General features: G+C 44.2%; 1 protein-coding gene across 2 annotated transcripts; it reads right to left on the bottom strand.

Annotated features, from left to right (window-relative positions):
* Window positions 1–30,506: 30,506 nt before the first annotated feature.
* LOC133886893 (ATP-dependent (S)-NAD(P)H-hydrate dehydratase-like) lies at window positions 30,507–42,045 on the bottom strand. Of its 2 annotated transcripts, none has more exons than XM_062326802.1 (11): window positions 41,655–42,045; window positions 33,664–33,740; window positions 33,483–33,592; window positions 33,277–33,391; window positions 32,523–32,585; window positions 32,281–32,444; window positions 32,134–32,195; window positions 31,918–31,984; window positions 30,978–31,043; window positions 30,775–30,900; window positions 30,507–30,695 (listed from the first exon to the last, which is right to left on the bottom strand). In XM_062326802.1, exons 1-11 carry the CDS (start codon window positions 41,917–41,919, stop codon window positions 30,665–30,667), a joined length of 1,146 nt encoding a protein of 381 aa, XP_062182786.1. In that variant the 5' UTR covers window positions 41,920–42,045; the 3' UTR covers window positions 30,507–30,664. The 2 variants fall into 2 exon arrangements, with proteins under 2 accessions (XP_062182786.1, XP_062182787.1); XM_062326803.1 differs by having other exon boundaries at window positions 33,483–33,585; window positions 33,714–33,740.
* Window positions 42,046–72,089: the final 30,044 nt, after the last annotated feature.

Genomic DNA, 72,089 nt, shown 5'->3' with positions numbered 1-72,089 from the left:
GTCGGGGACTAAGAGTGCCTGTCCCCGCACCGAAGGGAAAAACATACATTCGGGAGAAAAAATGAAGTGTCGCTGAGCCAACAAAAAGGCAGCGCACTTCGTCAAAAGTCGGGGGCTAAGAGTGCCTGCCCCCGCACCGAAGGGATAAACATACCTTCGGCAGGAAAAATGAAGTGTCGCTAAGCCAACGAAACGGTAACGCACTTGGCCAAAAGTCGGGGGCTAAGAGTGCCTGCCCCTGCACCGAAGGGAAAAACATACCTTCGGGAGAAAAAGCGAAGTGTCGCTGAGCCAACGAAACGGCAGCGAACTTCGCCAAAAGTCGGGGGCTAAGATTGCCTGCCCCCGGACCGAAGGGATAAACATACCTTCGGGAGAAAAAATGAAGTGTCGCTCAGCCAACGAAAAGGTAGCGCACTTCATCATAAGTTGGGGGCTAAGAGTGCTTGCTCCCCCCCCCCCCCGAGGTGAAGTGAAATCAAGCCTTCGAGGCTAAAAGTCGGGAGCCAAGAGTGCTTGCAGATGATGCAGCAACAGCAGCAGATGATGGTGCAACAGCAGCAGATGATCCTTCAGCAGCAGGCAGCCCAGGAGGAGAGGCAGTTGAAGTATCAGGCTAATTTTGTTCGCCAGCAGGAGCAGCAGACACTGATTATCCAGTCTCTCCAGCAGCAGCAGCAGGCTCTGTTGGCCGACAGGTAGAACAACACTCGGTTATTCTCATTTTTGCTCCAGCAGCCAGGGCAGCAGTTGCCAGCACTAGCTCCAGCACCAGCTCCAGTCCCCAGTCCCCTCCCTGCCAGCAGCACTAGTCTGCTCAGTACTCCGGAGTCCAGCTTTCCACTCTCAGCTCTTTTGGCCACTGGAGTTCTCTCAGAGCCTGTCGGGACATCTCAGAGGCCAGTGTTACCGTCATTGACTTCACCTCTGCCCACTGGTCCTCTGCGCTTCGAGGATACTCCACAGCCGACAGTTATCGAGCAGCAACAGCCAGTCGTGCCTCCTCCAGTCGCTGAGCCTGCATTTGATGAGCCCGATGCTACTCTTCAGTCAGTGGAGCATCAGATTGATGAGGTGATAGCAGCTGTGGGTCACAGTCCGTCCAGCTCAGACTCCGAGGTCGACGGCTCTCAGTTCGTCGTGGCACCTTCTTCGGCAGCGTCGGGTCCTCAGTCTCCTCTAGCTCCGGATGCTTAGTTGTGTCCTAGTTTCCTCTTTTTGGTGCTTCGATGCCAAAGGGGGAGAGTCTAGTGATAGGGGGAGTTGGTAGAGAGAGAGTAGCTGGAGAGTCTAGTGAGGTTTTTATTCAGGGGGAGCTTAGGTTTTTGGGTAGTTAAGTTCGGAATGTTGGATCTTATGGTTTTTGATGTAATGACAGGCTATTTGGTTCTGTATATGGAAGTGTTTCGCTTGTCATTACATTGTGTTTATTTTCACGCACGCATAATTCTTATTTATACTAGCATGATAGGTCATTGTAGCTCTACAATTTCTCTTGCTTAATTAATATATGCCGATAATTGCATAGTTTGGTAGGGTGCTCTTCAATTTCATATCTCTACTTCTCGTATGTGTTGTCATCAATCACCAAAAAGGGGGAGATTGTAGCATCTAGGCCCCTAGGTAAGTGGTAAGAGTTTCGGTGATTAATGACAACCGTATCATTGTGACTAACATATGTGCTTTGAACAGTTTCAAAGAAAAAGAAAAAAAAACTTAGTTCACAATGATGCTTTGATACTCTTGGCCCTTTAAGCGCTTATATGGACGATCAAAGGATATGTGCATGAAGATTAAGGATCTTCTAGTTCTAAGTGTCACAAGGAGATGAAGGACACTTAGAGTAGTATAGGTTCTATTTCTTTTTAGTCTTTTGACCGTAATATAAAGGGGGGTTAAGAGTTGTAGCTTGACCTAGGTGAGTCTAGACATAGTTGATGCACACTTGTGAATCTCTAGAGCTAGGTAGCTCATACAAGTTTTTGGTTGAGTGTCCAAGAAGTTAGAACTCAAGATTGTTTGAATTGGATGAATTCAGCGAATATTCAACACACCGGATGATCCTCTGTATGAAGAGTGTACTCACCGGAGTTTACTTTGGTCGAGGTCAGCAAAATTCTCTAGCTCATCCAGGATGGTCCGGCGCCAAAATTGTTGTCAGCACCGGAGCAATTTCCTAAGAGTTTTGAGTTGAAAAATTGTTGAAGTCCACGCCGGATGGTCCGGCGTTCAAGTGGTGAGATCGCCGGAGCAATCTTTGCAGTGCAGTCTCGGCTTGATTCTACACGCCGGATGGTCCGGCGTACTGAAGAGTAAACGCCGGATGATTTTATACAGAAAGGTTGCAAACTATCATCTGGCTGGTTTCAATGCGCCGGATGATCCGGCGTTAGTCCGGATGAAACGCCGGAGCTTTAACGGCTAATGGAACAGTTAACGGCTATTCTGTCAGAGGTATTAGCACTGGATATTCCGATGTGGAGAGAGTTATTCACACCGGACCTTCTGGCGTTAAGAAAAATTCTGGGTTGTTAGGCAACGGCTAATTCTTGATCCTTAGCCTATAAATACCCATTCATTTGGACTCATAAGTGGCTCTTGCGACCCTGTAGTAGCTCATACACTTGGTGTGTCATTTAGAAGCAAGAGGGAGCACTTGTGTTAATTCCAAGTTCTTAGTTGAAGATTAAGGACATCTTTAGTGCTTGGAGAGTAACAAGTGTGCATCCAGCTGTTGTCTAGGCTTGATCTTTGTCAAGTGAAGCTTGAAGCTTGTTACTCTTGGTGGTTGGCAACACCTAGACGGTCTTGGTGATCGGAGGTGTTCTCGGTGAGCTCTTGGAGGACTTGTGGGAGCCCCGGGAATAGATGATGTACTTGGTTTGATGCCCGCCAATCCAGAGATGGAGAAGGGGCAATCAAGAGGGAGCACTTGAGTCTTGGTGACTCAAGGGGGAGCTACATCCGTGGTCGATGCTCCAACGAGGACTAGGGGGAAGTGCCAACTTCTCGAAACCTCGGAAAAAAATTTGTGTTCTCTTCTCCAACTATTTACATTCCCGCATTTTACTTTGAGTATCTTTGTTTTTGCAAGTCTTTCTTTACCGTTCTCTCTCTTTGTTATTTTGTTTGTTTAGTTGCCTTGTCCTAGTTTAAATCACGTAGTTGCATTCACTTTTATATAGGCTAAGGTTGTTATTTGTTTTAGAAAGCGGTAGAAGTTTTTATTAGCGCCTAATTCACCCCCCTCTTGGGCCATTCGATCCTTTCAATTGGTATCAGAGCCTCGTGCTCTTGATAGGCTTAAAATCCTAGAGAAATGGCCCCGGGAAGCGGAAGTAGCGTGCCAAGGTTCGAGGGAAAGAACTTTGCCTATTGGAAAGTTCGCATGGCGAGCTATCCTGAGGCTATTTCCCCCGAGTGTTGGCAAGCCACCTCTGTTGAGTTTGATCAACCTTTTACCGAACAAGAAGTTAGGTGGAATGCTAAGGCAAAGAATGCTATATTTAAGGGAATTAGTGAAGAAGTTTTCTCTAGAGTTAGAAGCAAAGAATTCGCTCATGACATTTGGACCGCTCTTTGTGAAATTCATGAGATTCTAGGAGAATTCGTGAGGAAAGATATCATGTGCTTATGAATGCTCTTAATCAATTCAAGATGTTTCCAAATAATTATGCAATGACATGTATTCTCGTATGAACATGCTTGTGGAAGAAATCAATTCCCTTGAACTCACCCAATTGTCCGATGGAGACATTATTCGTAGGATCTTGATGGTGCTTCCCAAGCCACAATACAATATTATCATCTCTCTTCTTCATGAAAGGGACATCAATGACATGACCATCACCCAGGGTCGGACCGCAGTATATAGGGCCCTGCGCAAAATTGAAATTACACTCTCAGAAAAGAAGATATCTTTTCTCGAATACAATTGTATGTGTACCGTTAAAAACAGAATTAATGTTATATGTTGTCAATATTTATAAATAAAAGAGAAATATTTGAGAAATTCATAAAAATATAATAATGTCCAATCTAGGAGAGTTGTGGTTTATGAAGAGTCTATTTATATTCTATATGATATACCATAGTGTTCAATTTGAACGGGTGATTAAATTTCAGTTGTATCTAAAGGCTAAAACATACTTAGTACTAGTTGTATAGTTCTTTCTAATCTTCACAAAAAATTCATGAGACGTAGCTGTTCGCAGTGAGATAAATGGCCAAGTTAACATGCTGTTGACCTAATTAATAATCTAAAATTATAGAAATTAATTTTAGTAAGGTAGGATTGATATGAGGCTCCTTGCAGGGTGGAGGCCCTGTGCGGTCGCCCACCCTGCACTTGCTAATCGACGGCCCTGCCATCACCAATGCCGTGGGAAAGATATGTGCTCATGAGATGTTCTTGTTTGGAGATCATGAGTCATCATCCAAGAAAAACCTTGCTCTGAAAGCAAAGATGGTTGACAACAAGAAGAAGAAGATGAAGCTTCCATCATCAAGTGAAAGCGATGAAGATGATGATAATGATGAAGATGATGATGATGACTCCGACACCGAGCTTGCTTTTCTCATAAGAAGAACCACAAGGATGATCTCTAAGTTTCAAAAGAAGGGCTACAACTATGATCCCAAGAAGAACAAATTTCGCTCAAAGAAATTTGAAAAGTTCGGTGGTGGAGACAAGAAGAAGTGCTACAATTGTGGTAACCTTGGCCACATATCATATGATTGCCCTCATCCCGACAAGAGAAACAAGAACAAGTCCAAGAAGTTTGATGCAATTGAGGATGAGGACAAGCACAAGAAGAAGGATCAAGACAAGAGGAAGAAGAAGCTCTTCAACAAGAAGGGTGGAGGACGCAAGGCCTACATTGTTGGTGAATGGGTCTCCGGTGAAAGCTCAAGTGATGATTCAAGTGATAATGAAGACAACAACTTCGCGGGTCTCGCCATCGTCAATGATGATCCACCTCTACCTCCACCACCTATGTGCCTCATGGCAAAAGGTAACAACAAGGTGAGTAGTGAGGAAGATGATAGTAGTGATGATGATGGTCTTTCTCCTAATGATCTATCTAAGCTAATGAATGACTATGCTACTATTATCAAAAGGCAAAAGGCTAAAATCAAGTCTCTTGAAAATGCTAATTCTATGCTTAGTTCTAGTCATGATGAGTTGCTTGCTAAATACAATAATTTGCTTAAGAAACATGATGAAGTAGTTGCATCTAGCAAGTCTCTTGAGGCTAGTAACTACAAGCTAAAACTTGAGCATAATGGCTTGATATACAAACACCAAGAACTTGAGTATGCTTATGATGCCATTGATCATAGCTTGAATGAATTGGTTGATATTGATGTAGTTAAGGTCAATGCATCTACCTCTTGTGATGACCTTCATGATATACCATGCTCCTGTTCATGTGATGTTACATCATCCTCTAAGACCAACCATGCAAGGGAACAACAGCTTGAGAGTGAGGTTGCAAGTCTCAAGTCTTGTGTGGCCCGGTTGACTAAGGGGGAGTACAAGCACAAGGAAATTCTCATGAAAAATGCTTTATACTACAACAAGAAAGGACCTGGATGCTTCCCTAACCCGGTAAAAAGGGTCATGAAGACACCGGAGATCAAGAATTGTTTCATCAAGGAAGTTGGTTCATACTGCCAACATTGTCAAGCCACCGGACACCACACGAGGGAGTGTCCAATTCCTACTAAACCCCTTCCTATTTTGCCTTCTAAATACAAGTCCACGTTTAATGATCATCACTTTCTATTGCATAAGCTTAAAAGTGGTAAAATCATGGCAAAATTCATCGGAACTCAAGCTAAGGGCAAGCTTCCTAGGCAACTTTGGGTGCCTAAATCTTTTGTGTCTCACATGAAAGGTATCAAACTTGGTTGGGTACCTAAACAAAAAGCTTGATCCCATGTGTGTAGGTGAACTACAAAGCCGGTGGAAAATATTAGGTGCTTGATAGCGGATGTACACAACATATGACCGGCAATGTAACGATGTTCACCTCTCTAGAAGATGAAGTGGATAATCATGATAAAGTCACCTTTAGCGATAACTCTAAGGCAAATGTGGTAGGTTTGGGTAAGGTGGCTATCTCAAATGATCTCTCTATTTCTAATGTTCTTTTAGTAGAGTCGCTTAGCTTCAATTTGCTTTCCGTAGTTGAACTATGTGATCTAAGCTTCACATGCTTATTTAGTGATGTTGATGTTGTCATAACTAGCAAGAAGCATAATGATCTAATCATTAAAGGTTTTAGACATGGGCATATCTATCTTGTGGATTTTTCCTCTAATGAAGCTAGCTTGACTACGTGCCTCTTCACCAAGACATCTATGGGTTGGCTTTGGCATCGTCGACTTGCACACATTGGGATGAGCCAACTCAAGAAGGTATTCAAGAATGGAATGGTGGTTGGTTTGAAGGACGTGGTTTTCGAGAAGGACAAGTTGTGTAGTGCTTGCCAAGCGGGAAAACAAGTTGCAAGTTCTCATCCATACAAGTCCATGATGTCTACATCAAGACCCTTGGAGCTTCTACACATGGACCTCTTCGGACCAACTACCTACAAAAGTCTTGGTGGTAATCTATATTGTCTTGTCATTGTTGATGATTATACAAGATACACTTGGACTTTCTTTCTAGATGGCAAGGGCAAGACCGTTGGGATCTTCAAGAAGTTCGCAAAGAGGGATCAAAATGAGTTTGAGTCCACACTTGTGAAGATCCGGAGTGACAATGGCACGGAGTTCAAGAACACTCAAATTGAAGATTTTTGCGATGATAAAGACATCAAGCATGAGTTTTCATCCACCTACACTCCTCAACAAAATGGCGTGGTGGAGAGGAAGAACAAGACCTTGATCACGCTTGCAAGAGCAATGTTGGATGAGTATGGTACGCCAGAGAAGTTTTGGGCGGAAGCAATCAATACGGCGTATCATGCATCTAACCGAGTGCACCTCCACCGACTATTGAAGAAGACGCCATACGAGCTTCTCATTGGGAGAAAACCCAATGTCTCTTACTTCCAGGTGTTTCGGTGATTAATGACAACCATATCATTGTGACTAACATTTCAGCCTTTAAGCAGCATAAAGGATAAAGAAAAACTTAATTGTCAATGATGCCTTTACACTCTTGCCCGTTAAAAGACTTATATGTTGATCAAAGGACCGGAACTTGAAGGATAAGGATCTTCTAGATCTAAGTGTCACAAGGAGATGAAGGACACTTAGAGTAGTATAGGTTCTTTTTCTACTTAGTCTTTTGACCGTACTATAAAGAGGGGTTAAGAGTTGTAGCTTGACTTAGGAGAGTCTAGACATAGTCGATGTACACTTGTGACTTTCAATTACTAGGCTAACCTCAAAAAAATCATTGGTTCCGAATCTCGAAGGTAGAAATCAAAATTGTTTTGAAATAGATAAAATCAACGAAATTTCAGTTCACCGGATGATCCTCTGTATCAGAGTGAGTTCGCCGGAGTAAATTCCTAAGAGTTCTGACTTGAAAAATTGTTGAAGAGCACGCCGGATAGTCCGGCGTTCGATAGGTGAAATCATCAGATAAATAGAAAGCAATGAAGTCCAGAACTAATTCTACACACCGGATAGTCCGGCGTAGCAAAATATGATCACCGGATGAATTTATACAGAGAGGTTGTAAACTATCATCTGGCCCATTTCAATGCGCCAGATGATCCGCTGTAGGACAGGATTAATCACCGGAGGTTTAACGGCTAATGGAACAGTTAACGGCTATTTTGTCAGAAGTATTAGCACCGGATATTCCGTTGTGAAGCGTGTTATTCACACCGGACCTTTCGGCGTTAAGAAAAAGTTCTGGGTTGTTAGGCAACGGCTAATTTTCGATCCTTAGCCTATAAATACCCACTCATTTGGACCTCTCTCCATCTCTTGCGACCCTGTAGCAGCTCATACACTTGGTGTGTCATTTAGAAACAAGAGATAGAGCATTTGTGTCAATTCCAAGTTCTTAGTTGAGGATTAAGGACTTCCATGAGTGCTTGAAGAGTAACAAGTGTGCATCTAGCTGTTGTCTAGGCTTGGTCTTTGTCAAGTGAAGCTTGAGGCTTGTTACTCTTGGTGGTCGGCAACACCTAGACGGTCTTGGTGATCGGAGGATTTCTCGGTGAGCTCTTGGAGGAATTGTGGGAGCCCCGGGTAAAGAAGATGTACTTGGTTTGATACCCGCCAGTCCGGAGATGGAGAAGGGGTAATCAAGAGAGAGCACTTGAGCCTTGGTGACTCAAGGGGGAGCTACATCCTTGGTGGATGCTCCAACGAGGACTAGGGGGAAGTGCCAACTTCTCGAAACCTCAGGAAAAAATCGGTTTTGTCTTCTCCAACTAATTACTTTCTCGCATCTTATTTTGAGCTTTGTTACTATTGTAAGTTCTTCTTTAAGATTATCTCTCTTGGTTATTTTTGCTTAGTTAGTTATATTGTCCTAGTTAAATCCCGTAGTCGCATTTCCTTTTAGTTTTATTTGCTTAAGCGGTAGAAGTTTTAATTAATATCCCAATTCACCCTCCCTCTTGGGCTATTCGATCCTTTCAATTGGTATCAGAGCCTCGTTCTCTTGATAGGCTTAAAATCCTAGAGAAATGGCTCCGGGGAGCGAAAGTAGCGTGCCAAGGTTCGAGGGAAAGAACTTTGCCTATTGGAAAGTTCGCATGGCGAGCTATCTTGAGGCTATTTCCCCCGAGTGTTGGCAAGCAACCTCTGTTGGGTTTGATCAACCTTTTACCGAATAAGAAGTTAGGTGGAATGCTAAGGCTAGGAATGCTATATTTGAGGGAATTAGTGAAGAAGTTTTGTCTAGAGTTAGAAGTAAGGAATTCGCTCATGACATTTGGGTCGCTCTTTGTGAAATTCATGTGGTTGTAGGAGAATTCGTGAAGAAAGATATCATGTGCTTATGAATGCTCTAAATCAATTCAAGATGTTTCCAAATGAATTATGCAATGACATGTATTCTCGTATGAACATGCTTGTGGAAGAAATCAATTCTTTTGAACTCACTCAATTGTCCAATGGAGACATTATTCGTAGGATCTTGATGGTACTTCCCAAGCCACAATACAATATTGTTATCTCTCTTCTTCATGAAAGGGACATCAATGACATGACCATCATTGATGCCGTGGGAAAGATATGTGCTCATGAGATGTTCTTGTTTGGAGATCATGAGTCTTCATCCAAGAAAAACCTTGCTCTCAAAGCAAAGATGGTTGACAACAAGAAGAAGAAGATCAAGCTTCCATCATCATCAAGTGAAAGTGATGAAGATGACGATAATGATGAACATGATGATGATGACTCCGACACCGAGCTTGCTCTTCTCATGAGAAGAACCACAAGGATGATCTCTAAGTTTCAAAAGAAGGGCTACAACTATGATCCCAAGAAGAACAAATTTCGTCCGAAGAAATTTGACATGTTCGGTGGTGGAGACAAGAAGAAGTGCTACAATTGTGGTAATCTTGGTCACATATCATATGATTGCCCTCATCCTGACAAGAGAAACAAGAATAAGTCCAAGAAGCTTGATGCAAGTGAGGATGAGGACAAGTACAAGAAGAAGGATCAAGACAAGAAGAAGAAGAAGCTCTTTAACAAAAGAGGTGGAGGACGTAAGGCCTACATTGTTGAATGGGTCTCCGGTGAGAGCTCAAGTGATGACTCAAGTGATAATGATGACAATAACTTCGCGGGTCTCGCAATCGTCAATGATGATCCACCTCTACCTCCACCACCTATGTGCCTCATGGCAAAAGGTAACAACAAGGTGAGTAGTGAGGAAGATGATAGTAGTGATGATAATGGCCTTTCTCCTAATGATCTATCTAAGCTAATGAATGACTATGCTACCATTATCAAAAGGCAAAAGGCTAAAATCAAGTCGCTTGAAAATTCTAATTCCGTGCTTAGTTCTAGTCATGATGAGTTGCTTGCTAAATACAATAATTTGCTTGTGAAACATGATGAAGTAGTTGAATCTAGCAAGTCTCTCAAGGGTAGTAACTACAAGCTAAAACTTGAGCATGATGGCTTGATGTACAAACACCAAGAACTTGAGTATGCCTATGATGCCATTGATCGTAGCTTGAATGAATTGGTTGATATTGATGTAGTTAAGGTCAATGCATCTACCTCTTGTGATGATCTTCTTGATATATCATGTGATATTACATCATCATCTAAGACTAACCATGCAAGGAAGCAAGAGCTTGAAAGTGAGATTGCAAGTCTCAAATCTTGTGTGGCCCGGTTGACTAAGGGGGAGTACAAGCACAAGAAAATCCTCATGAAGAATGCTTTGTAGTACAACAAGAATTGTTTCATCAAGGAAGTTGGTTCATATTGCCAACATTGTCAAGTCACCGGACACCACACAAGGGAGTGTCCAATTCCTACTAATCCTCTCCCTATTTTGCCTTCTAAATACAAGTCCACATTTAATGATCATAATTTTCTATTGCATAAGCTTAAAAATGGTAAAATCATGGCAAAATTCATTGGAACTCAAGCTAAGGGCAAACTTCCTAGGCAACTTTGGGTGGCTAAATCTCTTGTGTCTCACATGGAAGGTACCAAACTTGGTTGGGTACCTAAACAAAAGCTTGATCACATGTGTGTAGGTGAACTACAAAGCCGGTGGAAAACATTGGGTGCTTGATAGCGGATGTACACAACATATGACCGGCAATGTAACGATGTTCACCTCTCTAGAAGATGAAGTGGATAATCATGATAAAGTCACTTTTGGTGATAACTCTAAGGCAAATGTGGTAAGTTTGGGTAAGGTGGCTATCTCAAAAGATCTCTCTATTTCCAATGTTCTTTTAGTAGAATCACTTAGTTTCAATCTACTCTCCGTAGCTCAACTATGTGATTTGGGGTTCACATGCTTGTTTAGCGATGTTGATGTTATCATAACTAGTAAGAAGCATAATGACCTAATATTCAAAGGTTTTAGACATGGGCATATCTATCTTGTGGATTTTTCCTCTAATGAAGCTTGCTTGACTACATGCCTCTTCACCAAGACATCTATGGGTTGGCTTTGGCATCGTCGGCTTGCACACATTGGGATGAGCCAACTCAAGAAGGTATTCAAGAATGGGAAGGTTGTTGGTGTGATGGATGTGGTTTTCGAGAAGGACAAGTTGTGTAGTGCGTGTCAAGCCGGAAAACAAGTTGCAAGTCCTCATCCATACAAGTCCATGATGTCTACGTCAAGACCCTTGGAACTTCTACACATGGACCTCTTCGGACCAACTACCTACAAAAGTATTAGTGGTAATTTATATTGTCTTGTCATTGTTGATGATTATACAAGATATACTTGGACTTTCTTTTTAGATGACAAGGGCAAGACCGTTGAAATCTTCAAGAAGTTCGCAAAGAGGGCTCAAAATGAGTTTGAGTCCACACTTGCGAAGATCCGGAGTGACAATGGGACAGAGTTCAAGAACACTCAAATTGAAGATTTTTGTGAAGAAAGAGGCATCAAACATGAGTTTTCATCAACCTACACACCTTAGTAAAATGGCGTAGTGGAGAGGAAGAACAAGACCTTGATCACACTTGCAAGCGCAATGTTAGATGAGTATGGTACCCCGGAGATGTTTTGGGCGGAAGCAATCAATACGGCGTGCCATGCATCTAACCGAGTCTACCTCCACCGACTATTTCAAAAGACGCCATACGAGCTTCTCATTGGGAGAAAACCCAATGTCTCCTACTTCCGGGTGTTCGGGTGTAAGTGTTTTATCTACAAGAAAAAGGAACGCTTAGGCAAGTTTGAAAAACGTTGTGATATTGGTTTTCTTGTTGGCTATGCATCAAACTCCAAAGCATATCGAGTATTCAACAATGCCACCAGCTTTGTTGAAGAAACTTGTGATGTGGAGTTTGATGAATCTAATGGCTCCCAAGGATAAGATATTTCTTGTGATGATGTAGGTGATGAACCCTTGAGAGATGCAATAAAAAATATGGCAATTGGGGATATCAAGCCTAAAGAGGAGGATGAAGATGTACCCTCTACTTCAATACCGCACACCTCAATGGCACCCCAAGTTGATAAAGATGAAGACAAAGATGATCAACCACTTCCATCACATGACGTCTATATCTCTCAAGAGGAAGCTCAAGCTCAAGCTCAAGCTCAAGATGTTGGACCACCACAAAATACACCTCAACAACCACAAGTGAAGCATACACATATTTCCAAGGATCACCCGATTGACTTGATCATTGGGAGTCCATCTAGGGGAGTACAAACTCGCTCTCGTCAGTGTGCTTCATTTTGTGAACATTACTCGTTTGTCTCTTGTTCAGAACCCACACATGTAGATGAGGCTCTCAAGGATCCGGATTGGGTGTTGGCAATGCAAGAAGAACTTAACAACTTCACCCGCAATGAGGTATGGATACTCGAAGAGAGGCCTCAAGACAAGAATGTGATTGGAACCAAGTGGGTCTTCTGTAACAAGCAAGATGAACATGGTGTGGTGGTATGCAATAAGGCAAGACTTGTCGCACAAGGTTTTGCACAAGTTGAAGGTTTGGATTTTGGCGAAACATTTGCTCCCGTGGCAAGGCTTGAAGCCACCCGTATCCTTCTTGCATTTGCTTCACATCATAACATAAAACTCTAACAAATGGATGTGAAAAGTGCATTCTTAAATGGCCTTATTAATGAACTCGTATATGTTGAACAACCCCCCCGGTTTCGAAGATCCTAGATATCCTAATCATGTTTATAGGTTGGTCAAGGCGCTTTATGGACTCAAGCAAGCCCCACGAGCTTGGTATGAACGCCTGCGTGACTTCCTCATCAACCAAGGATTCAAGATCGGGAGGGTGGACACCACATTGTTCACAAAAATCATCGACAATGAGCTCTTCTTGTGTCAAATTTATGTTGATGATATAATATTTGGTTCAACTAACAAAGAGTTTTGCAAGGAATTTGGTGACATGATGTCTAGGGAGTTCGAGATGTCGATGATTGGTGAGCTAAATTACTTTCTTGGATTTCAAATCAAGCAATTGAAGGAAGGGACATTCATCCTTCAAGAGAAGTACACGAGGGATATCCTCAAAAAGTTTAAGATGGAAGAGTGCAAGCCAATCAAGACCCCCATGCCTACAAATGGACATCTCGACTTGGATGAAACGGGTAAATCGATTGACCAAAAACTCTATCATTCTATGATTGGATCACTCCTTTACCTTACCGCATCTATGCCCAATATTATGTTTAGTGTATGCATGTGCGCTCGTTTTCAAGCTAATCCTAAGGAATCACATCTTAGCGCGGTAAAAAGAATCATTAGATACCTAAAGCATACACCTAGCATAGGCTTGTGGTACCCGAAAGGCGCTAGTTTCGTACTCCTGGGATACTCGGATTCGGACTTTGTCGGATGCTGTGTGGATCGCAAGAGTACTTCGGGTGGGTGCCACTTGCTAGGGCGATCCCTAGTCTCTTGGAGTTCTAAGAAGCAAAACTCAGTAGCCTTGTCCACAGCTGAAGCAGAATACATTGCCGCCGGAGCATGTTGTGCTCAAATCCTCTATATGAAGCAAACCTTGTTAGACTTTGGTGTTCGTCTAGAGAAGGTTCCACTCCTTTGTGATAATGAGAGTGCCGTAAAAATTGCTAACAATCCCGTTCAACACTCTCGCACAAAGCACATTGATATCCGTCATCACTTTCTAAGAGACCATGTGGCTAACAATGATATCTCCCTTATTAGTGTTCGATCGGAAGATCAATTGGCGGATATCTTCACTAAACCTCTAGATGAAGCCACTTTTAGTAGATTGCGAAATGAACTAAATGTGATCGATGCTTCTAATGTTATGTGATACCTTGTTATATAGATGCATTCATAATAGGACCTTGTCTAACCTTCTCAAGATAATGGTGAACATGGGTTTTGATTGAGATGGTGGGTAAATAGTTCTTCTCAAGGCATGTTGTTGGGTTCACCATGAAGAAGCTTGAGAAGGGAAGTAATATGACAAGATAGATTAATTTTATGCTTCACATTCGCATGTCATATAGTATGCACTCATGTTTACTTTCATGAATGAACCTTGTATTGGCGGTAGAGAGATCACAAAGGAGAATATCACTTTTTGAGATGGTTGTTCACTCTTGATGTGAGCATACAACTCTATAAGTGTGCTTAAATTGATATTAGTGCTTAATGCCAATTGAGTCATATCCTATCGAATTTAAAGTCTTAATCTTTAAGTTCGTAGGAAATATGGCTCAAACATTTCCGTTTGAGTTCCATCTCTTACTCTTTGGATCTTGTTTGCCTATTTCAAAAATTATATATATGGTAAAGCCTTTTGGCAAATATTTGCAAAGGAGTGTTTGAGAGGGTAAAGATTTCACTCAAACTGGTCCAAATATGCGTTTTGTTGAGTGATTTGTTTAAAATTTGGACTCGGTAAGAGATTTTAGTTCAGCGCAACATTCTATCACAAAATGATCCGGCGTCTGCTCAAAGTCATCACCGGATTATCCGGTCAGTTCAATGAGAACGAAATCAAAAAAGTCATGCACCGGAAGGTCCGGTGTTCAGGACACGTCTCAGAGGAACATCCGGCGTGCAGAAGATACTGTTTTGGGAAGATTAAATGTGCTCTCTGGAAAATTTGTTCTGGCGTTCAATACATGATTCAGAGGACCATCCGGCGTACAGAAGATGTTTCTTCAGCAGTTTAAAAAGCTCTCTGGAAAATTTGTTCCGGCGTATATCCGGTGTTCGGTAGCCGAGTCACCGGACTATCCGGCGCTCACAATCTAGGGCGAATATGTCTCTAGATTTTTGATCCGGTGTCTTTCCGGTGTTATAATTCTATGTCAGCGGATCTTCCGGCGTTCAAAAATTGTGCGGGGCCCGCCTGTCATATAAGCAATCTGTCGGGCGTCGTCTCTCTTTCCAAACTCATCCCCGCCGCGCCGCATGTTCCTCGTCGCCGACCACCGCGCCAACCAACGCCGCCACTCCACAATCTCTCCGCGCCGGCGATCTCCCTTCTCACGTCAGCAATCTCCCTCCTCTGGGCTCCTTTGCGACATCTTCTTCCCGAAGCGCCGCCGCCGCCATCTTCTTCCGTGCCGCCGAAAAGCGTCGCCGCCGGCCATCTTCTCCGGCAAAAACTCCACTCACCGTCGTTTCCTCAAACATTAAGGAGTGGTAAGCCCATCCCTCCATCCAGATTTCAAAATCTCAAACCCTAGATCGAATTCAACAAATTTCATACAAATTCCTCAAATTTCGTCCAAATCTCCTCAAATTTTGAGCAAATAGTGTTGCAGTAGCTATCTTTCATCAATGTCACATACACATTCATCAATCCATAAAGAATTTGGTTAAATTCATGCAAAATTCAAGCAAATTAAATCAAATTTCATTCAAATTCAATCAAATTTCCATCAAAATTTGTTTCACTAACTTAATCTTCAACTCATTGAGTGGTACTACATATACATTCATCGATTTGTACTTCAATTTATCAAATTCATGTATTTTCATGCAAATACAAGAAAATTTGGTAAAATTCAAGCAAATTTGTTCAAAATTCAAAATCTTTAGTAACACTTGCCTCATTAGCTTTATTTTCAACTCATTCATCGATACATGCGTCAATTTGTCAAAATTATGAACATTCAAACAAAATCTATTCAAAGTCATGCAAATCTGAGTCAAAATCTTGAAAATTATATCAATTAACTTTCAATTATCAAAACTTGAATATATGTTCATCATTTTTGAATTTCAATTAATCAATTCAAAATGATCCAATTTTCCCTTAGCTTCTTAATTTTCATCAAATTGATCTCAAATACTCTGCAAATTGATCCATCATCTTATATCGCAATCCAATTCTAGCATAATCATCTTTTTCATCTTTTCCATGCTTAGGGTCTGTTTCAAATTCTCTCATTGCCAAAATCTCATATACTCCATGCGATCTCTCATCTCAGTATTATCTTTTTGTCCCTTCAGATGGGTCGTGATTGCACTGATAAAGGCAAGGGCAAGATGGTTAAGAAGGCTAAAAGAACTCCGTCTGAGAAGGAGTGGGAGAGAGCTACTGCGGCCGTAGATGCCTATAACAGGCAGCAGCAGGGTCAGGGGATCCAGATCAGAGATTCTATCACCCCTGTTTGGCGGTCGGAGCATCAGCAGTCAGCAGAGCCACAGCCACAGGCCGAGAGGCGGTTGCGTGACTTGACTTCTTACAAGTCACCAAAAGTTAAGAAGCTGAGATTCGTGCCCATTGATGAGTGGTTCCTTGAGGAGAGAGAAGAGGGAACAGATCTGAGATTCCACACCCTCTTGCAGGAGAGCTTCTATGTCTCATATCAGAAGCTGAAGGTTAGCTTGAGTATCCACAAGACACTTAACTGGAGATATATGAGGATAGCTGCAGGGGGAGCTGATGTGAGGCATCACTTTGATTCTATCCCAGGCCTCACTGATTTGCTGACAGATGTGGATCACTACATAGAGGATTGGGTGAGAGTATTCTATGCCACAGCCTGGATTATAGAGGATCGGTCATTTGTACAGTTTATGTTCCAGGGAGATTTTCAGAGGCTATACCGGGCAGACATTCTAGAGGCCTTGAGACTGCAGGAGTCTGACAGGAGCCTGCATGAGATTGTCTATCCAGGTGCCAGTGCTCCTCGCCGTGGTCTGACTGGAGGGATTTTCCCGACTGATGATCAGATCCGTCCATTGTTCAGGCTGCCATTCCCTCCAGGATCTCGGAGACTGCCAGACATGCTGATCCCTGAGGTGCGCGTCATTCATAACGCGCTGAGGCACAGTCTATTGCCGAGGATTGGGAACGCCGAGTCGATCACTAGCCTTCAGCAGTGGCTTATCCTCTCTATCTTCACTCACCAGCCATTCGATATTGTGGATTTCATTCTGTGTGAGATTGAGGATGTGATCGCTGATGGGATGACGATGGTCAGGCAGCAGCCATACGCGCATATTATCTCTTTCTTGCTTGCTCAGACCACCAGACCACCGAAGTTCTTCGAGACATATGAGTCATCTAGGTCCTTCAAGGTGTATGCTCCAGCTCCTCCTATAGATAGACGACGTGGTCAGCGAGCGATGGCTCACGCACAGGAGCAGATCCCTCCTGAGGATAGAGAGAGAGCAGCTGCTGAGGATGAGGCTCTTGCAGAGGCCGAGGCTGATCTACCACAGGTTTTCTTGGACATAGCGTCTGACAGTGACTCCGACTCTTCGGATCACGAGTTTTTGCCGCCTCTTCCTCGACGACATGATCACGAGGCAGGCGGGTCTGCTCAGGGTATGCAGCATTCAGCCTCAGTTCCTTCAGCACCTGAGTTGACCCCCCCAGTGCCACCTCCTGCTGCATCATCTTCGGAGTTCTCTCAGTTCCTGCAGCAGATGATGCAGCAGCAGCAGCAGATGTTGGTACAGCAGCAGCAGATGATCATTCAGCAGCAGGCAGCTCAGGAGGAGAGGCAGCTGAAGTATCAGGCTGATATCATTCGCCAGCAGGAGCAGCAGACTTTGATTATTCAGTCTCTCTAGCAGCAGCAGCAGTAGGCTCTGTTGGCCGACAGGGAGACTAACACTCGGCTCTTCTCATACTTACTTCAGCAGCCTGGACAGCAGCTTCCAGCATTAGATCCTAGCCCTCTCCCTGCCGGCACCACCAGTTTGCTCAGCACTCCGGAGTCCAGTTTTCCACTATCTGCTCTTTTGGCTTCCGGAGTTCTCCCAAAGCCTGTCGGCACATCTCAGAGGCCAGTGTTACCATCCCTGACTTCACCTTTGCCCGTTGGTCCTCTACGCTTCGAGGACACTCCGCAGCCGACAGTCCCTGAGCAGCAGCAGCCAGTTGTGCATCCACCAGCTACTGAGCCTGCACCAGATGCCACTCTTCAGTCAGTGCAACGTCAGATTGATGAGGCGACAACAACTGCGGGGCATAGTCCGTCCAGTTCTGATGACGGCTCCCAGTTCGTCGTAGCCCCCTCTTCTACCACAGATCCTCAGTCTCCTACCGCTCCAGATTTTTAGTTGTGTCCTAGTTTCCTCTTTTTGGTGCTTCGATGCCAAAGGGGGAGAGTCTAGTGATAGGGGGAGTGGGTAGAGAGAGAATAGTTGCAGGTAGCTGTAGACTTTTGATTCAGGGGGAGAGAGCTTAGATCTTTGGGTAGTCTTTGTTTTGTTCTATTGGATCTTTTGATTTTTTTGATGTAATGGCAGGCCATTTGGTTTTATATGAATGTGTTTTTGTCTGTCATTACATTATCTTTCTATGCGCTTAATTCCTATTTTTTTCTGTATTATTTTTTCTTATTCAAATTGATATATGCTGATGATTGCATAGTTTTTGTAAATTGCACTTAAATTTCACATCTTTTTAATATATGTGTTGTCATCAATCACCAAAAAGGGGGAGATTGTAGCATCTAGGCCCCTAAGAAAAAGGTAAGAGTTTCGGTGATTAATGACAACCATATCATTGTGACTAACATTTCAGCCTTTAAGCAGCATAAAGGATAAAGAAAAACTTAATTGTCAATGATGCCTTTACACTCTTGCCCGTTAAAAGACTTATATGTTGATCAAAGGATCGGAACTTGAAGGATAAGGATTTTCTAGATCTAAGTGTCACAAGGAAATGAAGGACACTTAGAGTAGTATAGGTTCTTTTTCTACTTAGTCTTTTGACCGTACTATAAAGAGGGGTTAAGAGTTGTAGCTTGACTTAGGAGAGCTAGACATAGTCGATGCACACTTGTGACTTTCCATTACTAGGCTAACCTCAAAAAATCATTGGTTCCAAATCTCGAAGGTAGAACTCAAAATTGTTTTGAAATAGATAAAATCAGCGAAATTTCAGTTCACCGGATGATCCTCTGTATCAGAGTGAGTTCGCCGGAGTAAATTCCTAAGAGTTCTGACTAGAAAAATTGTTGAAGAGCACGTCGGATAGTCCGGCGTTCGATAGGTGAAATCACCGGATAAATAGAAAGCAATGAAGTCCAGAACTAATTCTACACACCGGATAGTCCGGCGTAGCAAAATATGATCACCGGATGAATTTATACAGAGAGGTTGTAAACTATCATCTGGCCCATTTCAATGCGCCGGATGATCCGCTGTAGGACAGGATTAATCACCGGAGGTTTAACAGCTAATGGAACAGTTAACGGCTATTTTATCAGAAGTATTAGCACCGGATATTCCGTTGTGAAGAGTGATATTCACACCGGACCTTCTGGCGTTAAGAAAAAGTTCTGGGTTGTTAGGCAACGGCTAATTTTCGATCCTTAGCCTATAAATACCCATTCATTTGGACCTCTCTCCAACTCTTGCGACCCTGTAGCAGCTCAGACACTTGGTGTGTCATTTAGAAGCAAGAGATTGAGCACTTGTGTCAATTCCAAGTTCTTAGTTGAGGATTAAGGACTTCCTTGAGTGCTTGAAGAGTAACAAGTGTGCATCTAGCTGTTGTCTAGACTTCGTCTTTGTCAAGTGAAGCTTGAAGCTTGTTACTCTTGGTGGTTGGCAACACCTAGACGGTCTTGGTGATCGGAGGATTTCTCGGTGAGCTCTTGGAGGAATTGTGGGAGCCCCGGGAAAAGAAGATGTACTTGGTTTGATACCCGCCAATCCGGAGATGGAGAAGGGGTAATCAAGATAGAGCACTTGAGCCTTGGTGACTCAAGGGGAAGCTACATCCTTGGTGGATGCTCCAACGAGGACTAGGGGGAAGTGCCAACTTCTCGAAACCTCGGGAAAAAATCGGTTTTGTCTTCTCCAACTAATTACTTTCTCGCATCTTATTTTGAGCTTTGTTACTATTGCAAGTTCTTTTTTAAGATTATCTCTCTTGGTTATTTTTGCTTAGTTAGTTATATTGTCCTAGTTAAATCTCGTAGTCGCATTTCCTTTTAGTTTTATTTGCTTAAGCGGTAGAAGTTTTAATTAATATCCCAATTCACCCCCCCCCCTCTTGGGCTATTCGATCCTTTCACCTACTAAACCCCTTCCTATTTTGCCTTCTAAATACAAGTCCACGTTTAATAATCATCACTTTGTATTGCATAAGCTTAAAAGTGGTAAAATTATGGCAAAATTCTTCGGAACTCAAGCTAAGGGAAAGCTTCCTAGGCAACTTTGGGTGCCTAAATCTCTTGTGTCTCACATGAAAGGTACCAAACTTGGTTGGGTACCTAAAGAAAAAGCTTGATACCATGTGTGTAGGTGAACTACAAAGCCGGTGGAAAACATTGGGTGCTTGATAGCGGATGTACACAACATATGACCGGCAATGTAACGATGTTCACCTCTCTAGAAGATGAAGTGGGTGATCATGATAAAGTCACATTTGGTGACAACTCTAAGGCAAATGTGGTAGGTTTGGGTAAGGTGGCTATCTCAAATGATCTCTCTATTTCTAATGTTCTTTTAGTAGAGTCGCTTAGCTTCAATTTGCTTTCCGTAGCTGAACTATGTGATCTAGGCTTCACATGTTTATTTAGTGATGTTGATGTTGTCATAACTAGCAAGAAGCATAATGATCTAATTATTAAAGGTTTTAGACATGGGCATATCTATGTTGTGGATTTTTCCTCTAATGAAGCTAGCTTGACTACGTGCCTCTTCACCAAGACATCTATGGGTTGGCTTTGGCATCCTCGACTTGCACACATTGGGATGAACCAACTCAAGAAGGTATTCAAGAATGGAATGGTGGTTGGTTTGAAGGACGTGGTTTTCGAGAAGGACAAGTTGTGTAGTGCTTGCCAAGCGGAAAAATAAGTTGCAAGTTCTCATCCATACAAGTCCATGATGTCTACATCAAGACCCTTGGAGCTTCTACACATGGATCTCTTCGGACCAACTACCTACAAAAGTCTTGGTGGTAATCTATATTGTCTTGTCATTATTGATGATTATACAAGATACACTTGGACTTTCTTTCTAGATGACAAGGGCAAGACCGTTGGGATCTTCAAGAAGTTCGCAAAGAGGGCTCAAAATGAGTTTGAGTCCACACTTGTGAAGATCCGGAGTGACAATGGCATGGAGTTCAAGAACACTCAAATTGAAGATTTTTGCGATGATAAAGGCATCAAGCATGAGTTTTCATCCACCTACACTCCTCAACAAAATGGCGTGGTGGAGAGGAAGAACAAGACCTTGATCACGCTTGCAAGAGCAATGTTGGATGAGTATGGTACGCCGGAGAAGTTTTGGCCAGAAGCAATCAATACGGCGTGTCATGCATCTAACCGAGTGCACCTCCACCGACTATTGAAGAAGACGCCATACGAGCTTCTCATTGGGACAAAACCCAATGTCTCTTACTTCCGGGTGTTCGGGTGTAAGTGCTTCATCTACAAGAAAAAGGAACGCCTAGGCAAGTTTGAAAAGCATTGTGATGTTGGTTTTCTTGTTGGCTATGCATCGAACTCCAAATCATATCGAGTATTCAATAATGCCACTGGTTTTGTTGAAGAAACTTGTGATGTGGAGTTTGATGAATCTAATGGCTCCCAAGGAGAAGATATATCTTGTGATGATGTAGCTGATGAACCCTTGAGAGATGCAATGAAGAATATGGCAATTGGAGATATCAAGCCTAAGGAGGATGATGAAGATGTACCCTCTACTTCAATTCCGCACACCTCCATGGCACCCCAAGTTGATAAAAATGAAGATAAGGATGATCAACCACTTCCTTCACATGACATCTATATCTCTCAAGAAGAAGCTCAAGCTCAAGCTCAAGATGTTGGACCACCACAAGATACACCTCAACAACCACAAGTGAAGCATACACACATTTCCAAGGATCACCCGATTGACTTGATCATTGGGAGTCCATCTAGGGGAGTACAAACTCGCTCTCGTCAGCGTGCTTCATTTTGTGAACATTACTCGTTTGTCTCTTGTTCAGAACCCACACATGTAGATGAGGCTCTCAGGGATCCGGATTGGGTGTTGGCAATGCAAGAAGAACTTAACAACTTCACCCGCAATGAGGTATGGATACTTGAAGAGAGGCCTCAAGACAAGAATGTAATTGGAACCAAGTGGGTCTTCCGCAACAAGCAAGATGAACATGGTGTGGTGGTACGCAACAAGGCAAGACTTGTCGCACAAGGTTTTGCACAAGTTGAATGTTTGGATTTTGGTGAAACATTCGCTCCCGTGGCAAGGCTTGAAGCCATCCGTATCCTTCTTGCATTTGCTTCGCATCATAACATTAAGCTTTATCAAATAGATGTGAAAAGTGCATTCTTAAATGGCCTTATTAATGAACTTGTTTATGTTGAACAACCCCCCGGTTTCGAAGATCCTAGATATCCTAATCATGTTTATAGGTTGGTCAAGGCGCTTTATGGAATCAAGCAAGCCCCACGAGCTTGGTATGAACGCCTACATGACTTCCTCATCAACTAAGGATTCAAGATCGGGAGAGTAGACACCACATTGTTCACAAAGATCATCGACAATGAGCTTTTCTTGTGTCAAATTTATGTTGATGATATAATATTTGGTTCAACTAACAAAGAGTTTTGCAAGGAATTTGGTGACAGATGTCTAGGGAGTTCGAGATGTCGATGATTGGCGAGCTAAACTACTTTCTTGGATTTCAAATCAAGCAATTGAAGGAAGGGACATTCATCCATCAAGAAAAGTACACGAGGGATATCCTAAATAAGTTTAAGATGGATGAGTGCAAGCCAATCAAGACCCCCATGCCTACAAATGGACATCTCGACTTGGATGAACCGGGTAAATCGATTGACCAAAAACTCTATCGTTCTATGATTGGGTCACTCCTTTACCTTACCGCATCTAGGCCCGATATTATGTTTAGTGTATGCATGTGCGCTCGCTTTCAAGCTAATCCTAAGGAATCACATCTTAACGCGGTAAAAAGAATCCTTAGATACCTAAAGCATACACCCAGCATAGGCTTGTGGTACCCGAAAGGTGCTAGTTTCCTACTCCTGGGATACTCGGATTCGGACTTTGCCGAATGCCGTGTGGATCGCAAGAGTACTTCGGGTGGGTGCCACTTGCTAGGGCGATCCCTAGTCTCATGGAGTTCTAAAAAGCAAAACTCAATAGCCTTGTCCACAGTGGAAGCGGAATACATTGCCGCCGGAGCATGTTGTGCTCAAATCCTCTATATGAAGCAAACCTTGTTAGACTTTGGTGTTTGTCTAGAGAAGGTTCCACTCCTTTGTGATAATGAGAGTGCCGTAAAAATTGCTAACAATCCCGTTCAACACTCTCGCACAAAGCACATTGATATCCGTCATCACTTTCTAAGAGACCATGTGGCTAATAATGATATCTCTCTTAGTAGTGTTCGATCGGAAGATTAATTGGCGGATTTCTGTCAGAGGTAGTAGCACCGGATATTCCGATGTGGAGAGAGTTATTCACACCGGACCTTCCGGCGTTAAGAAAAATTCTGGGTTGTTAGGCAACGGCTAATTCTTGATCCTTAGCCTATAAATACCCACTCATTTGGACTCATAAGTGGCTCTTGCGACCCTGTAGCAGCTCATACACTTGGTGTGTCATTTAGAAGCAAGAGGGAGCACTTGTGTTAATTCCAAGTTCTTAGTTGAAGATTAAGGACATCTTTAGTGCTTGGAGAGTAACGAATGTGCATCTAGCTGTTGTCTAGGCTTGGTCTTTGTCAAGTGAAGCTTGAAGCTTGTTACTCTTGGTGGTTGGCAACACCTAGACGGTCTTGGTGATCGGAGGTGTTCTCGGTGAGCTCTTGGAGGACTTGTGGGAGCCCCGGGAAGAGATGATGTACTTGGTTTGATGCCCGCCAATCCGGAGATAGAGAAGGGGCAATCAAGAGGGAGCACTTGAGTCTTGGTGACTCAAGGGGGAGCTACATCCTTGGTGGATGCTCCAAGGAGGACTAGGGGGAAGTGCCAACTTCTCGAAACCTCGGAAAAAAATTGGTGTTCTCTTCTCTAACTATTTACATTCCCGCATTTTACTTTGAGTATCTTTGTTCTTGCAAGTCTTTCTTTACCGTTCTCTCTCTTAGTTATTTTGTTTGTTTAGTTGCCTTGTCCTAGTTTAAATCACGTAGTTGCATTCACTGTTATATAGGCTAAGGTTGTTATTTGTTTTAGAAAGCGGTAGAAGTTTTTATTAGCGCCCAATTCACCCCCCCCCCCTCTTGGGCCATTCGATCCTTTCAACGTCTCCTTTCGCTGCACGGCGCAGATTCCGTTCAGTTCGTCGACTAGCTAGTGTCGAAGGACTAACAGATTTCCAAAATGCTTTTGTCCTAGCGTTCATATCATCATACGACTTACACTTCGCATGCCAATACCGCTCGAGCTCGATATTGGCATGACGTCGGTGAAATGATTCCCAGCAGGACCAGGACACATAAAAATTGTCCCTCATCATGGTCAAAGGTACAGCTTCTTCGGCTACCTGCGCAATGTCCGAAGGTAGGACCTGCGCAGGGAGCGCAAAAAGGTCAATAACACTTCGACATAAACATAAAATATATTACACAACCATTGTTACATCGACAATTACAAAAGCGAAAACATAAATAATACGACCCTTCGCGCCGATTCAGCCCACCTTCCCAGTATCTTTGGCTGTCATGGTCGTCGGTTTCGATGAAGGGTCATCCCTCGCCTTGGCCTAGCAAAAAATTAATAATAATAAATTCATTATTACTACACATAACCCCTTTTGTAATCTTCGACCAGACAAAACAAAAGTTAACATACCCTTTGTCTGTTCATTTTGGCTTCTCGAAGAGCGAGCTCACAGCCGTGCTTGCACCAATAATTGGTGGTAAATGATCGAGCAGTGCTCTTCGATGCCTTTGTAACGGCCGAAGTTGACAGATCTGAAGGGTACTGGAAGGAAGGCCTTTGGAGAGCAGTATGATGGTCGCAACCCGTTATCTCGACAGACTGCACGAGACTTCGGGCAGCGACCATTGCGCGGAAGTCACCGTAAAGTTGTGCGGCAGGAAGGAGGCTACCACTGGTCTCATTGATCCAACTAATAAGTCCACCCAGCCCTACGAGTTCGATTGATGGGGGAGTCGCCGAGGCGCCAATACCTTCGAAGGTACGACTGATTGCTTCGCACGCGGCGACCGCCTTCGGCTCAAGCTCCCCAATGACATTAAGAGCATCGTCGTTATAAGCCTTCGCTTCGCTTAATTCAGCCTGCAACCGCTCAGCTTTCTCTTTCTCTGACGCGCAAAGTGCTTGCAATTCGCACACTTGCGCCTCGGAGGACTGCAGGTTCTAGCGAAGGCAACTTATTTCGCTCTCCGCATCCCCTTCTCCGAGCGAAGGGTGCCAACCTCCCTTTCAAGCTGTTCCAGCCGTAATTCTGCATCCTTCGCTCGACGTGACATCTCGCGTTTCTGGCCCTCAGCTTTTTCCGCCCTTTTTTGCAACAAGTCAATCTGGGCCTGAGCGCTTCGGGCCCGAGCTTCGGATTTTTCAGCTTGCTTATGTTGAGCTCGTGAGAGGAGCAAAACCTGAAGTATCGAATACAAGTCAACAAAATACCAAGTCTTTTAATATAAGAAAATATATGGTATACCTTCGCTATAGCCACATCGGATGCATCGATCAGCTCGCTTGTAGACTTCTGGGCAAGCGGAATCTCGAGTTCAGGAAGGACGAAGGTTCCAAACATCTTCTTCGTGTCACTGACCTCCCCAATACTCGGTTCAAAGGCGGTGGGCCGCAAAGCCTCAGGCGCAATAGCCATCATGTCAAGTAGCCCGTCGAGACCCATCAAACCCTTCCCTCTGCGGCGGGGCGCGCTCGGCGTTGACTCTTCGGTCTCGGAAGATGAGCTCGAAGGTGATGAGGGCGATGAGTACGCCGCCACTTCCACGTCGTCGGCACCTTCGGCTTCGGGCTCCTCCTGAATGGCAGGCTCGGTTATTGCACCCGCCTCTGTCAATTCCTCATCGTCGCTCAAAATTAACGTTAGAAGATCGACGCGCGAGGAAAACAAGGACTTCGGCTCCTGAACCTCCTGCGCGCCTTCAGAACTCTCCCGACGGGCCATGTCGCGCGAAGCAGCAGAGCCCTTCGGAGACGTTTCTGTGTGGAAAACCTCAGGCGCGGCTTCGCGCGGTCTTTTCCAGAGGGCTACAACTTTCTTGGTGCGGCCCACCTTCGGCGACCGCTCTGGGTGCTTCCTCTTCGTCGAAGGGCCAACAGCAGGCTCTTCGCCCGTTTCAGCTGTTAGGGAGCCCCCCGCACTACTTTGTAGCACGGCGGCAATCTTTGGTTGTTCAGCATATGACAAACCTCGATACTCGAAGATTCTGTTCAGCCTGCGGGTAAGTCCCTGTTCGGCGCACAGCTGCGCTTCGCCAGGTGTAATCTTGCCAACTAACATTATAGCCTTCGCCTCCACCTCGGCGACCGACAAATCTGAAAAAAAAATCATAAACGTGAGGCAAGGAAATTCAAATTATGTAAAAATGCGCGGACAAGAGGGCACCTGCGAAGCCGTCCAGAGTAGGATGGGGCCGGCAAAGCCCCTCGGGTCCTTTGTCCCCGAATTCTGGAATAACCCAGCCATGGCTAAGAGGCCAGACTCCGGCAGCCAAGAACTCCTCAACCAAATCACGGATAGAAAGGTGCTTCGCACACCTAGCGAAGGCTTCAAGGGCAGTTTGCTGCGATGATTTCAACCGCACATCTGGCGCGCTGTTTCCTTTCACTTCTTCGCATTTAGATACAAGGTATTCTTCGGCGTCCACCTTGTGGTAGAACCACCATTGAGTCCAATCACTAGGCCACTTATTCTTATACACAACCGCGGGCGTAGACAAGCCAGCGCGATAGGCGAAGTTCAGACATCCATAGTGGGCCTCGCTCTGCACTCCGCAGGCGAAGACCGGCTTAGGTTGGTGATGCAGTCGGTGCGCGGCGGAGAAGGCCCGGTGGACGCCTTAACCCCCTCCGAGCGAGCGGCCCAGGCGAAGAGACTCATTCTAACTATGGCGTTCGGGGTCAACTGATGCAAATAGACCTCGAAGAGTTTTAATATTTTGATCACCATCTCATCACAAGGAAGCCGAAGGCCAGCCCAAAAATAGTGCACAAACACAATAGCCTCATCGTCAGTGGGCTCCGGTATCTCTTGTTTGCCGGGAAGCCGGACCTTCGAGACATCGCTAATCAAACCTTCTCTGACAAGGCCACCCAGAACTTCGCTGTCCACTTTGGATTGGCCAATCCAGTAGGTCTTCGGTCGCGAGGATCTAAGCTTTGGAGCCATCTCGTCCAAAAAATTCCTTCAACAGCGCGATGACAACCGGGGGCTTCATCTAAGGCGTCCGAAAAGCTGTAACTGACTTCGTACGAGAGCGGCAACTTTTGGCAAGGGCACGGTGAAATTTTTTGACAGCAGCCCGGTATTTATAAGGCGGGACGGCCGCGGTTACAATTTCCAGCATCGAATATTGTACCGGCACCGAAAACCATGCTCGGATATCCGCCATGAGCATTAAATGCAGGCAGTTATAGAGACCGTTACGTCGCCGCTAAGGAGCGTTAAAAAAACATACAACATCTAAAAATTAACAACATCATCGAATCCAGCAAACTTCGACAGGCCGAAGGGGGACAGCGTTTAGATATCTCGAAGGCTACAGGCTCGACCCATCAAAGATAAACCTTGCCAGTAGGGGGCTACTGTTGGGGATCATCTCCCGCCAACCCCTGACTCAAAGAGAACCGCGAAGTTTACTGGAGATGCTACGTGATAGCTATCGTGCCGATTGCAGGAGTTCGTTCGTCAGTCGCCGAGATCAGGGAGCAAAGTTGGTCGAAGGGTGCGGGCCTCCACGCACCTTTAGGTCCCCGAATCGGCGAAGGCGGAGGCAAATCGACTTCGACTATCGAGCGAAGCCTCGGTTCGCATCTTGCATCCTTCGGATATGATCGAAGGCATGACCTGGTCTTCGCTGGGGGGCGAAGCCTACTCGTCATGCGGCTAGGCGAAGAGGGCTTCGACACCCTTCGAATGGATGGCCAGCTCGACAGTGGGCCCGACAACGGTTGTCCTGGGTACTGTTGTAATTATGGGATCATGCTAATTTGTACCATATTACCCCCGGATATTCCGGGAATGTAGCAGGTTAGGGGGTAAGATATGTAAACGGGACCCGTGAACGCTGGGTACGGGCTATAAATAGAGCCACAGTGTAACCGCAAGAGGTAATTGAAAACTGTTCCACTTCCAGTACGTGTCACTCTGAGGGACCTTCGATACCTCCACTTCCGAAGGCCCACCTTGTCTGGGACTTCGATCCCAACACCACTAAATCATCCATCTACTTTCCTACCGTCTAATACCACCAATTATTGCACAAAAATTATCGAGTTTTGCTTCTTCTTCCATACCATAACAAAAAATAAGAGAAAAATCAAACTCACCAACACATTCAACGAGCACAACAAGAAAAATTGGTCTGCAACATGGAAATCCAACGTTCTCCATCGTAGCATTTGATATTAACTTATGAAACAATTTAGTTACACATGTGCAACAGTATAAAATACAGTTTGCAACATCGAGAATTTACTGAGAATTTACGAATTGGGCAACATCTAAGTACTCATGTTGCAACTAGAAAATTATTCATGTGTAACAAGCCAAACGTATAGTTGCAATACCACCGAAATTACATATCTATGTGGTCTAAAATACGGAATGTTGCCTCCACATTTGCAACAAGTTTTAACCATAATAGAGATAAATAACCACTGCAATAAATTGAAAGGCTTAGTGCAACAAGTGCCAGAACCAAAATGAAAATACAATAAACGAAAAGTAGTGCCTCAACATACTAAAATACCTAATGCAACATAAAGGTAATACTAGTGCAACATATTGAAATGTAGTATTCAAAAATCTCAAGAAACAAATACAGGATAATGCAACATAGAAAAACATGGGTGATAACATTGAGAAACAATAATTGCAACATATCAAAAAAGAAGGTGAAACATCTGTAGAGTCATATCTGCAAGAGAGTGCCTGAATTGCAACAGAAGAAAATGAGAGGACAAAAGTAAGAGGAGACTGTCATCAACCACATTATTCGCCGTTGCAACAAACCAAAACACCAATTCCAACATGTCAAAAAACTATTTGCAACATGCCTATCCGGGGCGTAGACGTTGTGCACGATGACTATAGCATCGAGCTTTTTGGAGGTTGCAATCGAGGATCCCATAAGGGCCAATAGAGCCTCATTAGAATAAGCATCTCACGAAGCCATCTAGTGATGAATGAGCTAGTCATCACCCAAATCAAAGCTCTGCCACCCACAAAGGCATCTTCCTGCTAGTACTGGGCTCCTCGTAGTGCAAATCGAAGCCCTACCACTAGGATCGAGCTCCTTGCCACCCAAACCGACGTCCTACTGCTAGGATTCGAGCTCTTCTAAGCCGGATCGAGCTTCTCTTCGTATGGATCATGCTCTTTGACATACACCTAATGGATACTCCACTAGCGAGATCGAGCTCCTTGCAGCCAAAAAATGGAGGGTCTACTGTTGGGATCCATGCTCATTCTCACAAGATCGAGCTCCACACAGGGGAGGGAGAGAGAGAGGAGATGGGGTGGTGAGGCTAGATTAGTCTGAGGGAGATGAATATGAGGGAGAAGCATTATTATGTGGATGAGAGTCATCCACCTAACGTTCATTTTTTTTCTTCATTAAGTTCGAACATGAGATGTAAATTGATTTTTGTTGAAAGAGAGTTCAGGTCCATCATTTGGATAAAGGATAATTAGCGCTATTGGTTCCATGATTAGCCACGATGACCACGTCTAAATGAAGGGAAGCATTCTCAAAACAAGAAGGATGAAGATCCACACCCAAATCCCATGGCCCCCAATTATTTCTCGTTTGTTGCAAGATCAGGACACACATCTCGTTTCCTTTAGTGGCAAAGCGTTGCGCAAGCATCAAAGGCAGCTGCTTTTCAAGGTGATGGGAATCAAAGGCATCAAGAGGGGCGACACCGGTGATAAGAGAGGACGACGTCCACGAGGAAGGCCATCACCACCACTGAGCCCCATCTTAGATTTATGCTAAACACCGGTGGTCAGTGAGCGACCTGCTTCTGCCTGCGGCTCAGACTCCTGTTTTTGGACACCTGACTCAGGCTAACAGAGCACCGGAAGGCGTCAGACCAGGCAAGGGGATCAGCAGCACAGGGTTGCAATCAAACAGGTCCAGGCAAGTATCTGGCTTGTCTCCGCCTCTATAGCCTGGCAAATTCATCTCACGGTGGCAACCAAACGGGCCCTACATGCCTTAATTCTAAGGAGTACTTCCTACATGCCTTAATTCTAAGGAGTACTTCTCAACAACACTGAGATTGCATACAAGGGTGGTAACATCCTATTCCAGTTCAACAAATATGTACATATGAACAGAAGACGCAGGCATCAAAATGCCTGGATAAACATTATTCGAAGTGGAGATTAAATATACACAGCAATTAGTGCTCAGCAGGGCAGATATCTTGCAAGCTGCAAAGTAAAAGTCAGGGCACATGAATATGAAGAACCAAAATACAGGTGCTTGAAAATCTAGTGCACGTGCACATACCTTTTGCCCAAGAACTCAATGATATCAGTGGTGACAGTTGATCTCTTGTTCTTCTCGAAGGCAAGCGATGCAGCTTTCCTGAGCAGTAGAGAGCCAGCTATGCACCCAAGGGTCATAGGATTAACTCTGCATTGCACGAGAACAAAACCAAATTTAATTTAGGATGAGGGAGTCCACAGTGCAAGACAGGGATGCAGCATAACCTCTCTGCTGTAGGTTGCACATTTGACAAGATGAAGTGCCGTGCCCACGATGAAAATACTGCCACACTACAACCAATAAAAAATATTAGGAAAGAACCGAAGACAATGCTAACTGTAGGGTGTTCGAGGTTTATCCGGGAAAAAACATGCTAATGAAACAAAATGAAAAACGTTATATGATGTTGAACCTCAAATATTTTGACTAAAACATTTTCATGTATTGATGTTAGAAAATGTGCTACCAGGGCATAACTAGTTAAGCTAAACCATTATAATTAACGATTAGACTAGTCATAAGAAAGTTATGCAATAAACTGCTGCAGAACTGTAGAGATATTACAAAAAAATCATAGTACAACCAACACATGTAATGGACCTCTTATAATGCAACCGCAATTATATATTTCATCAGAGAAAAAGACATGTCTCAAACAGATGTTTCAAGTCGAAGCTGCACATGTCAGAGCAAATTTTTGTGTGCAAGGTACTGATCATTCATAGCTCAGTCAGCAAAATTATGTTTGCATGCAATGGGTCTGATCTATTTCCTGTGGAAAACGTAGCCAGACGATTGTAATCCCAGATACACTTATAGAATTGGCATAGGAGACGACTAGGATTAGAATTTAAAAGAAATTATAGAGATAAAGGAAGAAGATTGGAATAAATAGCCTGATCTATTCACAACACAGCCGTGGGTTAACAAGCAAAAATCCTATTTCCCCCAGGGGAAACGTCCCCAAATTTTTGAGAAGCAACCTACAAGAACTAAGAACCTGATCCATGTTACCAATTAAGGAACTAATTTGTGTGAATGGTAGCAAAATAACAGAAGATATGAAAATGTTGATGGAAAGCAGCACACAAATATAACACGCAAGTCACATAATATAATTGGACAAGGGAATAATCAGCATTCAGCACTGAGAAGGTAACAGACCTTCCAGAAAGGATGTCGCCTTGACCACCACATCGCCTTGGGGAACCAAAAGTACTCACTTGTGTCACTTCAGAGAACAAAAAAATAATATGTCCAGTAGTTCAAAATCCAAAAATAATAGTCACTAATAATCTCGAAATTATAGAGAAAGTAAAGAAATATTTGAGGCTGAGCATTTCTAGAATTTTAGTTAAGACAAGAAGCTCTCCAATATACCTGTTTTACCATCACTAATGAGATCTGCTTTTCCTTTCCGCATAATTGTTACACCACCAATTCTAAAAAATCCCAAAAAAAACAGAAAACATTAGTTACATTACAAATAAGCATTCAAAAGAAGTCAAACTAATGTTAAATTCATACTTTTGGCAAAGCGCAGTCAGTTGCTCAGAAGCAGTTTCCTCATTTACATCACAATTAAGAACCATCTGAACAAGACGCTTGTACTCATATACATTTGGTGTTAAAATGGCAAGAGGGTTGTGTTCAACAAGACCAAGGTTATTGGTTATAAGAAAAAGGCCATCCTGCAGATCACAAGGACAGAATTCTCATAGACTGTAACCTAAGATAAAGGAAATAAGATAAATAACTTCAACTAGTACCCCATCAACAACAGTTGGAATATTAGCCTGCCGTGCGTGCCTCATGATATTACTCACACAATCCTACAATAAGATATGTGAAGCAAACATTAGAAAGCAGGTCGATCTCGATTTTATTGTATTTAGACTGTTCTGACAGAATCTAAACAAACAGAAAATTAGAAAATCACAGATAAGGGGAAACAATAGAAAGAGAAATTTTAATTTCCATCAACAATTCCTTCAAAAAATATAACTTCCATACACTTGAAAGATGTAGCTTCTAAGTCTAACAAGTATCCACAAAAAGTTCGAAATCCATGTATAAGCAGTTCGGCAAAAGGTTAGGTACTTAGTTTAACATCAACTTAGACAGATTAGCTAATCCTTGCAAAGAATACTTCTCTCGAAGAGTTCTTACTATCTAGTTATGATATATTGCTAACATCCATACAAATACTGGAAAGATTATCAAATTAGGTCATATTAAGATTATCAAATTAGGTAATATTTTTCTTTCTTCAGTTCCTTTCGCAAGGAGTCAATCTTATTTATTGACTTAAACAAACACAAACAGAAAATCAAATTATAGCATCATTGACAGACAGAATTATAAATGCTATAACAAAAGCAGACAAAGACCTGAATACAAAAATGTTTGGAGAATCGATAGAAAAGTAACTGCTCTTAAATAGTTGTGCTGGTAGCAACCAATAGCACTCAATAGGGCAGAAGTATACATATTATATTCTTTAAAGATGATAAGTAAACAAACCAGAAGAAATGAGTCCCTTCCAAGGCCAGGACCAACGACAATGCAATCAAAGCGTTCCATCCACTTTGCAACTTCAGTGAGAATTTTAGAAGAAACATATGCTCGTTCATCATCCCTGCCAATGATATTTACAATACAATAAGATTCTTAAGAATATTATAATGATTATAACTTAAGATTGTAAACATAAATCCAATTTAAGTTACCTTACACTGTAAGATTCCTCTAGTATTGGATGTACAATCAGTTCAGGGCTGTAACTCTTAATTACTGTTGCAGCATCTTTCGTACAGAAAACATGTGAAAGATCTGCACCCTGAACAATATCATGTGAAATATTTGCATTGATGTGTAGTGCACGTGATAAAACTTTAAAAAGATACTGACAACTTTCAGGGCAGAGATAGCGGCAAAGTAAGGAGCACCAGTATACTCACGGCATCCACCGATTACTGCTATCTTTCCTGGAAACATAATGACGAATTACCAAAGCAGTTTGTAAGAATTGAATTTTCATTTGAAACACACAAGGGTTAACTGGAATACACGGGCACAACTCAAAACAAGATTTAAATGCATGAAACACATTTGTAAAATTTCCAGTTCCAAAAAGGATTTGAGAAGTTAACAAAATGGAAAATAAGCCAAAAATACAAAAAACACAAAAGGTAATTTCGTTGAAAAATAAGCTCATGTTTGCACACTTACAGTTCTAGCTTATAATTACATTTATCTGTATTAATTTTATAGCCAGTAACAAGAAAGATTAAGAAGAACTACCTAAAAACAGATATTGAATGATTGTCCTTTTCACACGTTGTGCCAAAGGTTTGCCTACCCAAGTACTTATATTCAGTTCAGGGTTAGCCCAAGCCACTAGAAAAGATCAGGGACATTGGAAAATCTCAATATAAAAATATGGAACACTAAACAGAATAATTTGAAATATGCGCTGAACTGAAATTGCCATCAGAGCAAGCTAGTACAGTTAAGAATTATGATGTATAAGATCGTGAATGATTCACCTAGTAGATCTGTACAAAAATATGACTTGCGTTGATTTTATAAAATTTGGAGTTTGTTAAAAATCATGTCACTGGAATTTTTAACAAAACTTGGAGTTTCCTGTTGGGGGAAAATAAACCAGCCTGAGGACAATGGTTGAAGATCACCATCCAGATCCCTCCGGAGCCTCGATCTCCGAACCCTCTGTTAAAACTTCGATCTTCGATGTCATCAGATCCTTTTACGGTACCCCTTCGCACCTACGAAGCTTTCCCTTGGTTCCGCCGACTCGACCTCCCGAAGCCTCCCCAAAACACCTCTCGAAGCCCCGGTCCTCCGAAGCTTCGGCCTCTCGAAGCCCCAGCCCTCCGGGGTCCCGCTTCCCAAAGCCCTCACCTCCCGGTTCTATGCCTCCCGAGGCCCCCGCATCGGGCTAATCGGGCCGTCTTCCCAAAGGCAGCGAGGTGAGTCAGCAGACCTTAAGAAAGATCTGCCGGAAGGGGAGCACCGATCGTGCTTTGCCTGCAAGGAAGTGACCGGTATTAAAGGCCTGAACTAATGGACGCCACTCTGACACCCCGGCGTGATAAAGACTATCCTGACACCCCTGATAGTGCGGCGCCATGCAGCAATAGGTGACCGGCTCGCCCCGATAGGATAGAAGGTAGTTATCCGGGATAAGGCCAAGTAATTTGGTTGGATCCTAGATATTTGTACATTATGATAACTTGTACGTCAAGCTACGTATGACCCTATAAATAAGAGGCCATGGTCCTCTAGGCAAAGGAGGGACACAACGGGATTGAACAAGACAACAAACGTTGTGATACTCCTTCCAGAGTAATAAATTTTTCTATCATCAATATATTCGTGGTGTTCTTTCCTCTCAAACTTCGTCACCAAGCTTGAGTCTCCTCCTTAGAAGAAACTCTCACCGTACTTGCTAGGGCAAGACGAACTCTTGCACCAACAGTGGCATCGTCCGTGGGGACTCGGACACAGAAGTGCTAAGAGAGGTAGGAATGCACTAGAAAAACCACCAAAGGATTAGCTAAAACCGCCATACCCACTGTTGCAAGCATGCAACCATATGCATGACTGCCTCTGCCATACGCACCGTATGCATGCTCCAGCTCGCTGCCGTATGGGACGCCGTTCCTTCGACCTTGGCCAACTCAGAACCCTGGATCGGTACAGTAGCTCCAGATGGCGCGAAGGTCTTGCAGCCTCTGCACGACGAAGACCTCACCGCCTCAGGAGAGGATATGGTCGAAGCCACGGTCAAGCAGGCCGCCTTCCAATGGTTCTGGGCGGTCCAACCCAGGAGTGCTCCCACCTGGACTTGGTCCCTAGGTATCCCCTTCGATCACACCTGAGATACCACGAGCGAGCCAACATCTTCGAGAAGTCTGTCCACCCAGCGCCCTCCTTAGGCCCCTCAAACGAAAGAGGGTCCCAAGGAGACGGAGGGCTCCGGGGTGCGCGGACCCCGCCAGCACCTCCGACGCCACCCTCGCAATGCCAACCGTACACAGGGAATCCCTAGTCCACCTCGTCCGGGGAGGCATGGTCAGAACCACTTCAGCCCCAAAGGCTGGTGCACCGGGCAGCCTTAATGATCTCCTAAGGGGGAAGCAGACCCGGGGGAAACCACAGGCTCCGGGACACACCGCCTTTGGCAACGACCCCAACGACAACTCCAAGCTCCGGCGCCATTGGAGGCACACAGGTCTTGCACGGACGCAGGGTTTGAAGGCCTAGGGCCAACTCCTGGGCAAATCCCCGGCCCCTCAACCTTGCACTGACGCTATTAACCCTACCGACGATACCATAACCAGCAACAAGAACTGAGTCATAGACACGCCGTCGCCAGGCTCCGAATGGAGTACCTCCGAAGCCGGGTCCCTGAGGGTATTATGTAGCCTCGATAGTGTGTAGATGCCGGTTATCAAGGGACTTCTTTGGTAATGTAGTTGCGGCGCCCCTGAGGAATTTTTCCGGAGGCATGACAAACCCACGCATCAGTAAGCATCGCTTGTCTAAACCCAAGGTCACTTGAAAAGGTTTCCCGGAGGGTAGACTTTGCCCTGGTAGGAAGTGGAGCCCACACATCGTGAGCGTAGCATGCCTAGGTCACCTGGAGGGCAAGACTGTCTAGATTTCCTAGAAGGTATTGTGTAGCCTCGATAGTGTGTGGATGCCGCATATCAGGGAACTACCCTGATGTGAGGATGCGGTGCTCTGAAGAATGCTGTCGCAAGGAATCCTCTCTGCACGACATGCTTATATACCGCGAGCGCCACTTATATCTAGGGCACTTGCAAGGCAGATTATGCCCAAGATGCCCTGGAAGGTATTGCATAGCTTCGGTCATATAAATGCCACGCGCCAGGGCACATCCTTGGTGGACAGTGTTACGATGCACCCCGGACGTTTCCTTGGAACACGACAAGCCTACACACCGCGGGCGTAGCATACCTAGGTTATCTGAAAGGCAAGAGTGCCTAGGTTTCCTGGAATGTATTGCGTAGCTCCGATAGTGTGTAGGACCTTCGGCATTAATACATGCCAATGAGTCTCACAAAAACCTCCAGCAAAAACGAAGAGTCTCACAAAAACCTCCGGCAATAACGGAGTCTCACAAAAACCTCCGGCAATAACGGAGTCTCACAAAAACCTCCGGCAATAACGGAGAGTCTCACAAAAACCTCCGGCAAAAACGGAGTCTCACAAAAACCTCCGGCAAAAACGGAGTCTCACAAAAACCTCCGGCAAAAGTGGAGTCTCACAAAAACCTTCAGCAAAAACGGAGTCTCACAAAAACCTTCAACAATAACGGAGAGTCACAAAAACCTCCTGCAATAACGAAGAGTCTCACAAAAACCTCCGGCAAAAACAGAGAGCTCTACCAAACCGCCAGCAAAAACAGAGAGCTTTACAAAACCTCCGCACAATGGAGAGCCTTACAAGACCTCCGCACAACGGAGAGACTTTCGAAAACCCTTACGATGGAGATGTTTCTTCGGAAACTCTGACGAGCGAAAAGGTTCTAAAAGGACCTAATAGGAAAGGTACCTTGCATCTTGAAGGCTAATGCCTCCGTACCGAAGGGATACGAAACCCGCTGGTCTCCAAAGAACACCGTACACAGATCAAAGAGGTATAAAGATCCCCCTCCCTACAGGGGAAGGTATGATCACGTGACTCGAACACGTATGGTAAAAGATAAAAACATTACCCTACCATCTCCTTTAAAAACACGTTTTATATGTTATTTTATGAGGGTCATACTAACATTTAATAAAGGCCCGCGCCTCGTGGCACGAGAAACATAGTGGAACCCCCGACTATTCACTGCAGAGACCGCAAAGCCGGGCAGCGGCTAAGGGCCGAGGGGGTCGCAGACCACCTCTCTAGCCTAACCTTCGGCTTCGCCTCCGACTCGCTATCGTCAGGCTCCGAAACGGAATACCTTCGGAGCCGACCAGCGGCTAAGGGCCGAGGGGTCACGGACCGTTTCTCCCGCATAACCTTCGGCTTCGCCTCCGACGCGTCGTCGCTAGGCTCCAAACGGAATACCTCCGGAGCCGTGAAGCGGCTAAGGGCCGAGGGGGTCGCGAACCGCCTCTCCCGCCTAATCTTCGGTTTCTCCGACTCGCCGTCGCCGGACTTTGGACGGAATACCTCCGAAGCCGTACTGCGGCTAAGAGTGGAGGGGGTCACGGACCGCCTCTCCCGCCTAACCTTCGGCTTCGCCTCCAACTCGCAGTCGCAGGCTCCGGACAGAATACCTCCGGAGCCGAGCAGCGGCTAAGGGCTGAGGGGGTCGCGGACCGCCTCTCCCGCCTAACCTTTGACTTCACCTCCGACGCGCCGTCGCCAGGCTCCGGACGGAATACCTCCGGAGCCGGGCGACCGCTAAGGGCCAAGGGGGCCGCGAACTGCCTCTCCCGCCTAACCTTTGGCTTTGCCTCTGACACGCCGTCGCCAGGCTCCAGACGGAATACCTCTGGAGCCGGGCAGCGGCTAAGGGCCGAGGGGGTCGCGGACCACCTCTCCCACTTAACCTTCGGCTTCGCCTCTGGAGCCGAGCAGCGGCTAAGGGCCGAGGAGATCGCGGACCACCTCTCCCACCTAACCTTCAGCTTTGCCTAGCCTTCGGCTACGCCTCCGACGCGCCGTCGCCGTCAACCCGGACAGTTGCTAAGGAACCCGAAGGGTCAAGGACCACCTTCGGAGTTCGTCTCCAAAGGTTCCAGAGGAACTTCACTGAGTCAAAAATCTGGAACAAATTAGGAAGGAGGCCCTACCAGTCCCAGGCCCGAGGAGTACACAGTAACAAGGGACGACGAGATCGCCACTACTTCACTCGGTTCTCCTTAGTTACCCTACGTATCCATCACTACCAGATTCTCGAGGCCACCTCTCCCCTAGAAGAAACGAAATCAGCAATGATCTATACGAAGGCTCGGTGCCCCGGTCGTCAGAAAAAACTAGCCATCGCCTTCGAAAGGGACGAAGAAATACGGTTTCGAGGCATGAAAGCACACACGCATGCAGTCACCCGTTCGAAAGGTCCCCTCGCATTCCGATACGGAAGGAGACACGACCGTTCCCGAAGATCCACGTTATATTATTAAACAACCAGTACATCCAGGGGATACAAACTAAAACAACCATACAGAAATTGCTATGAAGAAGATCTATGAAGAAGATAGATCCCTACGGCGCAAAACAAGGTGAGAAAGAGTACAAGGTGACTAAGTTCAGCCGTGACATGGATATATCACGGCATCACCAAGTACGCCATCCCAGTGACCGCCTTCACCTCCTACAGGTCCCGGTAGGGGCCACGTATGGGCCGGCGTTTGCGCCTCATCTGCGGCCAACCGCTGCGGAAGTCAATACAGCAGCTGGCTCCCGAGCTGTCAGAGGACGCTGAGGAGTCCGAGGAGGTCACCGGCGGGCCCTTCTCCCTCGCCTTCCCGGCCTCCTCCTGCTTCGCCACCGGGCCCACAAACACCTGCTCACTCTTTCTTCGCAGGTGATCCCAGTTGATCTCCTTGTCGTCATCGGAGATATTGATGATCTCGACAGGCATGCCCTCCCCGGTCAAAGGTCGGGCTGGAGCGGCGGGCAACCGCCTCCCCTGCAGAGATGGAAGCGGCGTCGCCTCCGGCGCCTCTGCCGACGTGATAGCCCAGCTCCCGAGGGAGCCGTCGAGATCATCGATGTCTCCAAGGAGGATGAGGAGAAAGATGATGCCATACTTAAGTAAAAGTTAACTGCTTGCTCAGGGGTTGTGGAGACTCCAACCGGGTAGCCCCGACTTTATACCCGGGCCACGCAGCCACATAGGTCCAAACAATGAAGCGGGACGAACATCGCCGTGTCCTCCCATTGAACACCTGAGGAGGGGGCCATGGCCATATCCGGTTGGCAGCGCTTCACAACGAATGCCTCGTTTTCTCGCGCGGACGTCCCGTCACATTAATAACCCAAATCTCTTTCGGCGCGTGACAGGGTCGCGAGCACAAGACCCTAAACGACCCCTCGCATTATCCAGTCAAAACGCGGCAGTGGAACGTCTTGTCCCGCCAGGCGAACGTGTGGGATTCTCTAAACCCACACGAAACCTCTACTCTAGCGACTTCAAAAGATAGAGAATTGCCATTAGGCATCCTTGATACTATACCCGGCTGGGGTTGATTTTTCCTCCACATCCTCTCCCCCCTCCGAAAATTGGGGCCCGAGAATAAGGGGTACTGTTGGGGAGAAAATAAACCAGCCTGAGGATAATGGTTGAAGATCACCATCCAGGTCCCACCGGAGCCTCGATTTCCAAACCCTCTGTTAAAAGCTCGATCTCCGATGTCATCAGATCCTTTCACGGTACCCCTTCACGCCTACGAAGCCTTCCCTTGGCTCCGCCGGTTCGACCTCCCGAAGCCTCCCCAAAACACAACCTTCCGAAGCCTTGATCCTACGAAGCTTCGGCCTCTCGAAGCCCCGGCCCTCCAGGGTCTCTCTTCCCAAAGCCTTCACCTCCCAATTCTATACCTCTCGAGACCCCCGCCTCGGGCTATTTGGGCCGCCTTCCTGAAGGCAGCGGGGTGAGTCAGCAGCCCTTAGGAAAAAGATGCCGGAAGGGGAGCACCGGTCGTGCTTTTCTTGCAAGGAAGTGACCGGCATTAAAGGCCTAGGCTAATGGACGTCATTCTGACACCCCGGCGTGATGACGGCTATCCTGACACCCCTGACAGTGCGGCGCCGGGCAGCAATCGGCGACCGACTCGCCCCCTTCAGGGGGTAGGCACCACGATAATTACCACGGTGGATATTTATCTCACCGATAGGATAGAAGGTAGTTATCTAGGATAAAGCACAGTAATTTGGTCGGATCCCGGATATTTGTACATTATGATAACTTGTACACTAAGCTGCGCATGGCCTATAAATAGGAGGCCATGGTTCTCTGGGCAAAGGACGAACACATGGCCTTATAAATAGGAGACCATGGTGCTCTGATAAAAAGAGAGACACAGTGGGAGAGAACAAGCAAGACAGCGAACGCTGTGATATTCCTCCTAGAGTAATACATTTTTCTATCATCAATATATTCGTGGTGTTCCTTTCTCTCAAATTTTATCTCCAAACTTAAATCTTCTCGTAGAAGAACTCTCACCGTACTTGCTAGGGCAAGACGAATTCTTGCACCAACATTTCCCAAGATAAAGTCACCCAGAATTCACTCTATTTTCTCAGACCAAACGCCATATGAATGAGCACAATAATACTAGAAAACAATCTTAGCATCCTTGAAATGCATGTCTTCTCTACATCTGAATACTGCATCACAGCTAGCAATGCCTGCTCTGGACCTCTTTGACTGATGAGCACTAAAACTGAGCTGGATGCATTTCACACCCGTCAGAAACTTCTCTTCACAGCTCCACAAACCAAACATGGACTTGAAGCATCCAATCCCCTGACTTTCTTGCAGTGGTAGAGAGTTCAACCCCACGGTAAGTCGGCACGACCAACACAGATTAATCCCCCACCTCCCAAAATGGGCTCCGGAACTTGAGCCTACCGAACTCGAATTCACCATACCCAAACACCAATCCTCTCCCATGAAAACTTTCCACATCGAATTTGAATCGGAAGCATCCCCCTCTATGCTACTTCTATTATCCATGCACCAAATCTCAACATGAGAAACAATCTGCCATCCGAGGGCACTCCGCTCCACACGGGAATTCCCACAAACACCGTGCGCGCGTCGGCAGCATCATCCAAAATTCACCAACCAAACCCACACTCACATACGCCAAGCGAGCGCAAGAAACGATGACAGGGCGCGGAGTACTGACCTGCCTGCCCCTTGTGCCGGGTGCGGTCGAGCGGCGGCGTGATCCGCCGGACCACAGCCTCCGCGTCCGCCTCATACACCGCCGACCCTGCCATCGCACGGGACCGGAGAGAGCTCGAGGAGGAGGAAGTGGACGAGGTGCCGACGGCGGTGGGGGGAGGGAGGAGGGTGCGGAGCAGGACGAGCTGCCTGCGGAAGGACGGGGAGGTGGCCCACATGTGCCCCCGGTGCTGGTGGTGCTGCCACGCGCCCGTGGGCCGGCTCATCGACTGGACTGCTGTGGTGCCGTGGGAAAGCTGGAGAGGTATGGAAGATGCTGGCGTGGCAAGTCACTGGAGAGAGCCGTGTGTTGTGTTTTCGATTTGGGCAGGGCCGTCTCGGGCTTTTCTGAATCGATGGGCGTCATTTTGTACTTTGTAACCTCAAGTTATTGACTATCGGGTCAAACCAGACTTGTTGGACTCTGACCTGCCGGTGGTTGGTGGTATATAACCAGACCACGCAGGGGCCCGAGACATGCCAAGCACGGTTGGGGGTGGGGCTCACTCGGGCGCTCTCACCTCTGTATTACGGTGCGAATTATTTACCAAACTTATCTCATAAGTAGAGGTCTTCCTCTATTATTAAATAAATGTAACGAGTTATTCCATTGTAAGATAAAAGGTGAGGGATAAAAAAGAGCTCCTATTTGGATATATGCTTATGCATGATTGATCTAGAGAGACGAAGAAGATGTCATAATTGTTGGTAATGTGATTATACAACATGTTATCAGCACCTCGCTCTACCTCGTCGTCGATGTCACCGTTGTCTACGCAATCGTAACCGACGCCATCCTAGTTGGCTCCATCAACATCATCGTTGTCATCTTCATCTTCTATGACTATGTTGTTGACGGATTGGATCTACTACCTCTGTACTACATCTGGTCTACATTCCATCGGGCTACTTCCTGCATGCTGACTGATCTTCCACGAGGGGGTAAGCAGTGCCAATATACGTCCAAACCACTAGAAAGGTGAGTTAAGAACCCATCATCCGCCTCGCTTTCCCAGTCTATTAGGGCAAGAAAGTCAAATTTGTGATCATGGGCACATTCGTTAATGTACTAGAGATTAGCTAAGTCATAAAGATCCCTGTTGTTCCATAAGACACCTCTCATGTGAGACTATTTGATTTTTTTTGTTTTCTTGCCTTTTTCAAAGACCGGTTCACACAACCCTTTTTCTTAAAGGAATATGACTTGGACTTTATAGGAAAAGCCTTAAGGTCCCAAATTAAGCTTTCAGGCTCTACCTCATCCATATCAACCCCTATGATTTTGTTACTAAGTGAGAAAGAAGCAAACCTGTCTAAATGGATTGTACCTACAAGGCCGGCCCGAGGCCCACCATTGTAGGTACGACCTAGGAACGACATAGCCCGAGAGCAATGGGTTGTGCCTAGGGCGAGCGTGTGGCACGCCTGGCCAGCATGGCACGACCCGGCTAATACGAGTCGGCTCGGGCATGGCACAAGACGGGTCGACACGGCATGACAGCGGCCTGTGCGCCACGGACGAACCAGCTAGGTACAGCATGGCCCGGCACAGCAACGGCCCGTGCGGCATGGCCGGTCCAGCTAGGCACGTAGCGGCACATCTGGTCTGGCCCAGCATGGCATGCCAATGGCCAGTGCGGCATGTGGTGGCATGGCTGACCCAGCCCAGCACGGCATGCCTGACACACCAGGGGCCTGTGCTAGCTGTTGGGCACGTGGGGTCGGCACGTCCAGAGCACGCGTGACACGGGTGGCACACCAAAGCACGCTGGGGTACGACCGGTTGTCAGGTCCCAAAATGCTAATTACGTAATTAGGCATGCATAATCATCATCGCATATGCTTGCACGTGTTTGTCTATCAAAAACCAGTTAAACAAGTCTCAAACACCTGAGAGATGGTTTAGAGTACATTAGAGAATCCCTACATGCCTTAGAGAAAGAAAAGAATGGAATGAGGATGATGAGGGGAGACTTAGGAAAATTTTAGCAAAAGAATCCCCTCACGATCTGATCGGTGTCACCCATAGTCTGACCGCTAGGAGCACCGCCACGTGGGCTGTCACGTGGATTTTCAGCGGTCTGACTGCCCAAGCTCATGGTCTGACTACCAGCACACACAGGCTCAGGTAAACTGGATCGATCACTTCCTTTTTGCTCTCTCCCTCTCACTTTCCTCTCACTCTCCCTCTCTCCATCCGACCCTAGAGAGAGAAAGAGAGCTCCACTCGTCGCGTTCGAAGGCCGAAGGTTGGAGGTGGGAACTCCCACGAGCTTCCTGGTGGACTTCCCCAAGTTTTCCCCCTCTTCTCCCTCGATGGAGACCCGTTCATCGACCGCAAGCTTCACCACCACTCCGGGAGCCAATCCACAAATCAGAGCCTCCTCGAAGCATTCCAATCCAATAGAAAGCTTCCATAAGCTATGACTTTCTTTACTCTCCATTCTTGTCGAATAGGCACCATCGGCTTGACTTTTATTGAATACTTGATCTCTCACCTTTTTAGCTTGTGCTTCTCCCAACTCTTATTTTTGTAACCTTTGTAGCCTCCTTTTTTGGGAATGTGAGAGTCCCCTAGGACACCACGATGGTTGTGTCTTAGTTCTGGGTAGCAAGGACTTCTCCTTTTCAACCTTCTGATCGGCTTTGAACTAGAGATGGCTTCTTGAACATTTGGTGCCATGGGCTGTTGTACTACTGTAGGTGGCGCCTCCTTAAGCTCAAGACCAGTACCAACCACTCCTACAACTTCCCCTTTGTTGCTGCTACTTGATCCGTCATTAGTCGATTGCTTTTGCATTTTGCTTTCATCGATAACTAGATGTTTTCTTTCGGTTCTAGATCTGATTTCTCATTAGAAACACTCGTGTTCTTCACACGATAGAACTTCTTAACATTTCTCGTATCCCTCCCATCATTTGACTAATTTTTGGAATCAAACCGGTCTTGTCTAGGACGGGATAGTTTGTCGAACGCTGAAGGTCATGGTGTTATCCACCCTAGGTGAAATAGCGCAAATGGCATAGAAGGTCATGTCCAAGGTGCACACCAACCCCACGGCGGACATGGAGGACAAACCATCAGAGGAGACCCCCACATCATAGGCATTGGTGGCCCGAAAGGAGGGAATGGAGTTGCTGCAATATTATCCTCCTATTGCCTCCTCCTCCCTTCAAACTCATGCTTTGGAGGTGATCTTGGACGTTTAAGAGTATCAGGCCGGTTGCCCCTTTTTTAGCCGGTCTTGCCACTCTCATACTTAGCCAAAAGTGTATCAAATATAAGTTTTGTCTTCTCATGCTTCTTAATAGCTTTGTTCTTATCTTTATTCACTTTCCAACGACCAATTTCTGAACTTTTAGGTTGGATCATCTTTGGCCTTACTTTACTATCACCAATGATCACACTCTTGCCTTAAGTTGATTCGGCTTGAGATGACCGAACCAAGACCTTCTTCCCTTCAAAGTTCATCATGTTGATGGGGAATGGATCATTATCTAGCTTCGTCTTAGAATTTTCAGCAAACTTCAATCGTCCTTCATTAATGGCCGATTGAATCTGTCGATGGAAAACATTGCAATCATTAGTAGCGTGAGAATATGAATTATGCCATTTACAAAATGCACGTTTCTTAATCTCCTCAAGTGATGGAATAACATGATTAGGATACAAACTAATTTTCTTTTCTTGTAACAAGAGATCAAATATCCTATCACATTTAGTGACATCGAATGTAAATTTCATATCTTCTTGCAATTCTTTTGTGGAGTCGGCTTCAATGCGGAGCACACTAATGGCTTAGATTTGGACTTCCATGTCCATTCGGCTATACATATGTCAACACTATCATCATCTGACGAATCGTCCTCATATTCAACTACATTAACACCCGGACTATCCACCTTGTGTTTTTCACTAAACCTTTGAACCCTTCTATGTTCTTTGGCACAGCTTTCTTGAGCCAAAGTCCACTGTAAAACTTGGTTCACATCTGAAAATTCTTGCTCCTCTAACCTATCTTTGATTTGTGCATGCAACCCGGCAAAAGCTAACTCAGCTAGATCTCTATCGGAGAGTGAAACATTGAAACAGTTTGTAGTATCTCTAAATTTTCTAATGTATTCAGAAACAGACTCATTATATTTTTGTGTAACCGATGTCAAATGAATTAACCTCAACTCCGTGTCTCCAATATAAAATTATTCATGAAACTTTTGCTCAAGTTGCGCCCATGTATAAATAAAATTAGGTGCAAGTGAAGTAAATCAAGTAAATGCATTGCTGGAAAGTGATAAAGGAAATAAATGCAGACGATAAGCATCGCTACTACTGGCTTCACCACATTATGCAAGAAATTGCCCTATGTGTTCCATTATGGTTCTACTATCCTCCCCATTAAACTTGACAAAACTAGGAACCTTAAACCCACGGGGATATAGAATTGTATCATAATAATCAGGATATGGCTTTTGATAAACACGTGCCCTCCCTTTAGGTTTTACCCCAAAGTGCTCCTTCAAAAGACTAGCCATCTCCTCTCTAATGCTCTCACGTCTCATAGGTTGTTCAGCAATGGGCCGAATAGGATTTGCACTACTTTGTGGAATGCTTTGCAGAGGCACTACGGGCTGCGCATGTGTAATATTTGGTGGAGACACATTGAAGTAAGTATCCAGTAATGGACCATAAGGGATGCCGGTACCTTGTGGAGGTATGGGATGTGTGCTATACGCCACAGTATTGTATGGATCTAGCAGCATGCTTGCTAAAATTTCAGTAGCTCGGTTATTAGCTATGTATGGAACCGAACTAGTTATGCTAGATGAAGTGCTTGGAACCGGAAAAACCAATGATGAAATCTCCGGTTTACTAGTATTCAATATATTAAATGGAGGTGTTGCCGCATTAGCCGAACCCACATTGGTCCAGCTTTGAATTTGTTGCAATGGCATGTTTTGTTGCATAGGTGTGGGTGTCATAGATTGTGCCGATGAACTAAATGGAACATGCTGAAATTTGCCATAGTTATTAGGATTCGAAGTGCTAGCATCAAATGACAAAGGCTGTTTCAATGTGTCCTTAATGCTTTGCACGTCAAAAGCTATAGAATCACAACATCTAGTAAGAGATTGATCTAAACCCTGAGCTAAAGCATCAATTTTATTACTCACTGTAGCTCCTAAGGACTCATCAACCGTATGCACAATGTATTCTTGCAAAGCATGGGGAACATCACTTACATTGGGCTTTACCTGAACTTGGTCAGTGGACGGTGGAGAGTCTTCTTTCTTGAACATGCCTTGCCGAGTCTTCACATAGCGCGAAAGGAGTTGTTGTTGATGTCGTTCCACATCGGCGTCAAGCGCCAAATGGGCCTCTTCCGGCAACTCATTGTAGGACTCCGTTAAGATGTTGTCTTTGTCGATTTCCGAAGTAGACATGGCTAGGGTTTCAGAATTCGGCCAAGAGATAGCCGAAAAAACTTTGTCCCCAGCGGAGTCGCCAATTTGTATTGGCGTGGATTGGGCAACACCTCGCCAACACGGGTCTGTCAAGGATACTTGTCGCTTTTCACAGTAACACGTGGCTTGTTTACAAGCAAACAAGCAAAGGTTTCGACCAGCAACCTTGGGGCCGCTCAGACGATTTACAAGCAAATCGACAAAGAACTACCACCCGAACCACAGGGATTCAAAGTAGCAGCAAAGAACTAACCCTAAATTGCAAGAAAGTAAAGGCAAAATGAAAAGTAGATGCAATAGATGCGATTGACTGATGGATATGCAATCGGCCTCCACCCCTCGACTATTTATAAGGGGGGGTATGGTCTTGACCCTAGGGAATCGAAGTAGGACTCTATTCCAACCCTAAACACGCCTTGTTTGGCCAAAATCGCGAAAGAGATCTAAACGAATCTACTTCGAATCGGTTTCAGACTGAACACCGGATGGTACGGTGAGAACAAACTCCAAAACACTGAACCATCCGACGAGTTCACTCGACCGAAACTCTGAGACTCAGTCTTACACACACTGGATATTCCGACGTCACATTTATACTCATCAGAGTATATCACCGAACCAATATTTGCAGAGAGCAACTTTTGTCAAGAGAGCACATCTGCCCTCACCGGATGCTCCGGTGTACATCAGAAACCCTCACTGAACCAATATTTGCAGAGAATAAATTTTTTGCAAAGTTTTCCTTTTGAATGCACTGGATGATCCGGCGATCATCAAAGACCTCACCAGACAATTTTCACCAGAGAACATTTTTTCGGCTAAAAACCTTCTTTTTCTCACTGGATAGTCCGGTGATACCCCAGAATGTTCACTGGACCATTTCTTCCAGAGAGCAAGTTTTTGGCGCAAATTGACCTTCTACATACCGGATAGTCTGGCGATTTTACTAGATCATTCCCCAGACTATTTTATACAGAGATTGATTTGCAGCACCAAATTCTCATTCCATTATTCGGATAGTCCGGTGTTCAATGAGCCCCTCACCGGACTATTTTTTCTAGAAAGTATGTCTTATGGCTGAAATCAAACTTTAAGCACCGGATAGTCCGATGATGACACGGCATTGATCACTGGAGTATCCGATGTATTAAAAAAAAATCTGGTTGTGCCATTTTTTTGCCATCAACAGCATGGTTAGCCGCAAGAGCATAATCATCCTCAACATTACTAGCGCTTACATACCCACCGTCTTTTATTACAATGTACGCTCGCTGACTTGGGCAATCCTTTATGACGCAACCCATTCCCTTGCATCGGTGGCATACAATTCCGGTCGATCGGCTTATAGAAGCAACCAAAGAAGAGCTCTTGGCTAGACCCTGCACACTTACGGATCTACTTACCTCGGCAGCTTGTGACGGTGTCGAAGGTACTGCTGAACACGCCCTACTCAAGAAGGGGGAAGCAGACTGTGTAGTTGAACGTGGGGCTATTTTGACTTGTCTTGGTGTTTATTTTGAAGTGGTCGTGCTTCCAAAATTGCTCCTTGGCCTCCGTTGTCGTCCGTGCAATTCTTTTTCTGCTAGACATGCAAGTTGAAACAATCTAGGAACACTATTGTATTCTTTGTAATGAACTATGTCTTGAATTTCACGCCTTAATCCTCCATAAAAGTGTGTCATTGCAGCCTCTTCATCCTCAATAATATCACAACGCAACATACTAATTTGTAGCTCCTGATAATATTCTTCTACGGATATATCACCTTGGTTTAAGCACTGCAATTACTTACGCAAATCATGTTTAAAAGAGGGTGGAACAAATCTATTACGCATAGCAACGTTTAAAGCATTCTAAGTAGTAGGAGCTAATCTGTCGATGCATACCCTATTTCACCAGATGATTGCAACATTTTTAAATTCACTAGTGACTTGCCTAACTCTATGCACTTCAGGAACTAAATGAGCATTAAACTTCTGTTCTACCATATCTCCCAATCTAAATACCTTTCAACATCGTAAGCACCCTCAAAAGATGATATAGTACACTTAACCTTAGCAAATATATCATCAATAATACGTGGATTATGTTGCTAAAAATTATTACCTCTTATACCTTGACGGTTGAAGTTCAATCGGTTCCTTTGTCATTCATCAAAGACGTCACGTTCTTGTCTCAAAATTTCATCATCTGCAATGGACTCCTCTTGTTCATAGGTTGCACCATGAGGATCCACTCGACCATTGTTTGGTGGCGGATTAACTAATCGATCAAAGCGTATATTGAGCATTGCAATGCTTTCATTGAGTTGTTGCAATGAGGTATTGGTTCCCGTAAACTTCTTGTCGATGTCGCCATTGATAGTTTATTGATGATCATCTAACAATATTGTGAGTTCTTCTCTCAAAATACACTCTTTCGCATCTGATGCTTCTCCTGCCATGGTTAGTCGAAGATAGAAAACAACGAGAGATAAATTATCCCTATCGACTACTACGTGGTGGAGGTGGAGTCACACACTCTCAACCATCTTACCATGCTCTTGCAAGTGTTCTTACCAATCACCGTAGTTGGCACAACCGGTGGCTGGTTCGTGATACCTTGTCGAGTGCGAGTGAGGTAGTTGCAAGGGAAAAAACCGTTCTGATCGAGAGACATTACTAGAAAATATAGCTTTGGCAACACATTCCTGTAACACATTAAAAAATGTGTTACAAAAGAATATTGCACCAACACATCAAACATGTTACAAAAGTAGGCTGTAACACATGCATCATGAGATTCAAAAAGGTGTTGCAATGAAAGGGGTACAGGAACACATAGAAAATGCGTTACAAAAAGAAGCGCTATAGGAACACATAATATGTAGGAAAACTATAGAAAAGGTGTTACAAAAAGAAGCGCTATAGGAGCACATAATATGCAGGAAAGCTATAGAAAATGTGTTAAAAAAGAAACACTATAGGAACGCATAATACGTAGGAAAGCTATATAAAAGGTGTTACAAAAAGAAGCGCTATAGGAACACATAATATGCAGGAAAGCTATGTGAAAAAATAGAAAAAACTATTAATGATAAGATATAATAGTGCAGCGGTAGTACACTTTGCTTGCTAGGGAGGCATCCTGGATAGATTCTCACAAGTTGGTTTTTTCCCTCAAAAATACATGCTACATGAAAAATATATTACTACTACCTATAGTAACATATATCATACGTGTTACTGTAGTTTAGTTGTAACACCTTTTATTACATATAGAAAATAATATTATGTGCGACAATAGACTCTACCGTAGTAATATAGGCAACAAAGACACATATCAAATATATCACTACAAACCTCTGTAACACATTTATTGATATATAGTAACACATATGTGTGTTACTACATTTCTATCCTAACGTAGTGAGAAAGTGTAACTTGGACAGACAATATTTAGTATCAAGGAATGACAATAATTGAAATCAAATTAGCAAAGCTAAATAAAAATCCACAATACTCATCGTAGTTGCTGGCGCAAACACGTTCCTAGAACTAGCTCAAACAAGTCAAAAACTATAACAGACACAAGCACAATAGAAGAAAATTCGCAATGCAAACTGATTCTCTTTTTTTTTAATTCTCTCTATTTTCTTTTTTTTGCACACTTTGCTTCTTCTTTTTTGCACTCTTTGCTTCTTACTTGATTTTTTTATCTTTTTTGTTTTGCGAATGTGATACAAACTCAAAAAATCTTCTACTGCCTTTTCTAAGACCAATGAGGTATGTGGGTCACAAACTTTTTTTAGAGAGTAGGGGTATAAAGGTAATCTTCTACTACCTCTGTTTGGGCTATCGAGTGATACTATCTGAAATTTGGCTACCTCTGTTTGGGCTATCGAGTGATACTCAAACTTTGTCGGACAATGCTCAATATGATGAGTTCGTAGGGTGTCTGAGAGCAGCCAGAAACAGATAGACTCCGACTAGGTTGTGGAGGCGAGAATGAGTGGATAGTTGAATCCGATTAGGTGGTCGAACCTAAAAGGATGGTCGGATTCGAGAAGGTGAGCGATTTTGACTAGATGGTTGGAGTCTCTAGTCGGAACCCCGAGTGGGTGGTCGGAGTGTCCGGTCGAACCCCTTTTGAGTGGTCGAAATAACTGGTCGGGACCCCAGGTGGGTGGTCGGAGCAACTAGTGGTCGAACCCAAGTAGATGGTCGACTCAACTAGTGGTCGAACTCAAGTAGATGGTTAAAGTGACTAGTGGTCGAACATGACTGGTTGGTCGACTCGACTAGTGGTTGAACATGACTTGTTGGTCGACTCGACTAGTGGTCGAACTCGAGTAGATACACAATCTCGGCTATAGCAAACAGAGCCAGACCGAGATACACGACGACTAAACAGCAAGACTCGATACTGGAAACTAGATCATGAAGACTCGACCAGTAACAAAGACACCGATGATGAACTCAAACTCAACAACGCGAATACTGAAAACAAAATTGCAAAGGCTCAAAGTGGTTTGGACAGCGGAAAAACTAAGATCTAAATATTTTTGTGGGGCAATTTTCTAGACTTTAGGTAATGAAAAACGATGAAATAAAGGGGATAACTGAGATTACCTAATGGAAAATCGAGGCTCTGATACCACTTGATGCGCGTTTGTCCGATCTTTCGAAAGGTAATATGATATGTTGATCCAAAGGCTCCGAAGAGAATAGATCGAGAACCCTCGCAACCATTACACCACTACTCCGTGGTTCTCAACCATGCCAAAACGCGGTTGATCTCGCCAAGAAGGCTTTTTCTCTAAGCAAATCGAGAACACAAGAAAGAACAGATAGATGCAATCTGAATATTGTTAATTACTAATAAAGTTTTTGAGTTGGGGGTTTGACAAACTGATAAATGACGAAACTGTCTAAAACAGAATAATTTAAGCTAAACCCGAGCCAAAACTACGATAGCTATTGTGTATATATAGGAGGGACGTGAGGAGATCGATCTAGGGTTGTGTAGCCGTGGAAAGAGACGTACACAACTTGGATTCCGACCCCGACACGATTACAAGACCCAAAAGGGTTTGATACGATGACGTAGCACCTTATTTCTTTGACTCTGACTAAACTATCAGGAATATTTGGTTGAGCTCATATCCATTAAAAAGGGCTCGTCGTAAGCTTTCCAGAATATCTAAGATTACCTAAAATGGACTTCGTATGAGAGAGTTATGCTCGTTTTATTGACGTGCTATCTTGAGACTCAACCACGACCACGACTTCGACCAAGACTAGAGCTCAGCCTCAAGTCCGAGTAGACTTGGTCTTCGAGGGGTGATATTTTCATGGAGAAGTCTGCGACCTCCTTGTCGAATGTTGAGAGGACGACATGATGGCTGAGATCACTCAGGCTCTGATACCACCTATCAGAAGAAACCAATTTTTTTTTGCTCAATTCACTCGCTCAATCTCAGTATCCGTCAAGAACATACTGTTTCAGACTAGCTACAGTAACTGTCCAAACTGAAGTTCTTCAGGCTTTCAGAGGCTGGATTTGCACTGCGAATTGTTTCAGTTTTTTGGGGTTTTTTCTTCTCTATTTATTAGCAAAATGGAACAACGTGCTCACCGAGAATTCGGCCATGTACTCGCGTGCCATCCCACGACCTCCGAATCGATGGCAGTGACGCGCATGAACCGCCCAGGACGCGGTCATGCTCGACGTGCAAAACTAATAGACGCTCTAACTGAAAACTCCGAAACTATCTGACCTTCTAATTTACGAAAACAACTAACCAACTAACTAAAACTATGACGTAGCAACTGATTACATAACACAGACTACGGTTGCTAAATGGTAAGTAAGGCTCGGGTTTTCACTTTATAAATGCTGGAGAATCATTATTTGCACACTTTCTGATGGCAACCAGAGAAATTGCCTACCTTAGCATTTGGGAGAGGGGCGGAGCCCCTACTGCAGCCTCCATCAATGGAGAAGGGGCAGAAGCCCTGCTGCTGACTTGGTGAGCACTAGCAATTTCTAATTACAATTTCAGTTTTATTCGGTTTTTTGTTAGAGGGCGGAATGCCCCCATTTGAATCTTTTTTATTTTCTTTAAGCAGCATATAATATATGGTATGACTCTCATTCTTTGTTATGTCACACAGGTATTTGGTAAAAACACACACAATTAAGGATGTCTAACATAGTGTATTTCTCTACAAATAATTCAGAGCCCTATTGGTATCATTGTAATAAATGAAAAAATTGGACCGTACGTGACTAGCAATTTTGAAGAAACCTATGTGTTTTCATATAAACATCTCTTTAAGATATTAGTCATCTTCACATATTTGTGTTTTTTGGTTGATTGCAATTTTGTTACCATCGTGGTGCATTCTTCGTAAAGTATTTTTTGATTTGGAACATGTGTTACATGTGCACGCTTACTACCAAGCAGCATATAATATATAACATGACTCTCCTTCTGTTATGTCATACATGTATATGGTAGGAACACACACAATCAAGGATGGCTAACATGGTGTTTATCCCTACAAATAATTCAGAACACTATTGTTATCATAGTAACAAATAAAAAAACTGGATTGTATGTGACTAGTCATTTTCAATAAACCTATTCGTTATCATATAAACATCTCTTTAAGATATTGGTCATCTTCACATATTTGTGTTTTTTTTATTGTAATTTTATTATCATCGAGATGCATTCTTCATAAAGTATTGTCAAGTTTAAATCATATGTGTTACATGTGCACGCTTAGTCTATATAGGATGGGTTTATTCCTCAAATCAAACACCTTCTTGGCTACACTGCCCTGAAGGATACATGACAGTGTCTAGCACCACGGCGTGGCGTTGTACAGGGTGAAGTCGAGGGTCGCCTTCCAGGCGTAAGTGAAGGTGACCGGCGAGCCCATGCTGATCGCCGGCGCACGGAGTTTCGCGAGCAAAAAGGGGAGGAAACGCGCGTTCGGTTCCTCTTTTTTGTTCACCAATCAATTACCACACTAGATGCAGGTAAGGGCGAAGATATATGTGGCACAAATAAGAGTCTCTGTTGCAGTACAATGACCCGATTCAAATCAGTAGATTATACAGCACAAGACCTGTTCTCTCACTCTTTTCTCTCTTGGTTTCGTCTGTTACTGTTACTGTTTCAGACCAGCTACAGTACAGACGAAACTGAAGTTCTTCCGGCTTTCAGAGGCTGGATTTGTGCTGCGAATTGTTGCAGTTTTTTTAGGGTTTTTTCTTCTCTATTTATTAGCAAAATGGAACAACGTGCTCACCAAGAATTCGGCCATGTACTCGCGTGCCATCCCACGATCTCCGAATCTGATGGCAGTGACGCGCATGAACTGCCCAGGACGCGGTCATGCTCAACATGCAGAACTAATAGATGCTCTAACTGAAAACTACGAAACTATCTGACCTTCTAATTTATGAAACCAACTAACCAACTAAAACTATGACTTAGCAACTGATTACATAACACAGGCTACGGTTGCTAAATGGTAAGTAAGGCTCGTGACTTCGCTTTATAAAATCTGGAGAATCATTGTTTGCACACTTTCTGATGGCAACCGGAGAAATTGCCTACCTTTAGCATTTCGGAGGGGCGGAGCCCCTGCTGCAGCCTCCATCAATGGAGAAGGGCAGAAGCCCTGCTGCCGACTTGGTGAGCACTAGCAGTTTCTAATTACAATTTCAGTTTTATTCGGTTTTTAGTTAGTGGGTGGACTGCCCCCATTTGAATCTTTTTTATTTTCTTTGAGCAACATATAATATATGGTATGACTTTCATTCTTTGTTATGTCATACAGGTATTTGGTAGAAACACACACGATTAAGGATATCTAACATAGTGTATTTCCCTACAAATAATTTAGAGCCCTATTGTTATCATTGTAATTACATGAAAATATTGGACTGTACGTGACTAGCAATTTTGAATAAACCTATGCGTTTTCATATAAACATCTCTTTAAGATATTAGTCATCTTCACATATTTGTGTTTTTTGGTTGATTGTAATTTTGTTACCATCGTGGTGCATGCTTCGTAAAGTGTTGTCTGATTTAGATCACGTGTGTTACATGTGCACGCTTACTATCAAACAGCATATAATATATACCATGACTCTCCTTCTGTTATGTCATACATGTATATGGTAGGAACACACACAATCAAGAATAGCTAACATGGTGTATTTTCCTACAAATAATTCAGAGCACTATTGTGATCATAGTAATAAATGAAAAAACTGGATTGTATGTAACTAGACATTTTCAATAAACCTATTCATTATCCTATAAACATCTCTTTAAGATATTGGTCATCTTCACATATTTGTGTTTTTTTATTGCAATTTTATTATCAGCGAGATGCATTCTTCGTAAAGTATTGTCAAGTTTAAATCATGTGCGTTACACGTGTAAGCTTACTAGTCTATATAGGATGGGTTTATTCCTCAAATCAAACACCTTCTTGGCTACACTGCCCTGAAGGATACATGATAGTGTCTAGCACCGCGGCGTGGCGTTGTACAGGGTGAAGTCGAGGGTCGCCTTCCAGGCGTAAGTGAAGGTGACCAGCGAGCCCTTGCTGATCGGCCATCCGTTGTAGAGGAGGCAAAGCATACCCTTGTTGTCAACCACATGGATCCTGTGCTGTCCATGGCCTCCATGCTCGAAAGGCCATCCGGGCAGGAGAGCACGACGCCCGACACTGGGCATGAGCACTGGTTGCTGATGGTCACCTTGTACTCTGGCTGGCCGCTGACGATCTTCCCTGTCCGCTCCGTCGAGATCTGCAGGTCGGCATCCTAGCACAGCTCCATGTCCTTGGCATCGCCTTCATTATATATAATGCGTTCATGCACCACAACACCAATCACGTTAGTCATATATCACAAAAACACTTACTCTAGACCTCAACAAGAATTAAATAGTACTTACCTGTAGGTACAAGACAAAGTAGAGCACAAACGAAGAGAACGAGAGCTGTAGCCTTCACCATGGACGCCGCCATTGTTGTCGCCATCGCTCCTAGTGTTTCTGCAACTTAATGACCTGATGGACGTTTTCTCTACGGATGAAGGTAAATTGGGTATAGCCGTGTCGTCCGGTATATATATAGATCCAGCTGGAGGGTCGTTGTGCATCCGAGGGCAAGTTATCAGATCACAATCACAAATTAACGCCACGCACGATAGTTTCTATACTAATTACATACAGATCTTTGAATTCGATAGAGAATGATACTATACACATGATGATTCTCTTTTCCATTATCAAAACTACACAGTATTGTCAAGTAATGCATGTGCTGTCAAATTATATATTTGGTTCCAAAAGAAAAAATGAGCTACAAAGGCATGTACTATATGTCATTGAATGCTTGCTCATAAGATCGTTAGATTTGGTTTTATTTCCTGGAATGTAGTATTTATTTCCTTATGTCATCAAGAACTACACTGGTATACAAGGAATTCGAAGACTAATCCTTGAGAAGATTGCCCAAAAAAAATCCTTGATAACATGATAAAGATCGAGTATTTATCCACAATTGCATACATATGTGGGTGTAGATGATATAATGTGCATACCTACAGCCATAATTGGCCCATGCATGGTTGACGGATGATGTGTTTGGTAAGGGTTGAAACGAAAGGGTCTCTGAGTTCAAAAAATATCGGACTTGGGCGAACTAGGAATCCAGGATCTTGATATATAAAAGACATCTCTCCTATGTAAGTGGCTTTCAAATTATTGACCATGGGTAAGATCTGGCTAAAACAAATTCGTAATAAATACATGAGATCAAAACTACTTTCCAAAGTCAAAGGAAAACCAGATGATTCTCACTTCTGGACTGGATTAATAGAAATAAAAGGATCATATTCCGATATGGTAACTTTAACATAAGAGATGGCTCCAAAATTAGATTTTGAGAGGACATTTGGTTAGACAGATCACCTCTAAGAAACCAATATAGAAAAATTAAGACCCAGTCGCTAAGGTAATGGAGTTAGTCCCCCCCCTCCCCTCCCCCAAATATATTCTTGATGCAGGATCTCATTGGTCAGAAATTGGTGGCCTGAAACAAATTGACAGCATTTCTAAACAAAATCACATTGTCTAGGGAAAAGATTAATTTAGATAGAGTTTAAACCAATATGGGAAATTCTCGGTCAATTCTCTACACAGGGCTTTGGTGCAAGGTGCTGAGCCAATTCAAATAGTAAAATGTGTAAATTAAAACCACTACAAACTAAAATCTTCCTTTGATATACACACAAAGGTGTTTTACTAACAAAGGATAAGCAAAATACAATGGCTGGAAGCTAGATCGGAATTGTTGCTTTAGTCACAAACCAGAGATAATTAAACATCTATTCTTTTATTGTCGATTCACCTAATCTACATGGTTTTATAGTCACGAGCGATTTTTCGTACGAAATACACGCGTATGCGGTTCGTGGCACTCAAACCCAAAACCTCTCAGCTCGCACGATATGTCTTTATCATTCTAGCATAGAAGTACTAGTGATACCATTAGCATATGCAATCCTTTTGCCATTTTCTGTCTGAAACTTCAAATGATAATTTGGATATCTAAATGACATCAAATGAAAAAGCTTTCAACTACAAAGTTGTAGATCTCGTCAAGGGTTACAATTTTGATATAAATTTGTTCCCATCCAATTTCGTATAAAAAAAGTTATAATTTTTTTAAAATAAGCTATAATCCATTATCATTGCCGCTCTAGCCACGAGCCGGCAGTAATAGTATCACTGCCAATGAAACCTCTAACCGGCAGTGATGCTTGACGACTATCACTGCCGGCTCTAGCCACCAAGCGGTAGTAATAGTCAAGATTTCACTACCGGCTCTCACTGTCGGTTCGTGGCTAGAGCTAGCAGTGATAATCAAGTTTCTCTATTGGTTCTTTTCGATTTTTTTTGCAAAGATTCCCTTGTAAATGCGTACATCCTGAACAAGCAATCCGTAAAAATAACTACAACAATATCAAAGAAGCTATAATTATCCATCACAACCCATCCCAAGAACCCAATAAAAGCGCCCACCTTAACCACGAGACCATCTCAAACATACAATTGTTTAATTGGTTGTAACTAACAAAATAGAATTCTGATGACTTAATATGAAGGATTAAATATGGAAGGTATGTGTGTGCTCAAATCAATAATGGTATTCCCATCCCATGCATGCCATGATAAGTTGATCCCTTGAAATCAAATAAAACACAAGATTAAGTAAAACCACTTGGTAAGTCGTACAATTCAGAATTAGAAGAACAAGAATTAAAAAAAATCCCTTTTCATTGAAAATGTCAATGAAATAGTAGTTTCCATATAAAATAGATAACACCTGAATATATCCTTGGTATTTATTAGTATAGCCAAGTAAATGGGACCAACACTTAACACTTACTCACAGGAACATAATATAGCAACCAAAATACACATCCATAGATTGAAATAATTCATGAAACATGAATGATATGAAAGGAACAACATGGAACACATTAATTATTAACTTGAAGAACATCATGAAATCTTGCATCAGGATAACACATCAGCACATATATCATGAAGGAATCGAAAACAAAACAAGAATATGAAACAAAACCCTATGGCACATATCAATAAGAGTTTATAATGCACTTGGCATAACTGTGGCAAGAAATCGGCATCACGACCTCTATACTGGAACTTACTAAACCTGTAGATTAAAACTACACTCAATATTAATTACATGATATCCACATATCTATAATTGTGATACAATAGCGATACTAGCATCAACATGCTTAAACCCGATTTCCCCTATTGTCTGAAATACCAACTTAATTATCTAAGTACTCGATGTTTTGTTCATAACTTTTAATCCCCTTGATCAAATGTAGAAAATAATTATATATTGGACATCTACTGAAAAATTCCTACAATTTTCTATTATGACTTTGGGAGAAACCTATCTCTAACAAGGTCAAAAACAGATTAACAGAATACTATGTGGATTAAAACTCGCCAGATAGCAGCACAGTTTTGACAATTTCTCCTAAACCGCTTATCCAAATTGAATAAGACTAGAGCCATTAGAAAGATATCGATGAAACCTACAACTTTTCTTTGAAGCTTATGGCCAAAATCGGCACTAATTAATACTAATCCATCTATCAATCACGAACACCAGCGGCACATTCATCCTCGAAAATTCATCCCCAACCATATAAGGACTAAGTAGATGTTATTCTTGCAGTGATGATCACAATTTTGTGATGAATTCGATTAAATCCATGAAAACCCCTCTTTCCCCTTCATCCTCCTCTCTTCTAGCTTCTCTTCCCTTCCTTCCTTCTCTTCCCTTTCTTCAGTTCATATCTTGCACAGAAGTAAGAACAGCAACTACAGGATCGCATAGCCCAGCATACAGAAAGAGGGTTAGCACAGCGCTGCACATATCAGGAGGAGCGATGGCACATGGCAACAGCACACAGCAGGAGGGGCCACAGCGTGGGTGTTCTTGGCAGGTTGGGTCTGTCCAGTATATATATATTTTTGAGAAGGATTAGAAACCAGAGTAAAATCCGATGGTCCAAACTTATTTGGCTTGCCACAGCCTTATCCAATGTACAAACGGAGCATATGAATAGTCAAATGGAATCATTTGACAAGTACTATGCATCCAGTTTCCAACTGGCCATCCGAGATATGATTCAAAGAGTCAACCTTTTTTCTCTCTTTATTATTCCTAGTCAACAATTTATTTATTAAAAATTTGGGTATTACAAGCTTAGTCCAATACTTGTAAAATCTAGAACAAAATTTGACGATGAGTAGTATATAATTATCTTATGTGACTATCCTATATGTGTACGAATCCCCTAGGGTTTCCTATATTATTAGAGTATACGATTGTATCCAGGAAAAGAGTCCCTAGATGTATAAAAACTACCCGTAGGTTTCAAGAGATACCTTAAATAAAGAAGTTTATCCCTAAGTTTAGGAATGATAGAATCCTACTTAGAAAGAAGTTTAGATGCTACACGACAACACCTCCATATATGGAACCGTGGGACCCTACAAAGGACAACTCAATTAGATCGGCAATCACAACCACAATCACGATCTACATCGACAACTCACAAAAACCACACACAAGAAGCCTTTGAATAGTTTTAGATCCCAACTAGGCTAGCCATGACCCCCATTGTACCCTATCTCAAAGATCAATACAACATCACAAGACATACGGTTACTATCTTCTAGGAGGCCCAAACCTATATAAATCTCTATCTTATAGTGCTTGATTCGGCAAGAGGGAGCATCCCCTACTTTCATCATGTATTTTTTTTAAGACCGATAGTTTACTAATCATCGACAGTTGGTGCCATCCGTGGTGATCTTGCCAACAAAGCCAAATCTTCGCCATCTACCTTGTCGTCAACTCCACCTGAAACCAAGTTGAAATCCGGCTACTTGGACAAGATGTTCTACGACAACTTTGTCCTCTCACCTGACAAAGATCTGGTGATCGATTGGTTGGATCTAAGAGACAACCCCCCTGATGATGAGTCCAATGATGATGTAAGTCATTTCATGGATGAGTGTGCCATGGCTTACAATATCGAGCTTGAACCACTTGATGACCAAGATGATCGCGCAAACGATGTTCGCCGCAAGTTGAGATCTTCCCCCTCCGCTTCTGACAACATGGAGAGTCAAATATCCTTCTCGGAAGTATCCTCCAATGACAAGTCCATGATGGATGTACTATTCTAGTGGAGCGTACCCGCAAGAAGTCTTCACTATCCGAGATGGAAGTGATGCTCGGTCCAACCAGAGTGATAACTCAATGGACCCACAAACTCCCATTGATCCAGCCAGGGGAGATAAGACTCAACGCGCGTTGATGACAACACCTCGTGAGCAAGTTCATTACTTTGCTGCAAATCTAGATCCTACTACCCTGTATCATCAGCAAGGTGCCAGACGTTTTAGATCTGGGGCTGTTCAAAGGCTCTTGGATGTCTAGGACCTACTCTAAAAAGGTCCCACGATGGATCTCAATACCCCAAAGGGAAACAAGTGGCTCAGCGAAGTTGAGGATGTCGTTCGACAAGCATAGGCGCATGCCGAATTCTCTCATCAAGTGGCAGCTGCTAACAGCTCTAATAGAGGGAAGTCTCATGCCAACCCTTCTCGTAAGGAATTAGATCTAGAAAGACGTAATCCCCAGAATTAGACTCACCTGGAAGGCGACCAATCTCAACATCACCGCAGGACCTCACTGATCTGAAACCATCCCATCTCGAACCTACGCGATGTCCTCGATGAGCCAATATGCTCAAGGACTCCTCAGGACCAATCAACCTTTCCTTGATGACCTAACTGGAGGTCTTCCTAGCACCACAGTCATTCGAGTTAGAGTCACGACTAGTCTACAACCCTTGAGAGTGGGGTCACCCGTGGCTACTCAAGGTGCCATTAACGGGTGTCAGACCTTCTCGCTAGAGCTCAGGAGGCTCAAGTAGCAACCCCAGTTCAGACCTGGGTCAATCGAGAAATACAATGGGACTACAAATCCTATTGAGTTCCTCTAGATCTACTCTACAACTATACAAGCAGTTGGGGGGCAAAAAAGTCATGGCCAATTTCCTCCCTAAAACCCTGGAAGTGCAAGACAGGACGTAGCTGACTAAACTATAGCTGGGGAAGATCAACTCATGGGAGCAGTTCTGTGACCTGTTCTAGGCAAACTTCCAAGGCGACCCTCAGATGGTCCAAGAGCTGATGGACATAGCCAACAAGACAGCTAACACTGAGGAGGCTCTTTTGTTCATCAAGGAAAGGGATCAGGGCATTGAACATGCTTAACCTGAGCTAGAGGGTGACTCATGAAGAAAAGCGCAACAAGAAGTCCTCCAAGGGAGGCAATGGTAATAATCCTAAGACTAAGGAAGTCATCGCAAACCTTCCCGCCAAGTGTTCCAGGACATCTCAGAACAAGGGCAAGCAACTGGCCACCAGTGAGCATTCTGGCAAGCCCTAGTGCGATGTATACCAGACTGATGGCCATGGTCTCCAACAGTGTTGCATCTTCTTGAAGGTGGTCAAGGCTGAGGTCGAGAAGAATAAGGGGAAAGCACCACATGTCATGAGCTAGAGTAGGGACTCTAGTTCAAGCGACTCGGACTTTCTACATTTCCATAATGATACAAGGACTATCGATCACATGTTTGGGGGCTCAGCATCCTATGAGTCCAAGAGACAATATAATATGGTGGCCCAGGAAGTATAAGCTACCATACCCAAAAATTGCCAGGTGGTCAAATGGTCAAACGTTGACATCTCCTTCGACTAAGATGACTGTCCTGAGAACTTTGTCCAGCCTAGCCACTTCCTAATTGTGGTCGAGCCCATCATCAATAACTGCAAGGTTACCTGAGTGCTCATGAACGAAGGAAGTTCCTTGAAGATGTGCGGAGCTCATGCTTCCTTTCGAACCCTTGCTGGAAAGGCCTTCATACAAGGTTTCTACTAGCCTACGATTCTCCATGATACAAGTGAGATGGTTAAGAAATGCGCCAAGTGCTAGTTTCACAGTAGACGTGTTCACCAACCCACCCAAGCCTTGCAGACAATGCCCTTGTCGTGGCCTTTCGTGACATGTGGGCTAGATATCCTGAGGCCCTTCCCGGTAGCACCCGAGGGCTTAAAGTTCCTTTCATCGCTATCGATAATTTCACCAAGTGGATTGAAACTGAGCTAGTTGAAAGAATCACCTTAGAAACTGCTAGATGGTTCATCATGAAGAACATTGTGACAACGTTCGGTGTCCCGAGCAGGATCATCACCAACAATGACACTCAGTTCGCGAGTGCAGCATTCATCGAGTAATTGTGAGGAGCTACATACAAAGGTCTATTTCGCATTCATCGCTCATCCACAGAACAACAGATAAGTTGAGTGGGCCACTGGCCTCGTGCTACAAGGGTTTTTTTTATAGAGACCCATGTCTTCAACCTCTTATCTGCGTACTCCAAAGCCTGAGCATCTGAGTTGCCTAACGTACTTTGGGCACTTTTGACAACATCCAATAGGGAGATAGGTGAAACACCTTTCTTTCTGGTCTACAGAGCTGAAGCCATGCTTCCTATGAACTAAAGATGAAATCTCCCTACATCGAGTTATTCACCGACAAGGACAAAACCCATAGAAGAGATGATGAACTCAACAACATCGAGGAAAAGAGGACTCAAGTGTTGATACTATCAACATGATACCAACAATCCCTCCATTGCTACTATGACTAGAACATCTAGAAGTGAACCCTACATGCCTAGGATCTGGTTATACAACTTGTTCAGAACCAATGTAATAGCAATAAACTATCCTCGAAGTGGGAGGGTCCTTACACTGTGGTTGAGTCTAATCGACGTGGGTGGTATATGTTAGCAATAGAGGATGGTCATGCCCATAATAATTTGTGGAACATCTACTAGATTCATAAGTTCTATGTGTAAGTATAAGAGTACATTTATATTAATAAAGATCATATTGCTTGTGAAGTTGCATGAGTCTCTTTTGTCTCCCCTACACATCAATGTGGGGCACATGTAAGATGAGGGTACCCGCGTAAGTCGCTAACTAGGTACCTCTACCCACGCGCGCACCCAGACATGCCCAGACAACAGTAACATAGGGGTGACCTCAGGTTATGAACATTTTCTACTGCTAAAGAGGCAGCATGAGTAGTTACTTTCTTATTTATTTATCTCGGCTGGATAACTCATGTTAGCTAATCGACAATTTATTTCTTATCTCTTTGACTGTTAATCTGGAATTTTTTTCCAAATAGCTAGTTGGGGGCTTAATAGGAACAATGGACTAAAAGCTAACAACAACATAGTGCACGCACACCAAAGTGGATTCCTTTGAAAAGGGATGGTGTTCTAAGTTATGACCTTGAGGCTATGAAAAGGTTCCTTATCATGTATATGAGTGCTTGGAGGCCACTGCGCCTTTCACTCATGTCGGACCTAAGGTTGACCAAAATATGCAACCCAAGTAGTGACCGATGTCTCCTGAACTAAACTGAGGGAAAAGCGATTAATGCTAAACATGATATGTTGTCTGGATACTCTCATTACCTAATGCCCATGTGGTCCCCCATCTCATATATAGGCATTTCAAATAGTGCTTAGTCATTAATGAAATATCAAGTTTTTGTTTATAGAGTACAGGTTATAGAGATCCTAAGGGGACAACATAAAAGTCATCCCGTCCACGTAGTCCTTCACCGACATAGAAATTGCCTCCAATAGCTGGCTTGCCTCCTCTTTGGTCCCCCTAGGGAAGTCTCCCTAGAGGATGTTGGTGTTGATCTCTGGGTAGTGCACTTGGCCAACCGCCTCTTACACACCATTCCAAGCTTGGCCAATGATGTGGCTGGCAACAGCTAGACAGAAGTCATCGAAGACTTTGTCTAGCTACATCACACGGCTAGCCAGACCAATGGCGCCAGGCTCCTCTAAGGGCTTGACTTGAAGTCCCACTCCACAGAGGCTGTCCTGGAAAAGCTCCAGGCCGAAGGCGACGTTTTGATGTTTGGAGCTCATCTGGATAACTATGCAGCTAAGACATTCAAGTAATTAGAAGGCAATATGGTATGAAAGGACCACCAACTAGTAGAGGAGGTCACCAGAAGGAGGAACTACGCTCCGAATTTGCTACTCAACATGGCTAGCACCTCGGATAGCCAGTGGTCCTTTTGGTGGCCAACTTGGTAAGTTGCCGCTCCTTCTCTGTTTCATGCCCGGCCAGCTACTCCATTAGCAGCCCATTTTCCGAGAGGAGAGCGTGCATACTCAACATGGCAAGCTGCAAAGCTCTAGACTAATGGCTATTTGAAGAGTATGTCATACCATGAGAAAGGGTGCCAATAACTCCTCTGGGTCATGTCCACCCCCGGATTGGGTCCCCTAGATGACTTCTCTCCAGAGTATCCATAATGGCAACCCAAAGATAGTAGCTTCGGGCGCCTGAAGCACCATTACTTCCAACTCCTCGGTTCTTCCTATAGGAGCCGGGAGCTCGATAGTCCCGGCTGCCTATCCTCTGCACGGGTGAACTTCTCCTAGCTCGGAGATGCCATCCTCCAGTGCTCTGGATTTGGGTACTCGAGGACGGGTACCGGCACACCAAGTGCCAAGCCTACCTTCATTAGCCTATGAAGAAGGAGATCAATGCTTGCTCCCGAGTGCAAGAAGACCACCAACACAGATGCTCGTACCTAGGCATCTTGAGTTGCAATGGCATTTTTAATGTGATCAGGATCACCACCCACTTGGATGCGTCAAACCGAGGGGCAACCTCTTTGATCACAACCTCTGGCACACTAAGGTCGTATCGGCCAAAAGTCCCCATGCCAATGACCACCTTTCCATGGTCGTGACACTACACCTACCCATGTTTTAGTTTGAGCCATATCGCTATGAATGGGAATCCGACGGGTTGTTGTGGATGTACTTTAAGTGAGGGTCACACAAATGGAGATGCGGGAGTTAGAATCAAAGGCAGAGGAAACACCGTGATGTTGCTTGACGGCTAGTCATTGCTAGTTGTGCTTGTGGCCTCCCTCATCACTTATTCGTCAGCAGGAGTTGAGGCTAGTGGCGTGGTCGGCGCACCTCCACTCCCACTCAGGACTGAAGTGCTAATGATCTCAATTGAATCCTTGTCCTCAACTCGTACTCCCGTGCTCTCAGCCTCTGGGTCAGGTTTCCTGTGGCCCAAATGCTTCATCATACGTGTAGATTGCTACTACAAGTCAGGACTACTCGAGAGGATGAAAATAAAAGTTCATGAGGCTTACCGAGAAGATCTCTATCCTAGCCTCGGCATACATGTCCACAATGGGGATTGGGATGTTTAGGTGGAACTCCTCGGGGGCAGTATCGAAAAGGTAATTGGTCATATGTGCCACCTGTATCGAGGAGAGATCAGCAGTAAGAAACAACTCATAAGAAATAAGGATTTCCTATCACCTGACTACTACTCGAGACAGGCGAGTACTTATCTCACCTTCTCGTTTGGGTCCTCGTTGAGGACTCAACCACCGTCTAATGAAGTACCCAGCAACGTCCCCTGCCATCAGCCCGCATGCCTTCATATCTTTGATCTCGACGATGAATGTCCATGTCGTGGGATTGATGTATGGCGGCTCCATCCACATTCCCATTTGGAATGGCGCGAGCCCTCGGTAATTGACCCTAGGTGGGGGTGGCTGGCAATAGAACCACTTCTTGTTCCACCCCGACTAGGAGCTCTTGAGGTCACGGGCGTAGTGCCAGACACACTAGGCAACTCTACTATGCAATGCACAACGAAGATGCTAGTCACACTACCAAGCTTTTCTCTTGTTAAAGACAATGTCATTTTCGCATAGCAAAAGGGACTAAACATAACATGCTTCTAGTAAATTTGCTTTCAAATTTTTGCTAAAACCCTGAAGCCAATTCCCAAATATATTTAGTACATTTCATGGTTGGTAAAGATTTGAGACCACTTGAACTATAAAACCATGTAGATCAGGTGAATCGACAATAAAAGAATAGATGTTTAATTATCTCTGGTTTGTGACTAAAGCAACAATTCTGATCTAGCTTCCAGCCAATGTATTTTGCTTATGCTTTGTTAGTAAAACACCTTGTATATCAAAGGAAGATTTTAGTTTGCAGTGGTAATTTTAATTTACACATTTTAATATTTGAATTGGCTCAGCACCTTGCACCAAAGCCCTATGTAGAGAATTGACCGAGAATTTCCCATATTGGTTTAAACTCTATCTAAATTAATCTTTTCCCTTGGACAATGTGATGTTGTTTAGACATGCTGTCAATTTGTTTCAGGCCACCAATTTCTGACCAATGAGATCCTGCGTCAAGAATATATTTGGGGGAGGGGGGGGGGGGGACTAACTCCTTTACCTTAGCGACTGGGTCTTATTTTTCTATATTGGTTTCTTAGAGGTGATTTGTCTAACCAAATGTCCTCCTAAAATCTAATTTTGGAGCCATCTCTTATGTTAAAGTTACCATATCGGAATATGATTCTTTTATTTCCATTAATCCAGCCTAGAAGTGAGAGTCACCTGGTTTTCCTTTGACTTTGGAAAGTAGTTTTGATCTCATGTATTTATTACGAATTTGTTTTAGCCAGATCTCATCCATGGTCAATAATTTGTAAAGTCACTTACATAGGAGAGATGTCTTCCGTATATCAAGATCCTGGATTCCTAGTTCGCCCAAGTCCGATATTTTTTTGAACTCAGAGACCCTTTCGTTTCAACCCTTACAAAACACATCATCCGTCAACCATGCATGAATGGTCAATTATGACTGTAGGTATGCACATTATATCATCTACACCCACATATGTATGCAATTGTGGATAAATACTCGATCTTTATCATGTTATCAAGGATTTTTTTGGGGCAATCTTCTCAATGATTAGTCTTCGAATTCCTTGTATACCAGTGTAGTTCTTGATGACATAAGGAAATAAATACTACATTCCAGGAAATAAAACCAAATCTAACGATCTTATGAGCAAGCATTCAATGACATATAGTACATGCCTTTGTAGCTCATTTTTTCTTTTGGAACCAAATATATAATTTGGCAGCACATGCATTACTTGACAATCCTGTGTATTTTTAGATAATGGAAAAGAGAATCATGTGTATAGTATCATTCTCTATCGAATTCAAAGATCTGTATGTAATTAGTATAGAAACTATCAGTGCGTGGCGTTAATTTGTGATTGTGATCTGATAACTTGCCCTCGGATGCACAACGACCCTCCGCTGGATCTATATATATACCGGACGACATAGCTATACCCTATTTACCTTCGTCCATAGAGAAAACGTCCATCAGGTCATTGAGTTGAAGAAACACTAGGAGCGATGGCGACAACAATGACGGCGTCCATGGTGAAGGCTACAGCTCTCGTTCTCTTTGTTTGTGCTCTACTTTGTCTTGTACCTATAGGTAAGTACTATTTAATTCTTGTTTAGGCCCCGAGTAATTGTTTTTGTGATATATGACTAACGCGATTGGTGTTGTGGTGCATGAACGCATTATATATAATGAAGGCGATGCCAAGGACATGGAGCCGTGCCAGGACACCGACCTGCAGATCTCGACGGTGCGGACAGGGAAGATCGTCAGCGGCCAGCCAGAGTACAAGGTGACCATCAGCAACCAGTGCTCATGCCCAGTGTCGGGCGTCGTGCTCTCCTGCCCGGATGGCCTGTCGAGCATGGAGGCCGTGGACAGCACCAGGATCCATATGGTTGACAACAAGGGTATGCTTTGCCTCCTCTACAACGGATGGCCGATCAGCAAGGGTATGCTTTGTGTGTGTTCCTACCATATACATGTATGACATAACAGAAGGAGAGTCATGGTATATATTATATGCTGCTTGGTAGTAAGCGTGCACATGTAACACACGTGATCTAAATCAGAAATTACTTTACGAAGAATGCACCACGATGGTAACAAAATTGCAATCAACCAAAAAACACAAATATGTGAAGATGATTAATATCTTTAAGAGATGTTTATATGAAAACACATAGGTTTATTCAAAATTGCTAGTCACGCACGGTTCAATTTTTTCATTTATTACAATGATAACAATAGGGCTCTGAATTATTTGTAGGGAAATACACTATGTTAGACATCCTTAATTGTGTGTGTTTTTACCAAATAATGTATGACATAACAAAGAATGAGAGTCATACCATATATTATATGCAGCTCAAAGAAAATAAAAAAGATTCAAATGGGGGCATTCCACCCTCTAACAGAAAACCGAATAAAACTGAAATTGTAATTAGAAACTGCTAGTGCACACCAAGTCGGCAGCAGGGCTTCTGCCCTTCTCCATTGATGGAGGCTGCAGCAGGGGCTCCGCCCCTCTCCCAAATGCTAAAGGTAGGCAATTTCTCCGGTTGCCATCAGAAAGTGTGCAAACAATGATTCTCCAGCTTTTATAAAGCGAAAACACGAGCCTTACTTACCATTTAGCAACCGTAGTCTGTGTTATGTAATCAGTTGCTAAGTCATAGTTTTAGTTAGTTGGTTAGTTGTTTTCGTGAATTAGAAGGTCAGATAGTTTTGGAGTTTTCAGCTAGAGCGTCTGTTAGTTCTGCGCATCGAGCACGACCGCGTCCTGGGCGGTTCATGCGCGTCATTGCCATCAGATTCGGAGCTTGTGGTATGGCACGAGTACATGGCCGAATTCTCGGTGAGCACATTGTTCCATTTTGTTAATAAATAGAGAAGAAAAAACCCCAAAAAGCTGCAACAATTTGCAGCGCAAATCCAGCCTCTGAAAGCCTGAGGAACTTCAGTTTCGTCAGTTACTGTAGCTAGGCTGAAGCAGTATGTTCTTGACAGATAGTGAGATTGGGCGAGTGAATTGAGCGAAATTTGTTTGGCTTCTTCTGACAGGTGGTATCAGAGCCTGAGCGATCCCAGCCATCATGTCGTCCTCTCGACATTCGATGAGGAGGTCGTAGACTTCTCCAGAAAAATGTCGCCATTCGCCTTGACCAACCCCACGCAAATCAAGGTATCGCAACGCCGTGTCCATCAAGCTTCTGTCCAGCGCGTGGTGAAGGAAATCGGTGGCACGGCGAACTACCCGACCCTGACCCATACCAACTACAGTGATTGTGCGCTCATCATGAAGGTTATGCTACAGGCCAAGGGCCTATGAGTAGTGGTTGAAGAAGGCATCAACATCAGCAACGAAGCTAAGTACCGCGACAAACGATTGGCCCTTGAAGCTATCCTTCACGTCGTTCTGGCTAACATGCTGGCTGCACTTGCTACCAAGCACACCGCCAAGGAGGCCTCGGAGGCCCTCAAAACCATGAAAATGGGAGTAGAGTGCGTGCGACAGGAAAAGGCTCAAACACTCCGGTGTGAGTTTGAGGCAATCCAGTTCAAGGACGGTGAATCAATTAAAGATTTCTGCATGCAGCTAAGCGGTATGATCAATACCTTGTCACTATTGGGTGATGTTGTCAGTGATAAACAGGCGGTCCAGAAGTTCCTTCAAGCAGTGCTGTCACGCTATGAGCAAGGGGCACTCTCGATTGAAACGCTATTGAACTTGGATCAAATGTCACGAGAGGAGGTAACCGGCAGGCTCAAGGCCGCCGAAGATCATCTCGACCCCAACTCCGGCGAAGGCTCCGGTGGGCGCTTGCTCCTCATGGAGGAGGAGTGGCTAGCACGCATGAAGAAGCACGAGCCAAACAGGAACGCCACATGAGGCAAAAACCATGGTTGTCGACGCAGTAGAAACATGGGCACGTGTGACGGCATGGAGACGCCGAGTGGTGGACGCGACAAGTTCCATTACTGTGCCAAGCTCGGCCACTGGGCGAAGGAATGCCAGAAGAAGAAGCATGATGAGGCAAATATCATGCATGCCGAGGAAGCAGAATCTGAGCTCCTGATGGTGGTGACTGCCGAAGCCAAGGGCACTGGCACTCATGTCTTCCTCAACGAACAGAAGGCCAGAGCGCAACTTGTCAAGGAAGGCAATGCGACCGACGCGCGCTGGTATCTGGACACCAGAGCGTCTAACCATATGACCAGCAACAAGAGTCATCGAGCTCGACTCTAGCATCATCAGGACGGTCTACTTCAGGGATGGATCCACGGTGGACATCCTCGGGAGGGGCTTCATCCGATTCTCAGGCGTCAGCGGACATCGGTAGCTCCTGACGGTCGTGTACTACATCTCACAACTTTAGAGCATCCTGATCAGCCTTGGGCAGCTCAATGAGGCAAGGTTCCAAGTCTTGATCGAGGATGGCATCATGAGCATCAAGGAAAAGTGTCACAAACCTCTCGCCCGGGTGACCCGCACGTCAAACCGCCTCTACATCCTAACACTACATAGCGTGGCATCAAGCTGCATGACGGCGAGCCTGGTCGATACTGCACAATGCTGGCACACGCGTTTCAAACACTTGAGCTCTGATTCGCTCCATGCCATGTCAAAGCACTACATGGTGAGAGGATTGCCCAGCATCGACCATGATGAACTAATCTACCAGTGTGTCTCACTGGGAAGTAGAGGCGGACTTCATTCCCACAGGAGGTGAGGTACAAGGCTGAACACCAGCTTGACTTGGTCCACGGAGACTTGTGCAAACCAATTTCACTAGCAACACATGGAAGGAAGCGCCACTTCCTTCTGTTGGTTGATGACCACAACAGGTATATGTGGATCCAGCTTCTGCACAACAAGGACAAAGCACCGGCGCCATCAAGCATTTCCAAGCCACTACCAAGCTATAATCTGGGAGACACCTCCATGCCCTCTGCACCGATTAGGGTGGCAAATTCATGTCAATGGATTTCAATGAGTATTGCGCGGGTCATGGTGTAAGGAGGCAGCTCACCACACCATACGCCCTACAGCAAACAGAGTTGTCAAAAGACACAACTAGATGATTCTCAGCATGGCACGCTGTCTCTTGAAGTCTGAAGGTATGCCAGGCGCATTTTGGGGGGAGGCGGTGACTACCACAGTTCACATCCTCAACAGGTCACCGACAAAGAGTTTGAACGGTATCATGCCGTATGAAGCATGGTGGGGATGCAAGCCAGACGTGAACTATCTTTGCACTTTCAGGGCAATTGCGCACGTGAAGAACACAAAACCATAGTTGAAGAAGCTTGATGATAGAGAAATCCCATGGTGTTCATTGGCTATGAAGATGGGTGCAAAGCCTACCATGTCTTTGATCCGGTGGCGCACAAAGTTCATATCACCAGGGATGTGATCTTTGATGAAGGAG

This window comes from Phragmites australis, chromosome 12, assembly GCF_958298935.1.
Source record: "Phragmites australis chromosome 12, lpPhrAust1.1, whole genome shotgun sequence".
Lineage (NCBI taxonomy): Eukaryota > Viridiplantae > Streptophyta > Magnoliopsida > Poales > Poaceae > Phragmites > Phragmites australis.
The sequence above is the reverse complement of the archived record's forward strand: the minus strand, read 5'-3'. Positions and strand labels throughout refer to the sequence as shown.

Excerpts from the sequence above, each read along its gene's own strand:
- LOC133886893 (XM_062326802.1), bottom strand. The coding sequence starts at position 41,919 with ATGAGCCGGCCCACGGGCGCGTGGCAGCACCACCAGCACCGGGGGCAC. Across the intron at positions 32,445-32,522 it reads TTCCAACTGTTGTTGATGGG|GATGGCCTTTTTCTTATAAC; the intron begins GTACTAGTTGAA and ends TGTGATCTGCAG. Across the intron at positions 31,044-31,917 it reads GGCGACATCCTTTCTGGAAG|TGTGGCAGTATTTTCATCGT; the intron begins GTCTGTTACCTT and ends TATTGGTTGTAG.